Raw genomic sequence first — 57,171 nt, 5'->3', positions numbered from 1 at the left:
GTGACTAGAGCAGGGGTTCTCAACCTGTGGGTCGCGACCCCTTTGGGGGTCGATCGACGATTTGCCAGGGGTCGTCTAAGACCATCGAAAATAATTGTTTTTGTCTATTCCAACGTGTAAAACTTGATATTGAAAAAAATTGTTTTACTGGAAGTAAGTAATTTTTTCAAATGTTCTTCTAGGAGAGAAGTTCTAGATCTCAAACTTTTGAATATTTTCATTATGGAACACCCGTGACAATGGTTCTCACAGAAGAGAACGTTAAGACAATAAAATATAAATGTCGATAAGGTTTGACTTCACTAGTTTAAGTAGTTCTATTGGTCGAATCAATGAAGCCGAAATAAATGCAACGTCAATTTGATACTCAACATCCCGAGCTTTGTCGACACGATACCCAGTAGTTTATGGTAAAGATAAGTATTTAAAAGATGGCGATTTTAAAGACGAATTTCTCTTTTGGATAGCACTGGAAAGGATTACAAAAGCATGTGACTTTTATTAAAGTAAAAACCTTTTTTTGAAAAACAAAATATTATGAGTTTTAATAGAGATAGTGCTACAGGTTTCCTAGAATATTGGTCTGGATTTCAAAGTCATCACAAGTCACCTGAACTCTCTGTATTATTCATTGACACTGCCACAAGAATTATAAGTACCCCTAATTAATAGCGTAACTGCATGGGTCAAAAGTAACATGGCTCAAATTGTCATAAACAATTTGATCCTTCCAAAGGAAAGTTCTAATTGGCAAACAAAAATAGAATAAAATAATATTTACTTGTTGCCAATCTTATATGCTCACCTTGAGAAAAATTAACTCGTTAATAATTTTTCTTTAATGTCAATTACACAGATCTGGATCTGCAGTCAATCACCGATTTGCATGTATCACGATTTGTTTTCTCCATTTCCAGTCATTATTTTGGCGAGATCTGGTTTACCAGGTTTGTAGCCCTGAAGTCTAAATCAAGAAGTCAACGAGATGCAGAAGTTGACAGTTGTAATCTTGCAAAGCCTGCCCACAGAATCCCTAATCTGGTACAACAGACACAAACTCAGATAGTCGCAACACTATTGTAGCAATGTAGCTACTTTTGTCCCAGTCACTGCTCGTGCTCTGTCATGCTATTCAAACTTTTCATCTAAGTCTGCAACAAGAACATGGTAAATAAGGAATTTAAAAAAATAAATAGATGCATCTATGGAAGGTCAAAATTATTTCTTCGTAATGTAATGATAGGAGAAATATCTATTTGAAAAATATAATGCCATACTACTCATGGATTAAACATAAAGTACAATGCATATCAGATTATTGAGAAGCCTGATAAGGCTTTAGCCCACAATTTCGGATTCAGGTCGTTCCCTGTTTTTTTTAAAATACATTTAAAAAGCGATAACCCAGATACCCCGCTCATTCTCCCCCTACCCCTTTCCAAGTGGCTTAGACAAGTGACAGGATGAAAGCAAATTGAGAAAGCTAAAAGCATAAAAATTGCGCTAAACAAAAACATTTGGTTAAAAATAAATTTCTGATCACACATATTTGTTATTATTAGTCTAGATCAGGGGTTCTCAACCTATGGGTCGCGACCCCCTTGGGGGTCGATTGACGATTTGTCAGGGGTCGTCTAAGACCATCGAAACTATGGATTGTTATTGTCTACTCTTCTAGTGCTGTATCTGTGTGTCGGGGGGGGGGATCGCCGCAGAGTGGGGGATTGTAAAAAGGGGTCACCGAGCATAAAAGGTTAAGACTGCTGACAAGGATCCTACGAATAACATACCGAGATATACACGAGATACAAAAAATCTTTTCTTGCACAAAGATTCGCCGTCTAAGGGAAGTTGCAACTAAACGTCGATTGACATTTGTGAGACATATTATTAGACCATGGAACTATATACCAAAGTCAGCCTTAACATGAAAGCAGAAAAGAGGAACGCAAAAACATGGCCGTTCACGTCTAACATGGAGTCACACCTTTCTTTAGAAATTCTGAAATTCGTGGGCACCAGCAGTGGCTGTGAAGGTCGCCTTAGACTGATTTCTGTGGAGAGAGCTGGCAGCTCGAGGGGCGTAAGTCTATGTGCTTCTCAACATATTACAATAAAAAAATGTTACATTCGCCACTCCACTGGTCAGATAAGATGTTTGGAAAGCTCTTTAAGCTCACTCAGAGTTGTCCGGGGCGAAGTCCCGGGCGCCAAGCGTTTTTTTTTACATTTCTGAGCTTCAAAAACTCTTTCTTCTAGCGTCTACTACTATTTTCCTCGTAATGGGAAGATTATTAGTCAAATAGAATTAAAATAAGAAGGGTTGGGACATGTTGATACTAAATTGTGAGGCAATCTAATTCTATATTCTATCACTCATTCGTACAAGTGCTCCTTAACTAGTTTCACTAGAGCATGGAATAGCCTCATTCATACAGGAAAACTACAGTGTAGTGGATTTATTCGAAAGCAGTTCTCCTAAACAAGGAATAAATTTTTGAAGCCTTTCTGGTATCTATTCAAATTATCACGAAAGCTCTTTTACTTTTTTATGTTTATTCTTAGCACACTATTATGTAAAGAGATTAGGTTAGAACCCCGCTTAGGACACTCACCCACATACTGATAAAGCCGCCTCTGAGTCCCTCTAAGATGGTGCTATAGAAATGGTAAGAGGGACGTAATGAGATGCTCCACGTATCCAGAAGTAGCCTCATAAAAGCCACCAGCCAGTAGAGATTCCCCCCCCCCAGCTTTTTTTTCGAAATGTGAAATGAATCCCATAACCGAAAAAGTTTGACCCAATTTAGAAAAAAAAAAAAGATTTTGTTGTAAATTAGTAAACAATTTTTGCTTTTTCTTAAACGGAAGTGAAATAAAAAAAAAAAGTAACATACCAAGCTTTATAGTAATTTGACATGGCAATAACGACTCGCTTATTTCATACAGGAAAAGTAAGGCAATATTTTTAATTGAAGTTTTATTCAAATATTGACATATATCAATGTATCGATTATTGTATTAATGTATTAGTCAGGCCAATATTAGAATATGCATCTACTGTCTGGGCTTGGAATCCCTCAAGTTCTCAAGGCTCAACACAAGAAAACAAAGTTTAAAGAAACTTGTAATTCACCACCGCTTCCCTGTGTGCGATTGTAGTTGTGCTCAATAAGAACATCAGTTCTCATTCTCAACCTATTTATATTATTTCTATCTATCTATCTATTTATCTATCTATCTATCTATCTATCTATCTATCTATCTATCTATCTATCTATCTATCTATCTATCTATCTATCTATCTAATCTATCTATCTATCTATCTATCTATCTATCTATCTATCTATCTATCTATCTATGAGTGCTGGAGCAAAAATCTCTCTCTCTCTCTCTGTATCTATATATATATATATTAATTCTTGAAGTAATAAACATGAACTATTTCAAAGGTGTGACGTGATCAGTGGTTAAAATGAATGCTCAGTCCAATCAGGGTCCTGCACCCGTTTATGTAGTCGTCTCACCGGGCCCAAACATGCCCCCAAACCAGGGCACACAGCCAGCATCTGGTCCTCAAAATATGAATAATATGGTAAGTGGATTTAGAAAAAAAAATTAGATAAGCTTTGCTTTTTAAAAGGTATATAATAATTTTGAGCACTGCGGAAGCTAATCCTCCGTTTGTGTAGCACAAAATAATTTGAATGTGGAGAACGAATTGGAATACAAATGAATAGACTTTCACTCTATGACTTAACTCTATCTCTCCGTAATTATTTTCCACGTTTAGATGGAATTATTCATTTAGGCCATTTGTATTTCACTGCCCTGTTACGATGAAACTTCAATTACGTTTTTGTTTTAATAAGAAAATATTAAAAGTGGTATAGATAAATGCATGTACTTTTTATGTAACAACAATTAAAGTTAATAAACCAAAAATTAAGTTAATTTAATGGTGTCACATTAATGTTGGTATTATCAATTAGGAGAGAAAGAGTTAAACTTATTTTAAAACAAGTAGGTAGCTAAGTAGCGGTAAAAAAAATAAAAGGGAAAAATAATACAATGATCACCTGCCTAGCTTTGAGATTTTGTTAAAGCTATAGCTCAATTTTTTTGTTTAGTTGGCAACAGTAAATTTTAATTTAGCGTCCTTGACATTGTTCAATTGTGAAAATCTCAAATGATCGCTAATTTCAATCAATAAATAGCAAGAAAAACAAAAACTAAATCAAATTAGAGGAAAACGGTTAATCACTCAATTTAGTATAAGGATAGTTCCAATAATAACAAGATCCACACAAATAAATAGCTCTGAAATAGTTGCTGTCACTGGCAATGGTTGTATGTCACACCTTATCGCAAATTTAAAAAATCATAAATTTACCAATGAATTTGTAGGCTAGATTTTGTTCTTTTGATTAAACTGTCATACAAGAAGTAGATAATTAACATCAGTAAATGACTGATACCAAACTGAAAATATGCACCGACTTAAACCAAAATTCGTTCTATATGATATTTTATTTAAAGTTAGCTACTAAATTTACCATTAAACAAGATCAGAGGCGGCCCCCATCGAATTCATCAACGGATCAGGAATGTTCAAGCTATAGTTGTGTTTTGATCGTTTAAAGTAATAAGCAAACAGGACAACACTTCATCTTTGATAAGACTCTTCTTACTCTTATGGAATAAGTAGAGCAGCGTTAACTGATCACCTAAAAACGGCATGAAAACCTCACAGACAGTGTCGGTTGCACCTGGTGCGGTAGCTCAGGATGTCGCCCCTCCCCCATCAACTTTCTTCAAATAAGTTAGTTCTTTTTCTGGAACAAATACAGAAAGCTGATTACATACTTTTATTGATTTTTACAGTTCTATTATAAAATCACACTGTTTATGACATTTATTCATATGTTATTGCAAATTTGACAATGATATCTAATTAATATTAGAAACAGACATAACATCATATCAATAGGTTTCCTTTGTTATACTTTGAGACAGAAATGGTATAACGTTGTGATATTTCATTTAAACTTAAACTACAATCTAGATGTGTCTCTAATAGGCATGTTTGTCGAGAGATTTTAATATCATATCTTTTCTGATGTGTCTGCTTTTATCAAGATATATTTTTTTCAACTTGGTTTCCATCCCCAAAATGGTGTCACCCGGTGCGACCGCACGCCTCACACACCCCTAGTGTTGCTATTGCTCCCAGATACGTACCTCACCCCAAAAGTTCGATTAATAGGAAATTAAAAAAAAAATTAAACCACACAACTAACCGGTTTCCAAAGCGAACAGCATAGTGCACTATTACCCATTATAGGCCATACTAATCCTGATCAATAAAATATAGTCTAACCGCTCTTGATCTATCTACTTTATAGGCTGCATGCATAAGTCTAGACTAGATCTATCATCTAGATTTCTAGAGTAGTTCTAGGTGTATTCTAGATATTGATCTAGACTTGATCTAGAATAGAACTAGAATCTAGAATTAGAATCTAGAACTAGAATATAGACTAGATCTAGACTAGATCTAGAATTGGAATCAAGACTAGAACTTGATTAGGTCTAGATCTCCACTTTTTAATTAGACTCTAAATCAAGCTCTAGAACTAAATATTGAATCGAGACTAAATATAGAATCTAGACCTAGACTAGATTTTGTATAACTTTACATTTTTAATCTTAAAATTATTATACCCAGAGTAAGGCAAATATTTTTTTCTACTATTTTATCTTATATAATACAGATGTTAAAAAAGATAACTACGTCCTACACCTCATGCATTTAGTCATGCATATTAACCAATTACCTAAATTCTGCCAAGTCACTGGGTTTACTGGTTAATTTAGGCAACCCATTCCATGCTCTTATAGCGCTAGGGAAGAAGGAGCATTCGTACAAATTTGTCCTAGCATATGGAATTAGGAATGTGCCCTTATCTTTGTGTCGTTCTGAGTATTTTATTAAATTTTGTTTTTAAAGATTATGGTTCAGTGTTTTATGTATGATTGCAACTTTACTTTTGAGTCTTCTATCCCGAAGGCTTTATAAATTTAATGATTTTTACTAAAGGTGTTACTCTAGTAAGATGTGAATATTCGTTTGTTATGAATCTCACTGCTCTATTTTGTATATGTTCCAGTTTCTTAATGTTTTCTTGAGTTGAAGGGTCCCTAACAGAGTATGTATATTCTATTATTGGCCTAACCCAGGTTACATAATATTTTAGTTTTATGTTCTTAGAAATTTCATGTTATAAACCCTAATGCTATAATTTTTTGTTAGTTTCATCATTATGGGGATTCCATGACAGTTCTTCATTTATTATAACACCTAAGTATTTTGAGTTTTTAGTCTGTGTTACTGGATTACCATGACTAAGATAAGTGGAATTTATTTGTTTTAGTTTTTTTTGTTACTCTTAATAACTGACATTTGTCTGGGTGGAAAGACATGCCTTCAATTTGATTCCCATTTCAGTAATTTATCTAATTCTCTTTGTAAAATGTCTGTATATTGTGTTGTTTTTATTGTTTTATATATTATGCAATCGTCTGCAAATAATCTGACTTTTGTTCCTGAACAAATACAATTTGTTAAACATAGTTGTAAGACTATGGCCTAAACATTGGCAAGAAGAAAAACAAACGTCATGGGTCCACCTGCTACAGCACCGCCCTACATCCTTGACGACAAGCTGGATGCTGAAATTAATTCGACAGAATACCCTGGACTTTCTACTTGTTCCATGTGTAGGCTCTGTTCTGTTGTGCATCCAAAAAGTATAATCCAATACACCCGTACCAAAGTAATCTGTCCAAGTCAGCCAAAGCAAGGGCAAGGCCTATCACAGAATGATAGGTAATAAAAAAAAATCATTTATTAATCAAGTCTTATCCCCCCCCACCCCCCCCCCCACCCCAACCAGAAATCTCTGAAACATTCGCCTAAAGCATTGCCTTTCAGCTCTCGCGCAACAGATTGGTTTGTTAAACACATCTCTTTTTTACAGGCCTCCCAGCAGTCAAGACTACAGAAATTCCCGTTTGATGTACTCAAATCTGTAAGCATTGAAGTGACGTTAGTCTTGTCCATTTTGGTCACTCTCTTAGGATTTCTGCCCACTGGAGTTGTTGCATTGGTGTTTTCCCTTCTGGTCAGTTGTTAAAATCCTATATTATTAATTATTGTAGGAATCTATCTATCTATCTATCTATCTATCTAATCTAATCTAATCTAATCTATCTATCTATCTGTCTGTCTGTCTATCTATCTCGCCTTTATTTCATTCTTTTGACAAAGCGTAGAACAATGCACTATGTCTGTCTGGTACAATTATTGTTGTAACAACACTTGTGCCAGATGTAACAACATGCACGATGTTACGATGTGTTGTTATGCCGGGGATTTTACTTGAATTCAATAGTTGCAAAAAATGACGATCTAGAATTACAATTAACGATTCTTTGATAAAACAAAACTCTGGAACTTTATTCAAACACAACGTAAGTACAGCTTATGTACAAAATTACAAATCAATGAGCATGAAACATATTACAAAGGCTTTTCAAACAGAGCTCCTAGAAACGTGACTGACTACAAGAACATTATTTTATCGACTCACTTTTACTTTCTTACTACCGCCAATTCTCTGGCGCTAACTCTTTTCAAAAATGTCTTTGTTTAAATTCAAATCAACCAATAGATTTCAAACATACTAATTACGTCCCTTGGGTAAATCCTGACGTGTTGAAAAGTGTCTAAATTTGAGGATTAAATCCCGAGACTCATGTCGAGGGCTTATATTTCTTTCAAAAGTGAAATGTACAAACAATTCTATAATGTAATCTGTGACATATTACCCCCCTCTCCATTTAGCATTTGTATGGTAATAGAAATGCTCATATGTATTAAAATTTAAATATACACAAAATACCATACATGAAATTATAGAAAAATGGTTGAGGTAACATATGACAAAATAAAGTCAACTTGGAGATGACAACAATAATAAAAAAAATGTAAATGCAGTGAATAAAATTATTGATGACTTTGAATACCTGTCTCACTATTCAAGTGGTTATGAAAATGAGACAATGCTTGTCATGAACAATATCAAAAGTTGTACAAAGCATAATACTTGGATAAATTAAATCTTGAATTGAATGAGTTACTTCTCTTCATGGTGCTTCATGATAATACTAAAATATGACATTATAACTCATTTGGTTAGTACTAATGTGAAAATGTGTACATGGAAAAATATATTGCATATGAAAAATTGACATAGAAAAAATAATTGTGATAGTACATGACAATCTTCTGAGAAAATACTACTCAATGTGATCAATCTTCTGAATAATAATACTCAATGTGATATAAATCTCAACATGTGTGAAGCAATGAAAATTTCCAATTATAAGTCATGTATCTGTACCATTATAATAGGATATATGCAATAATAATATACCTGAAATAAAATACCTGAAATAAAATGCTCATGATTTAAAAATTAAGATGTCTGATGCATGTCATATGCAAAGATGCTGAAACATAATAAACAAAGTATCTTGAATGAATGACCTTCCTCAGTGGGTTGCTTGGTGCTGAAATATATATAACATAATCTTATATAGAACTCCTGTGAAAAATGAGTAGACAAATTTATTAATTTGATTTGATATAACTGGATATTGCTCTTCCTTGACGAGTATGAATGATAATGGATCAAGTGACACTAAATATGCTATAGTACATATGTAAAATAGAAATGTTAAGTTCGGAACCCTTCTGAATTGCCGACATGTATGTGCATGTGCGTTTTCTAAACTTGAAGAAAAGGTCTTTCAGTTTATGAGGCTGTTGTATCCATGTCATATTGATCTCACAGATAATGTCCGATTGAACCGCGTTTGAGTTTAGGGAAAATAAGAACTGTTCGAAACCAAAACTCAATTTTCTGGTTGATGAACTTTGACGCTGTAGAACAATGGTAGCAGAATGCTTTGCATTAGAATGTTCAATAAAGCAATGACTGAACATGTCTGAGTTCAATCGGTCAATACAGCAATGTTGAAGAAGTTCATTTGTTCCTTTCTGAAGAAAAGTTGCCCCTTGAGTGGACGGAGGTTGAAACTTGGTGTTGTCAATGTTGTTGCTTTCTGAGTTTCTTTCAAATTGCAGTACTGGAAATGTCTCAGAAACACTGGTAAAGAAATCTGCATGGTCTGGAAACACTTTAATGTTCTTCACTGTTTGTAGTGCTATGTCATTCAGAGTGATGACCTTGGGAATGTCAATTTGATTTGATGCTGGTAATGAAACATCTATCTCAGGAATGGGTGTTGATGATGTTTCTTCTTCTTCCTCAGGAATAGTTGCTAAGCTTGTAAAATGTTCAACTTCTGCTTTGATGTCTTTATTATCTGTTTCATGGTAATGTTCAAACTTATGAACATGAAATACTTTGGTAACCTTGTTGACATTGATTTCATAAAGCAGGTTGGAAATCTTTCTGGTGATGGTAAATGGACCTTGCCATTTGTAGAATAGCTTGTTACTCCAATCTGGTAACAGTAAATTGACTTGATCTCCTTGAGCAAAATATCTTGATTTCATGTTTTCATGTAATATTCTTTGACTTCCAATGTTCATGGTTGTAATGGCTTCTTGAGTTGACTCACATTCTTTCAAATGAGGAATACTTGTATGAGTTTTAGAGTCAAGTTGCATAGTTTTTCTTTTGTCTGGTATAGCCAAAGTTGATTGAATATAAGTATCTGCTTCTGGTTCTGGTTCATGAGACTTGTCTTGATTGTAGCAAAAATGTTCAATGCATATCATAGTATTTGATGCAGATGCAGTCTTATTCAAGTCTTGATGTATGAAGTCATCATCAGCGGTTAGGGATGGGAAAGTACTTGGCAGGGATGGGCTTATATTGTCAGGTAGGGATGGACATGTAGTGGGTAGGGATGGACATGTAGTAGGCAGTGATGTCCCTGTTGATTTACTTGAGTCATGATGCATAGATTCATTGATGTCAATTCTGGTTTTGTAGTCTTCTTTGTTCTTTGTTTTAGTTATGTTGCTTTTCTTTTGAGTTTGTTTCTTTTCACAATAATCATGTTGACAATGTGAACAATTATTAATGTATTTCTTGACATCTTTGGTCAAGCTAGGCCAATAATATTCTTTGGCAATTCTCTTCTTGGTACTTGTTACACTCATATGTATGGTGTCATAAAATTCATGCTTTGCTTTAATAACTTGTTTTCTGTACTTCTTTGGTACATATATTTGTTCAATGACATTGTACTTGTGGAAAGTATACTTCTTGAGAAATCCATCTTCGAGATATGCTGTACGCTTTCCTAATTGAACTTTCTGGTTTATTCTTGTTAATGTTGCATCATTCTTTTGTTCAGCTTTGAATTCGGTATTTTTCAATTCTAATAATTCTCGTTTTAATTCTTCTTGCCGTCTTTTGTCATCTTCTCTGTCTATTTCAGCTAATTTATTATCAAACCATCTTTCTCGTTCATGTGAAGGAATGTTGAGTTTTTCTGCTAAAGCTATGGCTTCACCTATTATGTCTGTTGTTAAAGTCATGTTACAATGTTCTTTTGCTTGATATTCTCTTTGTTTTTCTGCTTCTTTTTGACGTATCTTTGTTTGATATTCTTTTTCTTCCTGTCTCTCTGCCCACTGGTCTGGCTTTGGCATTTGCTTTTCTTTGGCTAATTCTATCAATTCGAAGAGTCGTTGTGTTCTGGAACTGGAGGCCATATTTAATTTCTTTGTTAGTTTCTTGTATTGGAGCAAAATGTTCGATATCTGGATTTTGGCTTTATCTCAGATATAATAATAATAATATAGATCTAGTGACAAAGTTCTTGAAGCCTCAATTTGCTAATAAATTCTTGACAGTAGACTTGTAGTTACTGGAGTCGTATGATTGATATATAGATCTATTGAGCCGATGTACTTTTTTTTTTTTTTCTGGTTTAACAGTTGGTTAAATCTGGTCTTCTGTTTACTTTGTGCTGCACAAATGATTATTTACTGGTCTTCTTTATAATGACTATAATGCCAGTTATTTGCTTTACTGGTCTTTTATATTGCCAGTTATTTGCTTTACTGGTCTTTTATATAATGCCAGTTATTTGCTTTACTGGTCTTTTAATAATGCCAGTTATTATGTATATTGGTCTTACTCCTTTTGCCAATTACATATAATAATAGATTTCGTGAGTTAGACGTAACTCTAACGAAAATCTTTATAAAAGAATTATCGATAACCAACTGACCTGTTAAACACAGAAATTCTGTCCTCCGTTAAATAAGAATGAAGTTCCTTTGAAGAGTTTTAGAAATTGGTCCTAGATCTTGAATAAATTTCGTTAAAAGTTGTCCGTGAACTTTTATTTGTCGGAGAGTGCCAATGTAACAACACTTGTGCCAGATGTAACAACATGCACGATGTTACGATGTGTTGTTATGCCGGGGATTTTACTTGAATTCAATAGTTGCAAAAAATGACGATCTAGAATTACAATTAACGATTCTTTGATAAAACAAAACTCTGGAACTTTATTCAAACACAACGTAAGTACAGCTTATGTACAAAATTACAAATCAATGAGCATGAAACATATTACAAAGGCTTTTCAAACAGAGCTCCTAGAAACGTGACTGACTACAAGAACATTATTTTATCGACTCACTTTTACTTTCTTACTACCGCCAATTCTCTGGCGCTAACTCTTTTCAAAAATGTCTTTGTTTAAATTCAAATCAACCAATAGATTTCAAACATACTAATTACGTCCCTTGGGTAAATCCTGACGTGTTGAAAAGTGTCTAAATTTGAGGATTAAATCCCGAGACTCATGTCGAGGGCTTATATTTCTTTCAAAAGTGAAATGTACAAACAATTCTATAATGTAATCTGTGACAATTGTGTACACATTGTTTCTTCCCTTTCTCGGATCAAGTTGAAACGTTACACAATTATTTGTTGTACCTAACAAAAGAGCCGTCAATCAAAAGAATTATGCACATTTGGCTAATTTATTATTGGTTATTAGCTATTTTGTTTGTTATCGAGAAGGGAAGTAAATGCTACTTATTTAGAGATGTGTCAATATATGTGGATTTGTTTCATTGTGTACACTTTGTCCCCCTTCCTAGATAGATAGATAGTTAGATAGATGGATGGATAGATATATATATATATATATATATATATATAGATAGATAGATAGATAGATAGATAGATAGATAGATAGATAGATAGATAGATTAGACTTACACAAGATCGTGTATTTTTAATAATTTGTTGTATTTATGTATTTATTTCTATATGTTTCAGTCCCTGAGTGAATACAAAACTGGGAATATGGCTAAGGCCAAGGAGTACTGCAATATCGCTCAAATCTGGATTGTCATCACAGTGATTATCTGCATCCTTTTATGGTTTAGTATTATAATTATGTTCATCATGACATTTCTCTTCTTCAAACAAAGTTATGAGGATTCAATGACTCGCATAAACGTAAGTACACCCATAGTTCTTTAAGTTCTTTTTTTTTTCTTTCAAGCAAACATAGGTCTGTAAAGACTGGGATTGTTTAATTTCGAGACCTTTGGGCTCCTCTGAGTCTACCCAGCTCTAACGGGTTCCTAACATTAGTTAGGGAAAAGTAAAGGTGGTTGGTCGTTGTGCTGGCCACATGACATCCTCGATAACCGTGGGCTACAGAAACAGAAGATCTTTACATCATTTGCCCCATCGATTACAAGGTCTAAAAGGGGAACTTTTACTTTTAAACATAAGCTGCTAGCTCTAGCCAAGAAAGACGGTGGTAAAAGATCAATAAAAGCCATCTCCAGTCCAAAAGATTTTGTTTTTTTACAATTTGTGTTTCTACATAATAATAATGCAAATAGATCTTTTGTTAAATACTAGCATTACACACCGGCTAGGCCTGGCTTTATATGGTTTATAATGGCTTGAACATCACCCCCCTTTTTTTATTTTGATTTTAACGATTCCCTTAACATACTGTAATAACTTAAAGGGAGGCAACTCAACGAGACATAGATGTTTATTTACATGAAGACATGACAAACACATAGGACATCTGCCTTGAGCACAGCCTCTACATCTCGGCTCTAGACTTGGTCGGAAATAGTTCTTTCACGAATGTCCACATCTTTCCTAGTCTAGTGTCTAATAGTGCGCACCTTCTGCACTATCTTGGATGGTGGTGTGCATGGCAAGGTTATAACACTGCCCCCCTTCTTAGCCCTTGTTATATAAAGGGAGAGTGATCCTTAAAGGATCATGGGCACAACATGGCCTAAATTGTGCCGATGTGCCTAAACTCAAAACTCAAACTCAAACTCGTCCCGAAAAAAAAACAGTGCAGTGCAAGTTTGACAGTTCAGGTGGAGGTCGATCGGTGGGAGCCACAGACGGCAGGGAGCATGTTCCACACGAAGTCATCAGCACTGTTTTCCTCTGGTGCCGCTTTCTCTTTCTCCAGTTGACCAAGCTGTTGTTGAGACGATGACGTGGCCCTTTGATACACAAAGAGATAGTGTCAAGCACTGTTTTCTTCAATATAGCCGTTGATCGAACACACTGTTTCAGCAGATCATCCCGACAGACGCCTCTCAAGGGAGCTGCAGGTTCACACGTAGCCACGTTGCAAACAAAGTCCAATGCGCTGAGATCATACTCAGTTCACAGTCTCACGTCCAAGAGATAGGTCTCTTCAGTTCAAGTTCAAGTGGAAGATGTCTTCCTCTTGACAGCTCAGATTTAGCCTGGATTGACTGACATTCGTCTAGACCAATGTTGATGATGATGATGATGCCTTCCTAGTCTAGTGTTTAATAGTGCGCACCTTCTGCACTATCTTGGATTTCATTTTATACGTTAAAGCTATTGAAACGAAACAAAACGAAACGAAAATTATACAAAATTTCATTTTATAAGTTATATATATAAAACAAGAACCTGTATACAAAATTATTGTGAATCCGCAGGGCGGTTTATGGGATCTCTTGATACATAAATTAGTAAGTCAGTGATTGGTATTTTTTGCTTATACTATAGACTTTGCTAACCATTCGAAATTCTGTACACCGGAAACACCAGAAAGAAAAACGTGAACTTTATTGATGTGTCTTAAAAAATCTGCAATAAATTAGAAACGAAACTAAAAGTGTGCGCACTATGACGTCACGGAAATTTCCATTTAAAAAGATAATATAAAAATATAAGCACCATCTTTGTTTAACCCTTTAAGTGCTGAGCTTTTTAATAAGAGTGCTTACAAAATGGAATTACAATTCTAGTGCTTAGAGGCTAAACTACCACACGCGTCTTAAGGGTTAAGGAAAAATAAAATACAACTACTAAGCGGGTGCATGGCAGACAGTCAACGCCGTACTGTATAACATTAAGTCCGTAACAAGTCTGCTGTGTGCATGGGAAAACCAATAATTCTAGTAGGTTACCTAATAAATATAATAATAATGCAAATAATAGATCTAATAACAATGATGTCGTATTACTTCCAATCCAAAAAGTAGGGAGGCTTACAGTATTTGTGTGGTCCCCAGGCCTGTAGAATAAATAAATAATATAATAGGATTAGTCTAATGGATCTCATTCACCAATCGTAAAGAAACAACATTTAGCCAACATGATAATATTGCAAAAACAATGGGAAAAAAACTGTCACGTGACAGCCTGTGTGTATTACGTAATTTATATAGAAGAGATGGATAACCACGTGGCTAAATGTTGTTTGTTTACGATTGGTGAATGAGGTCCATTCTCTTATTCTGGATCTTGATATATTAATAGGTAATAATATAATATATAACAGATATTACTAATTAGATCTCCACTTTGTCACAGATTACTATACTTTAAAAATATTTTAAGAGTACATTAAAATAAAGTCTATAAATAAATAAATTAATTAAATAAGATTTAAAAGGAGTTCCGGATTTCTCACGGTTACGCAGTCTTGGCTGTGATTTGCATACATAGTCACATCATGTGTAGGCATAACTGTGGTGTGGGTCGGTTAAGGTTCTCTTATCTTCTATCTTTTGCAACATATTTCCTTTTGGTCTTAAATATGTATTGCGATGCTCTATTCTATGTCAAGATGGCTTCTAAGGTGGCCTCTAAGGCGTTTTCGGGGAAGGGGGAGGGACTGTATATGTTTACATCGACTACATTTCAGCTCACTAAAAAAGATTGCCTTTGGCATACGGTTGTGGTAGTGGTCGAATTTAAAGCAGTTCCTCTACACTTTTCAGCATTAACACGGAGATCGCTATTGGTAATGTGGGTCATGGCGGTCGTCTTGCCCATGACGGAGCGCAGACATCGTTAAGGAAAGCATTAAAGAAGTCTGTTGTTTTCAGTTTAGTACCCATATTTCAGGGCCATTAGGAAGGGTTTAAGAATATCAATGCCTGTTAGACACTAATTTTTGTAGGCAGGCGGAGTGATTTATTCCACAGCACTCTCACTTGGAGGCGTCCAAAAGCGCTACTAACCTTAGCCAGACGATTATCAAATTGTCTTGAAAATGATGCATCATTGTATTCCTTGATTTCCTTTTAGAGGTCTATCACGTTTAGGGAATGTTCATTCAATGGGATCTTTGGGACTGAGTAGATTTTATTGTGTGACTTCTGAAACGTGGTTCCTGTATTTTATGGGTTTATTGTTAGATCAAACAATCTGCAGCGTATGAAAATTCTTTGACGGCGAGCTGGAGCTCATGATTAGTGTGAAGAAGTTGGGCGCAATCATCGGCATGATGGGCTCGAATGACCATATATATTAAACATATTTATGTATAATAGTATATAGCTGTCACGGGTCGAGTCTGTGACCTATTTCGACCAGTTTCTAGAAGCTCGAGGTCAAGCCAGTGCTGTCCAACGTAAACAAGTTAATTTTAGGCATCCAATCAAAGAAAGAGTTTATGGTAAAAAATAGCATACGTCTGCTTCTAGAAGGTCAAAGTTACTCAAATAATTAGGGGAGAAGTTTCCATGATTCTGGAATGTACGATTAAGAAAGGTATAAATTAGGGGAAAGTCATTTAGACGAGGGTCCTCGCATAGTAGTGGTTCTTGTCCTCGCTTAGTAATAGTTTGATAGAGGTTATAAGTTTTGTGATATAAGCGGGTCCATTAATTAGAGTTTTATTAGTTGAATTGATATTTGTTGAAGTGATATGAGTTGAAGTTACCTTAATTGAAGTTACAGTAGTTGAAGTATTATAAGTGAAGATTTGTGTATCTTTAAGATTTGAATTGAGAAGTCATTTGTATAAGAAAGTTGGAGAAGTATTATTAAAGGAGTTTTGGAGATAATACAGAGATGTTTGTTTCTTCATTTCATTTAAATTAAGAAGTTTGATGATATAATCCCCGGCAAGTGGGAGCGTCACAATAGCTTTGTTTGTAGTTAGTCTGTCTTGTACCATTCCGTCTTGAAATTTACGAAGTCTCCGGTACGACAAACTCGTCTAATAACCATAAGGACATATTCTGGTAGAGTATATGTTTATCTCACAAAAGCCAGTCTGACGCTTGGAATTAACCTTTTTCTAGACATTATGTAAAAAGATTCTAAGAGAAGTGATGGCATTTGGAGTGCTTTGGAGTACTTCTCTGTCTGAGCTCATATAGTTTTACATTCAAAATTAACATTTTCGACCCTCCTCTGCCTTTAGATCTTTATACAAGATATATCTAGGAAGCCTCCTGCATAGATACTTGTATTAGCTGTTTTGTAAACCAAATTTATGAACTGTGAATCATATCTTCTTTGAATGCCCATTTTCAATCCACCTTAGGCAGACCCTACTACCACTAAAGCCTAATATAGCAATGCTGAGCAAGTGAAAAAAAATATTTTGTCCTAGGCACAGAAGAAATGAGTCTGCAGCGCAATAGCAAACTGTTGACAAGAAGGAGAAGAAAAATGCAACATCTGTCTTGGAAGTCTCGCGCAGTAATACTAGTATTATCTTTTGCATGCTAGTGACGCAGGGCTCAGAAAAAAAAAGTCAAATCAAGATGGAGTTGACCTACTTATGAACTGTACTTGTAAAGTCGCATTGGCAGTGTGTAGACACTGTACCATGGCTGTGTCGTTCAAAACTAGACGTTTTTAAATTGCGATTGGATAAGGGCAGTCCATTATTAGAAATGACCAAGGTCCCCATGCATCTAGAAGTATCGATGTGAGCACAGTGCTTTTTGCCACATTCAGATGTGGCATTTCTAGGTAGAAGTTGGATTGAATTTACTTAAACATCACAAATTCCCTTCAGATTAGATTGCGACTACTTAAACATCACAAATTCCCTTCAGATTAGATTGCGACTACTTAAATGTCACAAATTCCCTTCAGATTAGATTGCGACTACTTAAACATCACAAATTCCTTTCAGATTAGATTGCGACTACTTAAACATCACAAATTCCTTTCAGATTAGATTGCGACTACTTAAACATCACAAATTCCCTTCAGATTAGATTGCGACTACTTAAACATCACCAATTCCCTTCAGATTAGATTGCGACTACTTAAATGTCACAAATTCCCTTCAGATTAGATTGCGACTACTTAAACATCACAAATTCCCTTCAGATTAGATTGCGACTACTTAAACATCACAAATTCCTTTCAGATTAGATTGCGACTACTTAAACATCACAAATTCCTTTCAGATTAGATTGCGACTACTTAAACATCACAAATTCCCTTCAGATTAGATTGCGACTACTTAAACATCATAAATTCCTTTCAGATTAGATTGCGACTACTTAAACATCACAAATTCCCTTCAGATTAGATTGCGACTACTTAAACATCACAAATTCCTTTCAGATTAGATTGCGACTACTTAAACATCACAAATTCCCTTCAGATTAGATTGCGACAACTTAAACATCACAAATTCCCTTCAGTCTCGCGAGACGCTTTGAACTAGTGTCTTTTTAATTACTTCCCTTAACAAAATTACAAGTGCTAATAAAACTGATTAGATTGATTATTTTTTAAATTTTTATTTTTGTTTAGATGGGCCAGTTTGAGCCACCAGAAGGACGATAGCTAAACTAGTATCAAATGAGAAGCTTTGTTATAATGTCTTATTCGGATCGAGGCGTTTTAAAGTTTGTATATATTTAATTTATAACTTTATTATGATAAGAAGTCTAATTGTATGCATGCTTCTAGTCGACCCTGTTTGATAGAGAATGAGAACCAGTAACAGTGGCGTAGCTAGGAATAGGGGAGCCCGTTTGGACATTCGACGTCATGCCATGAGATAATGGCCATAGCATTTAATGCAAAATAAATTTCGGACAGCCATTTGGGGTAACTCATCAAGTGAGGGAGGATTTTCAAATTCGGACCCCCCCCCCCTTTTCCACCATCCTAGTTACGCCATTGACTAGTAACTTACAAAAACAATTTTAAAAAGAGTATTTATGAAGCTAATAACTTTTAGTACGAGTGATTATTTTGATCTCAATAACTAATGGATGATTTTTTTTAAAAATAAACGTTCCCCCTCCCCATCCAATCCTCTTCCCCCCACCCCCGACCGAAAAAATACTTGTTAAGCGAATGTATAAATTTAGTCAAGAGTATATATTACTTTAATGATAGGCCTAAAGACCTAGACCATAGACTTATATATATCTAGTACTAGACTGGAAACCGGAAATAAATTCTTATCCGCGACTGATCGATCGTGAACATTGTGTAGAAAGTTGGATCAAGGCGTTGTTTTTGTAAAGTAGTTCCAAGAAGTAAAGTTGTTGTTTCAACCCTAACCTATGTAACATATAATTTTATTTTTTAGATCTAGATCTAGTAATTGATTATGAAAAATACACAAAAAATTACAATTTTAGTGTTGCATTCAGTCTTTTGATAAAGAAGATTATGTATCTAAAAATTGCGAAATAATAATTATGAGACGAGAGTACTCTTATTTTTCATGTTCATTTACTAGATCTACATCTAAAAACTGAATTATATGTTACATAGGTTAGGGTTGAAAAAAATAGCCTCAACTTCTTCTAACTACTTTACAAAACAACGCCTTGATCCAACTTTCTAAAAAATTTTCACGACATTTTTTGTAGTGTTAAAAAGTCTCCATGTCCAGTCTAGATATAGTAGATATAAGTCTATAACCTAGACTGTGCGCAAAATTTAGCTCTTTGATCATGAAGACATGCGGGAATACCCGCTGACGTGTGTTTGTGTGTGCTCAAGATATAGAAGGTCTCTCACTCCAAACTAATTTTCACATTTTTATATTCGGGAAAATCATAACGGTTAAACCACGCTTTTTCCTATGTGGCTAATTCGCTAGTTTTTTTGTTTTTTTTTCTAGGAAAATCGTTGGATCCCTTTTCGAGATCCGTGTTCATGTTATTGAGCCCACACACCTAGAAAGTTCCACGTTCCATGAAGTTATGTGTTGAATAGAGATATCGTAAACATACTGCAATATACTAAAGGGAGACTATTTTTTAGGGAAAAGTTGTAGGCCTATCTGTTGAGGCTTTGAATGAAAAATTTGCCCTTTGCAAAACAGTTAACAGTTAGGCCAGGTTCACATTTAACTTCACCTATCCCTCAATCTGTTGGACCGGTGTGGCAGCACACAAGATTTGTCAGCCGTGTTTCTCCATTCTTCTTTGTCCTTTGCCTTTGATAGAATTTCATTTACAAACAGGCCTGTACATTCTTTGATGTTATCTTCCCATCGCTTTCTCTGTCTTCCCATCCTTCTTATACCTGCTACTGTTCTTCTTATACCTGCTACTGTTCTTCTTATACCTGCTACTGTTCTTCTTATACCTGCTACTGTTCTTCTTATACCTGCTACTGTTCTTCTTATACCTGCTACTGTTCTATGTGACCATTGAGTTTGAGTTGACGTTTGTTGACCATGGTTCGCAGGTCATCATGGGGTCCAATTGCTGTATTAATCCTATTTCTAATCTCTTCATTCTTTATGCGGTCTTTGTAAGTGACACCTAGGTTAAATAAATTTTGCAGTATTGAGAGATATGGCAGTAAATATGCGATTCTTTCCCATATAGAAGCTTAGTTTTTGTTATACATTTTTTTTTAAATTTTGCTTGTTAAAAATCTTACCACCTAAGCTACAGATTCTCGATACGAGTTGTCATAGAAACATCCATAACCACCATCATTAACATTTCTTTCTTTTTTTTTTTTAAACAAAGTTCTGAACGTATTCAGAGATGTATCTCTAATGTGTTTGTATGCGAGATGTATCTCTAATGTGTTTGTATGTCTCCCAGATGGATGGTCAACTCAGAAACATTCGAGTTATTCTCACTCACACTGTTCTATGTGCTCACAGTTATTTATATACTCCAGGTGAGTTGGCAATAAGCCTATACATCTCTAGATCAGGTATTCTCAAACTGTGCGGATCGCCTCATTGAAAAGGAACGAGAGGGTGTTGTGGGCAACTGCCCTATTTAGAATACCTTTATTCAAGTCAGAACTTCATGGAGGGTTGGTGGAGGCTGGAACATGGACACGGATCTCAAAAAAAGGCTCTAACAAATTTCCTAGAAATATAACAATTAATGTATATCGCTGAGAAAAGAAGTATTTAACTCGTTGGCACACAGGACATTTCCAATTTGACAGTTTTAATTTTCCAAAATAAAAAAAAAAAAAAAGAAAGAAATTCAAATTTGGCTAGAGAACCAGACCTAGATATTGATTCAACATTGGTTTTGAAAGGACAAACGCGTTCGAAAATTTCGTAATGTAATGCACACTTGATTCGAGAGTTTAGTAAATTAATGTTTAGGAACATTGTTTGCGCATCGTCTTCTAAGTCTAGATCTAAAGTCCTATCCTTGAATATTATAAAGTGTAGTAGGTCTATCTATACACTGATTTTACCAGGATTCTTTCTCGGGGGGGGGGGGGGGGGGAGGGGGCAAAAGTGGCGAGGGGAGGAGGCGGGGTTAAAAATGTTATGTTTTTTTAACCTAACATTCAATGGTTATTAGAAGAAAAACAATTGCTCTATAAGCTGTATAAGGGAGATATTGTCTTTCTTTAAAAAATATTGTTACTATTTTTCTTTTTTAGGAATCTTTTTGGCGTGTATTTATAAAGCTATATGTCTTCATTAATCTAGTAACAAGGATATTGTTACCAGTGTTTATAAAATACATTCATTATGTTTCATCCTTTAATCAGGCGTCTCAGATAGATTTTACAAGGTAGAGTCATAACGTTGTTTAGATGAAAACATTTTATTACGCCTACGTCTACACGATTCTAGAGTCTAGCCGACTTTCTCATGTCAGATTGATTGCATTTCTCCTGAGTGGCGAATTGTTACTCGGTCTTCGGTTTGTAGCTCCAGACATCTAGCACAACTAAACCGATGTAGGCGTATTCAAGTCTTAGTGAAATGAGCTTGGACAGATTAAAAAAAAACAACAACCTAAATATAACTTTTACTTTCTAAACATGCGCAGTTTTATTTTGAAAGTAGATTGATGTAGAAAAAAAAATGAAATAATAATTTATATATCATTTCTGTCTTACATTTCAATTTGTTCCGAGAATGGGTGTGTGAGAAATTTAGTGTACAATTATCTAACAGGACTAACCTTTACATATTTATTCTTATCTGTGATTTGAGATAAATAATTAATAACCAGCATTTAGTTGACAAATTGGTTAGTTTTCTTTGATTGATTGATGTATTGTCTAAGTAATGAATAATTGTTGAAAGTTTCAACTAGATCCGAGAATTGTTTTGGAAGAAATAACATATCCAAACTTTTTACTAGACAGACAGAGTTGGTACAAGTTTAGCTTTGTAATTATTAAATGTAGATTCTGAGTGTATCCCGATCTAATCTAATGTTATATCAGGCGAGTGTAGTCAATAACTATGAATGTACTTGCTATATTTTCTGATTCCCCAGGCTAGATGGGCCTTACAACAGGGAGACACAGCAGAGGTCAAGGTGACACTCAATCGAATGATGTTCTTGACGATTCTCTATCTCCTTTCCTCCATTAAGAATTTGTTTGAAGTCCTCATGCCATGCCCGTCCTAGTCACGCTACTAAGAGAGAAACAGCAGCTCTATCAATTTTTTTAAAACCCACTAGGCCATAGTTTGGTTTCAGCTTGGACAGAGTAGTGTATTTGTATTTTCAGAAGAGTAACATCATTGGGAAACTGTATGCCATCATAGATTACAGGAAGAAATGCCACGAATAAAACATGAACACAAATCTACTTATGTTTGTTTGTTTTTATGTTTGTTTAATCTTAAGTTTGTTTGTCTTCATGTTTATTTATACTTATGTTTGTTTGTCTTCATGTTTGTTTATGCTTGTGTTTGTTTGTCGTCATGTTGTTTATGCTTGTGTTTGTTTGTCGTCATGTTTGTTTATATTTATATTTGTCGTGTTTGCTCAAATTCTGCTCAATACATTTTCTTGCCAACCTCCCCGTGGTGTCTTTATGGAGCAAGTTCAACCTCGTGCAATGTTCTGCAAAAGGTTAACGTTACGAGAGCCTCCGTATCCTCCTGGCCAGCCTCTGTGCATGATCGACTGTTGCAGACCTTTGCTGGCAGGTGTTTGGAAAAAGTGTTGAGCGCTGGATGGTATTTCTGATCAGCCTCCTCATTGGAGACAAGTTGGGGGGGGGGGGGGGGGTAAATGAAGTTCTCCCCTCAATCGACAGGCCCTAAACTGGTCTTCCATCCTACTATACTTCTGTGGATTAAAAGCCTGCTGAAAAAATAACCATACTCCATACATAAACAATGTTTTAAATGTTTTTCTTGTCTTATCGATGTCTTGTACAGTGTTCGATTTAGGTTCTCATTTCGCCATCTACGTCTGTCCTCGGCAGTGGATTTTTTGTTGGTCTCAAATGTGTTTCCGGCGCCTTGTAAGTGACCTCCAGCTGTCTCGTAGGTGACCTCCAGCTGCCTCGTTCTGAAGCCGCCTGTAGCCAGGGGCTCTCTTCTATGTCAGTTACATCCAGTTGGCGCCTAAGCTGGTCTTTAAAGGTTTTCGTGGGGCACCACTGTTACGTCAATCAACTTTCAGCTCACAAAAAAAAAAAGAAAAAGACTGCCTTTGGCATTCGCTCGTCCCCCATACGGGATACATGCCCTGCCTAGCGTAGCTGCTGAACTATAAGAGGTCCCTCTATACTGTCCATACATTCGTTCGCAGAGACATCGCTGTTTGTAGTGCGGTCTTGCCACCGTATGTCCATGACGGAACGCAAACATGTTTAATGGAAGCGATCAAGAACTATTAGTAGCTTTATTTATTTATCCAAGGGAATAATGGACTGAAAAATTATTTGATTCTTTTTTTCTGCTATGGAGGAAATCGTTGTTTTTAGAACACATCTCAAAACTTCCAGTCTGTTTAGGTGCACCTTGTGTGCCTTAGTTTATATGTTAAGTGTTGTTCTTTTTTCAAAGATAATAGAGGGGACCAAGTTATACAATGCCAATGAAAATCAATCTTTAAAATGTTCTTAAAGTCTGTAATCTAAAATAGGTTTAGTATGAATAGAGGTAAGTTGAGTTTGAGATCTAACATGAAATCGTCTATCCAAAATGCTGCATAGCTTTTCAGAACATACAGAATCTAGATCTAGATCAAGAGCTATTACGTTTTAAATACACTTGTAAAGGTATATTGCTGTGGTTATTATAGAGAGAGTTGGCAGAATTAGAAAACCTTATACTTAGGCTTGCTGTTCCTACTAAGTAAAGTCTTGTTAACACCAGAGGTTACATTTTCATTTGAGGAGACGTTATTAATATAATCTTTTTTTTTTTTTTAGATGAAAAGATTCTGATTTTTATTTAGATACTTGTAAGGACTTGACTCACGTGAATTCGGACTCGCATTTATGCCCAACTCACAGAGGCGTAGTGGGGGGGCACAATGCCCCGGGCGCAACATATAGGGGGCGCCACTCGAAGGCCTATCTTTCTATGTTATATTCATGGAATATAAATCATTTACCAAGTTGCATTAGTTCAGGAGCAAAAGTCGGATAAGAATATTGAGGGGTTTTCGCCAATAAAGTACCATCCCCGTGCGCATGTTTTGCTCACTACGTCTCTGTCAATCCAGCCCCAGCTGGTAACAATAGCAAGATGCCTGTAGGCTGGTATTCAAGAATATGATTTCCCCCCCCCCCTTTTTTAGAGACTGGTTAGGTTGCGTGTGTACAAAAAAATCGTGTTGTAATGAGTTGACCGATACATTTACAAAGAGACATTCCAAAGCAAGTACCCCTTTTTACAAAGCTTATATCCACTCTGTCTGTCTTTCTGCCTGTCTGGTCAAAGTGTGTACACGTTATTTCTCCCACATCTCGGATCAAGTTGAAACTTCACACAATTATTCATTGACATAGACAAGACATGAATCGTCGATTTTAAAAAAAGTAACCAATTAGCCAATTAAATACTGGTAATTATTATTTTTTGTTTAATAGCAAAAAGTAAAAATAATAATTCAGTATTCACAGATATGGCTCAATTTGTTGGGTTTAGTCCCTAAAAATAGTTAACGCTACTTCTCCTTCGCGCAATCTCCGATCAAGTTGATAATTTAAACAATTATTTATTGTACCTAACAAAACACGAATCAGTAAACGAAAATACTCAATAAGTCAATTATTTATTGGTTATTTAATTATTTTGTTTGATATCGAATAAAGGAAATAGCTTGTACATTATTTGTAGATATAGTTTTAAGGACGTAGTTCTTCCCCTTTAGAAAAGCCTTGTCTAGTAATGTCCACTCTTTACACAAATGACAGAGGAAGCCCCCATGACACAGTTTAGTACACTAAATTCGCTAATGATACTAAGTATCGAAGCTCGATAGAAAATTTTACACACTAGTGCACAGACAATTTCCTAGAACTTAAAGTCTCATAAGGAATTTCACAAAGAACAAACAATCAATACATGAGCTGCAGATAAATACTATACCGTTATATGACAATGCAACAAGTACACTTATACAAATAGTTAGGTGTCATTGCTGACAACAAGCTTTTGTGGGAAGTCCACCTTGAAACTCATGCAAAGAAAATCGCAAAATGGCAATTTTTCTCATGCAAAGTTAACATCTTTAAACTACATAAGAAGATGTTGGATAATAGCACCGGAAAAATTGTGCAAACACAGCAGCTTAGAAATGAAGTAAATTTAACGCCATCCAAAGACAATTATCTCAATCAATTTGTAAATATTACGATCGTACTTTTTGTTTTTTTCATTCTAAGAACTATTCGTTGGTCAATCAAAGTCATCTGTGAAACCCATCTCTGTATCTATATCCCATTCTGCTGACTATGTGGCAAGGTCGCTGGGCTCTTTACCTGGGTTGGTCGACTTCCCAGGCAGTGTCATAGACCCGATTATCCAAGAAGATGGGGTAAGTATTTTTTGAAAGACGTGTTCTGTCCCCAGCCAAGGCTGAGTGTGGTAGCTCGGTTAGTTGGAAGTCGTCTTGAAAGTAGACCAAAGCTCTACATTGGTAATAGACAAAGAAGGGATGGAATTGGAATAAATATTTTTGTGACGATGACTTTGTGTAGATCATACAATGCAATGGCAAAAATTGTGATTGAAATTGTGATGATACAATTTTGTATGAAATTGCTGTTCATGTAATGTTCCGATCACTCAAACAACATCTAAAGCCGAAGATACTAATTTAAAGTATAAACCAGAAATACCGTTCAAATAAACCTCTTCCATCTCCTCTCCTCTCTCTCCCCTCCCCTTTCCCCTCTCCTCCTCTCTCCCCTCCCCTCCCCTTTCTCCTCACCTCCTCCCCTCCCCTCCCCTTTCCTTTCCCCTCTCCTCTCACCTCCTCTCTCCCCTCCCCTCTCGCCCTCCTATACCCTCTGTCAGGTTTAGGATTTATTTGCGTTTTTAACTAGCTGTATACTGTTAAGGTCCCGGGGTTCAACCTGACAAGAACATCACTCACACACAGTCGTACATACAGTAAACAACAATGTGAATAGTTTAAATAACAACAAAAATAAATGAATTTAATTGTATGAAACATATATGTGTATGTACAATGAGGATGACAAATAGACAGTATATATATTAGATATATATATATATATATATATATATAATAGGTATATATAAAGATATTATACAATAATTAAATTAAGCACCTTTGCTACGGCTATTAACTTGTCACCCTGGCTTTATGGTCCACCAGACTCTGACCGACTGGCGTCACACACTGCCAACCTTGGTAATAGTAAAGTTTGACAATGACAATGAAAAAAAACTGCAATATGTATTTCTGAGACGGCAAGCGACGCCCACAACTCCAACACTGGCACCCTATAAACGAAATAAACACAATACTCTCAACTTCTACACTAAAAATAGAAATAGTGACAACCTCATACAACATACAATAATAGATATCACAAACGAATAACTCACCCTAAACAGGGGTCCCAAAAATCCAACTGAAAAATAAGTCCGAGAAACAGGTACAGACAAATAACGTTTTACGAGCCAACACACCGTCCGCTACAACCAAACTAGAGGGTGAACTGCCTCGTGACAAAGAATGACCGATAGATGTCACCGGACTTTGTGACGTAGCAAAACAATTCAAAACAAAAAAATACAAGACACTCTCGCCCCGTACACGTACTACCAGTAGAGGAAATAAAAAAAACAGAGTTAGGAGAAAGAAATAGACACTTGTCTATACTACGCGACATCCCCCCTCCTCGACGAGCTGGAAATTTTGAAAGAAATTCCAGTCATCAAAAATCCTTTCGAAGACAAAACTTTGTAGAAAGAACAAGGAAGAACAAAATGATCATAAGTGCATCTATGTCACATTTCAAAATGTAATAATGGAAGAAAAAAAATGATGGGGAGTCACCAATTAATGAACCAAGGAAACACAATACACGTCAAGATAAAGATCCAATAACAAAGAAAAGTTGGTTACCTTGACTTTGAAGGTGACCCATATCAACTTGGGACAAGAACCAAGTTATATTACAAATTCATATTTACAAATACAACATTAATATAATATACCAAATTATATTTATATTAAATAAATACACATTATATTCTTGAAATTAGTATCATTTGCATAATATAAAACACAAGTTCAAATGTTATAACACATAGAAACATAAAATAAATGGCGGATGGAAGTCTATATCAATCTTGAACAAAGATCAGCCAGCAGATTGTTCTCTCCCTTTACGTGGACAACGTCAAAGGAGTAGTCTTGTAGCATCAATGCCCCTCTTGTGATACGTGCGTTTGTAAAGTTTGTGCTCCTGAGATACGATAAGGCCTTGTGATCAGTCAGCAGGTGAAATGTTTTACCTGCTAAATACCTGTCCAGTTCCTTAACAGAATATACTATGGCTAATCCTTCCCGTTCAATAATAGAGTACTTCTGCTCCCGAGGCAACAATTTACGGCTTACGTACTTTATGGGATGTAACACGCCTTTGATACATTGACAGAGAATGCCAGAAATTCCTTTATCTGAAGCATCTGTCTGAAGAAAAAAAAAAGTTAGAGAAGTATCAGGTAAACGAAGAATAGGACACTTACTCAGACAAGTCTGCAGCCTATTCAATGCCAACGCACACTTGCAGTTCCAGTTTACTTCCATAGGTCTAAATATTGGAACGTTTGACCAACAAAGCTAATATATATATAAATATATATATATATAAAACAGAGAATCAAAGTTATCATATCGTTACCCCCGCGCACTTATACGATGTGGGACAACTACAATAGTCCTACCTCCAAGTTTGGACTTGTCTAAATATTTAACTGCTCTCGCAACATCGGCCAGGTTCCTTAACTTTACATGACCTACGCCCATCGACTTCCCGTTTGCCATTAAAACCTCCACAAATCCCACTAAACCAACGTCTCTAAATCTATCTTTTAACTTCTGCCAGTTAACATTGAATGGCAAATTTTGAACAGTTACTGTGTAGCGATCCGGCACTAACTTATACCCACGGCGACCATCCGAATCGCGACGACCCGCTAGTCATCTATGTCTTGACCTTTGATCTTGATCGCTGACAATATCCTTAGAGTTCACATCTTCAACATCAATCTCGTTAGACGGGGAAACACCTTTACGGCACTCGGTTGAATTATGCCCCTTTTCACCACAACTGAAACACACAATTACCTTTCTTTTACCCACAGGTTCACAACATGCTGCCGCCACATATACACTCTCTTCCTTACAAATCGGCTCATCTGACCCAGCAACCTTAAAGCCTTCTATAACTTCCAGCATGTTCTCTACTGTTCTGTGCTTGCTCAAAACCAGTTGCCTGTATACACGACTCGATACGCTTTCTAAGATCCTATCTTTGATCAACAGATCTCTTAACTCCTCCACTGTTTTACCGACTTCAGCCATCTTGCACCAATTATCTAAGGCCGTTTTCAATTCTGTTACATATCTCCTAAAGTCGTTTTGACTTGGTCTCACGAGATGGAATCTTTTGCGGCAGGTTTCCGCGTTGATATCTGCATGGCGAAGAAGTGCAGTCTTGACTTCTTCATAATTCTCGCTAAGGAACAGACTGTCCCTTAGCATGAAGTTTCTGAGTGCGGTGGTCAGTTTATATGACAACAGCAAGGACCACTCTTTTCTCTCTATTTTGCACCTTGCTGCAACGGCCTCAAAGTGTGTTAGGTAAGCTAGGAGGTCGTCGTCATCTTTCATTCCCTGGAAACTCTTGTCAAGCCTGTCTAAGACATTCTTGTATCGCACATCCCCTGACTGTCCTGCCGCCACGCCTGCCTCTGGCGCAGACTTTTCTTTAAGCCTAGCCAGTTCCAACTCCTCTTTCCTCTTGATTGACTCCTTGGCATCTCTTTCCTTCCATCTTTCGTGCTCCTCGCGTTTGGCCTTCTCATCACGTTCAAATCTCTCTTCTTCCTCTTTCTTCCTAGCCTCTTCTTCTGCCTTCGCCTCTTTCTTCAACTTCTCCTGCCGCTCAAACCTAGCCTCTTCTTCTGCCTTCGCCTCTTTCTTTCTAGCCTCTTCTTCTGCCTTCGCCTCTTTCTTTCTAGCCTCTTCTTCTGCCTTCGCCTCTTCCTTATCTCTATCATATTCATCTTTCCGTTCCTTCACATATCTCTCTAACCTTTCCCCTTCGTACCCCATAGCACGGCCATCACTAATAAACTGTGATCTTACCGTTAACCTGGTTTCCATGGTCTAAGTGCCTTACTGTGTTCAGCTAAATCAACTAATACTATTATTATTATTACTATGATATACTATAATATACAGACATAAGATGTAAACTAAAACTTAGAGTGTGTCGTATGGCAAAGAAAGAAAACCTATCTGAGTAGTATCCAAAGTCGGAGAGAAAACGCCTCACTCCAGGCCGATGCGTAGAAAGATAGCTGTTACAGGGACTTCCAACACACCAATATAGGAACGATGGCCTCTAACACCGGTATCAACGGTCAATCCCCACACACTTGCCTGTTGCCGGGAGCGAGAAGACACTCGTCACTCGGTGGTAGTGAAGCACAAAATAACATGAAAGAAAAAATTAAATAAATGAATATAAATCACAATCTTGAAATATCAACACCTATAGTCCTATGATGATGAGTTCAAAATCATAAATGATAAATTTAGCATTGGTACAATCCTCAATAACAATCAACACATATAATAATATGGCGGTGAATTCAAACAAATTAATGATAAATTTAACAATGTTTCAAGCCTCTGCTACTTTTGATGTCCCAACAATTATGAGAAGTACACAAACACTTTTTTTTTTTTTCAGCAAATTGTACCCAATAACATCAAATATAAATACAATAAAGGGGTATTAGGCAGTATATTTTTTATTTTTATTTTATAAGATAACAAGACGAGATAAGACAATCTATGACCTAGTAGTCACAGCCGGACTCTGAGCCCCCATTTGTCAGGTTTAGGATTTATTTGCGTTTTTAACTAGCTGTATACTGTTAAGGTCCCGGGGTTCAACCTGACAAGAACATCACTCACACACAGTCGTACATACAGTAAACAACAATGTGAATAGTTTAAATAACAACAAAAATAAATGAATTTAATTGTATGAAACATATATGTGTATGTACAATGAGGATGACAAATAGACAGTATATATATTAGATATATATATATATATATATATATATATATATAATAGGTATATATAAAGATATTATACAATAATTAAATTAAGCACCTTTGCTACGGCTATTAACTTGTCACCCTGGCTTTATGGTCCACCAGACTCTGACCGACTGGCGTCACACACTGCCAACCTTGGTAATAGTAAAGTTTGACAATGACAATGAAAAAAAAACTGCAATATGTATTTCTGAGACGGCAAGCGACGCCCACAACTCCAACACTGGCACCCTATAAACGAAATAAACACAATACTCTCAACTTCTACACTAAAAATAGAAATAGTGACAACCTCATACAACATACAATAATAGATATCACAAACGAATAACTCACCCTAAACAGGGGTCCCAAAAATCCAACTGAAAAATAAGTCCGAGAAACAGGTACAGACAAATAACGTTTTACGAGCCAACACACCGTCCGCTACAACCAAACTAGAGGGTGAACTGCCTCGTGACAAAGAATGACCGATAGATGTCACCGGACTTTGTGACGTAGCAAAACAATTCAAAACAAAAAAATACAAGACACTCTCGCCCCGTACACGTACTACCAGTAGAGGAAATAAAAAAAACAGAGTTAGGAGAAAGAAATAGACACTTGTCTATACTACGCGACACCCTCCTTCTTTCATCCCCCTCCTCCCTCCCCTCATCTTTTCCCTTCTCCTCCCCTTTCCTTTCCCCTCTCCTCTCACCTCCTCTCTCCCCTCCCCTCCTCTTTCCCTTCTCCTCTACCCTTCCCCTCTCCTTTCTCCATCCCCTCTCCCCTCCCCTCTCCTTTCTCCATCCCCTCTCCCCTCCCCTTTCTCCATCCCCTCTCCCCTCCCCTCTCCTTTCTCCATCCCCTCTCCCCTCCCCTCTCCTTTCTCCATCCCCTCTCCCCTCCCCTCTCCTTTCTCCATCCCCTCTCCCCTCCCCTTTCTCCATCCCCTCTCCCCTCCCCTCTCCTTTCTCCATCCCCTCTCCCCTCTCCTTTCTCCATCCCCTCTCCCCTCCCCTCTCCTTTCTCCATCCCCTCTCCCCTCCCCTCTCCTTTCTCCATCCCCTCTCCCCTCCCCTTTCTCCATCCCCTCTCCCCTCCCCTTTCTCCATCCCATCTCTTCTCCCCTCTCCCCTTCCCTCTCCTCTACCCTTAAATTTTTCACATCTTTGGTTTAGGTCGACCTAGAATAGTACGTCCTAGCCAAATATTAAACAGAAGTGAGTGGCGAGTCAATTGTTTTAAAAAATACCCGATAGGATAAACTGGCTAGCAAAGAAGTGATTTTAATTGTATACAATGTTCATCTTTCTGCGGACCTCCTTCGGTCGTGTCATGGACCCCTGGGGGTCCGGGCACTACAGTTTGAGAAACACTGATCTCATCTTTGTCCGGCATTCGTATCGTCATTATCAACACTGTTTTCATTCTATTATAATTATCAACTAAATAGCATCTTCACTCTCGTTATCTTCTTCTATCTTCTTTTCAACAAACTCATCTTATTATTTTTTGCCTTCTCAGAATCTAACAATATATTTCCATGGTTGCCGGTCATTTCATCCCAAACTATAAACACTATAATAATATGTCAAAAATATCTAAAAACCATTCTAAATAAAAACATTGATATATTAGATCTAAAGAGGGCTTAAAGGCGAAGTCTTAACTGCGCAACTACACAATGATTACAACAAGTATTTAATTGGGGATGAAATGACCGGGGGATGAAGTGACCGAAATGACCGGGAATGAAGTGACCGGGGATGAAATGACCGGTAAATCTTTTTCCATATCATCAATGTCATCTTCATCGTCATCATAATCATCTTTCTTGTCATCATCAATTTTTTGCTCAGACCACATCACTGAATACTGAACGCATAATTACAACAGAGCAAGTTGAAACTCAGATCAGGTGCGCAATCTTGGCTGTCGTCTGCTTCATACCGCTGGGTTATGTAGCCCTTCACCAGGCTCGCAAGGTAAGAGTCTACTTTCATTGGTAATGTCCCTTTGTTAGTCTTGTGATTGCGTGTGTGTCGAGTGTCTGATGTAACTAAGAGTAGGATTTAGAGGGGATGAAAGGATGAGCAGATCGTCGGAAGTGAGGGGAGAGGAGAGGGGATAGGTGAGGGGAGACTAGAGAAGAGAGGTGAGAGGATAGGAGAGAGGAGAGGGGAGGAGAAGGGAGAGGTGAGGAGAGTGGAGAGGTGAGTGGAGAGGGGAGGGGAGACGAGAAGGGAGGGGAAGGGAGGGGAGGAGAGAGGAGAGGAGAGGGGAGAGGGGAGGGGAGGGGAGAGGGGGATTGGAAGACGAGAGGGGAGGGAAGAGGAGAGGGGAGGGAAGAGGTGAGGAGAGGGGTGAGGGGAGAGGGGCGAGGAGAGGGGAGAGTGAGATAGAATTACATGTGATGATTGCATGTATAAAGTAGTAGTTGTGAAGTGAGTGGAAGTACCTCAATAGTTCAACTCATTTGACATCCTGTAATTTAATTTGTGTTTTCACACGTGTCTATATGAAAATTAAAATCTAAATATATCTGCATCTTCACACACATCATTGTGACACACATCACTGTGCACACCCATCACATGCACATCTATTATATGTACAGCCAAAACTAACGCATCCATCACAGAATACACCCATCGCATGCAAATTCATCATAGTGTATATTCCTCACAGTTTATCAGACATGCACATCCATCACAGTGCACTTTAATCACAGTGCACATCCACTACTGTTCACATCCACCACATGTAGGTGCATAACATTGCATATCCATCACAGTGCACATCCACCACTGTGCACATCCATCACATGCAGATGCATAGCAGAGCATATCCATCTCAGTGCACATCCATCACAGTGCACATCCACCACATGTAGATGCATAACAGTGCATATCCATCACAGAGCACATCCATCACTGTGCACATCCATCACATGCAGATGCATGTCATAGCATATCCATCACAGTGCATATCCATCACAGTGCACATCCATTACATGTACATTCATAAAAGTGTATCCTGATACAGTGCACATCCATCACAGTGTGCACCCATTACCTGTACGTTCATAACAGTGTATCCTGATACAGTGCACATCCATCACAGTGTACACCCATCTCGCCTTCGTTCATTTACTTGTTGTTCAACAAATTGTCTTCGTTCTCTTGCATCCTGACAGGCTCGCAGAGCGCTCCTCAGCGGCAAGTCTACGGATGCTGAGTACTACATCCAGTCCTCCTCTGAGCTCACTGCCCTCAGCATCTGCATAGGGGTGGTCATTGTGGTCATGGGCATCTTCTTGCTCTACTGGAATCTGAGAAGGCCGGCTGAGATTGCAATGCCTGCAATGCAGAACACAACAGCGCATTAATCGACTGTCTCCTGTTGACAAAGTCACAGATTGTCATGTTGTATATATACAGAAAATATAAAGAAATAACACTCATCTAATCTTTATACTTCTATGGTTTATGAAATTTCAGATTCTCATTTTTTAAAATCTTTTTTATTTGCAAACTTATATTATTTTCATTGTACTAGATCAGAGTTTCCCAAACTTTTTTCTTACCGGAACACTTCGCTTATTCTGAGTATTTAGCGGAACACTTCGCTTATTCTGAGTATTTAGCGGAACACTTCGCTTATTCTGAGTATTTAGCGGAACACTTTGCTTATTTTTTAGAAAGTGTAATTCGCATGGTTTGCATACTAGTTAACTATCCCAGTAGTTTGTGGAATACCTATTCAGGCCTTGCGGAACACTAGGGTTCCGCGGAACACAGTTTGGGAAACACTGTACTAGATAACTCTATCGGCATGCTACTTAAATGTGAATGTGTTTGAATGTGTGCAAATAGAATAGTCAGAACATAAACAAGGTTACAAAGACAGTTTGTGTGGAGACAGAAACTCAAAATAGGCCCCCGAAGTGGTCCACCCAGTAAGGTAAAAAGGCAGGTTACAATATTTTTAGAAAGAACATCAGAATGGCATTTTGTCAAAGACAATTGACAGAGAAGAATCTCGTAAACTAGAAAAGATAGTGAAAATCCGACATCATAATATTTTAGACCATTCAAAGTTCTGATGCAACGGCTACTTTTTTTCTTTTCTGAAAGCGAAAAATCTAATTTTTAAAATCACTTATGCAAGCAGTTTTTTTCATAAAAATACACCACTTCTACAACTATTCACTATTCGTAGTAACAAACACGGGAGACTCTTTAGTAGGGGGTACAAAATCAACCATATTTGTAATACATTAAAGCAAACAGTTTTAATTTTTTTTTGTCCAAAAAATATTTTTTCTTACATTTGCATTGCTAAGTTAAGTAAGTTCTGTTATATTAACTACTACATTTACACTAAAAAATGTTTACTTTTTTTAAAGAGAAAAAAATCTATTTAGTATGCATATAAGTTGGACATAATTTAAAACACTAATAATAACTAGTTTTTCATATTATCGCGTGAGCAAAGACAATGGTCTTGTCTCCATGAAATGTGATCTAGGTTATGGCCGGGTCTTCACACTTCACAGCCTTGTGGATACAACACTTTTCTTTATTATTCGGACTCTGGGACAATGCCTTATTGTTATTAGTTATTATTATTACAAAGCTTATACCTACTAACTCTGTCTGTCTGTCTGGTAAAAATTGTGTATCCGTTATTTTTACCACACCCACTCTCAGATGAAGTTTGAATTTCCCCAAATCATTCTTTGTCATAGATAAGAAATGAATTGATAAAGAAAAGTATCCAAATAGTCAATAGATTACTGATAATTAATTATTGTGTTTGATACCAACAAGGACGAGACTAATTCATTTGTTGGGTTTAGTCCCCTTAAATGCATACTATATCAAGAGGCCCGAACAAGACTCTGGCCCCAAAACACTCCGATAGAAAAAAAAACAACTTTACTGAGAACCGCCTGGTCTGGAAACCACTGCGCTCAGATATGATTACTGATATGAACATTATGGGTGGTAAGATGGCAACGAAGTAGAAGTCCCTTAATATAATTGTTCTGTCTCACACTTTCTCCGATCAAGTTGATGCATTCAAGGATTTTTTAGTGTACCTCGCAAAAAATGAATCAAATACAAAGAAACAACACTCGATTAGTCAATTAATTATTGGTAATTAATTATTTTGTTTGATATTGAATAAGGAAAAATTAACTTGTACATTATTGATAGATATATGTTTAAGGCGGAGTTCTTCCCCTTTAGATGTACTTTTTTTTTCTTTTAAAAAAGGATTTTGTATATTTTGTTTTTTATTATTTTTAGTTCGTCCAACATGATTAGATAATGACAACTTTTGTCATACAGGGAGTCTGAGGGTATTCCACCTTTGAGGGTATTCCACCACTGAGGGTATTCCACCTTTGAGGGTATTTCATCACTGAGGGTATTCCACCAGTGAGGGTATTCCACCTTTGAGGGTATTTCACCAGTGAGGGTATTCCACCTTTGAGGGTATATCATCACTGAGGGTATTCCACCACTGAGGGTATTCCACCACTGAGGGTATTCCACCTTTGAGGGTATTCCACCAGTGAAGGTATTCCACCTTTGAGGGTATTTCACCACTGAGGGTATTCCACCACTGAGGGTATTCCACCACTGAGGGTATTCCACCACTGAGGGTATTCCACCACTGAGGGTATTCCACCACTGAGGGTATTTCACCACTGAGGGTATTCAACCACTGAGGGTATTTCACGTTTGAAAGTATTCCTCCACTGAGGGTATTCCCCCACTGAGGGTATTCCACCACTGAGGGTATTCCACCACTGAGGGTATTTCACCACTGAGGGTATTCAACCACTGAGGGTATTTCACGTTTGAAAGTATTCCTCCACTGAGGGTATTCCACCACTGAGGGTATTCCACCACTGAGGGTATTCAACCACTTAGGGTATTCCACCACTGAGGGTATTTCACCACTGAGGGTATTCCACCACTGAGGGTATTCCACCACTGAGGGTATTCCACCACTGAGGGTATTCCACCACTTAGGGTATTCAACCACTGAGAGTATTTCACGTTTGAAAGTATTCCACCACTGAGGGTATTCCACCACTTAGGGTATTCCACCACTGAGGGTATTCCACCACTGAGGGTATTCCACCACTGAGGGTATTTCACCACTGAGGGTATTCAACCACTGAGAGTATTTCACGTTTGAAAGTATTCCTCCACTGAGGGTATTCCCCCACTGAGGGTATTCCACCACTGAGGGTATTCCACCATTGAGGGTATTCCACCACTGAGGGTATTTCACCACTGAGGGTATTTCACCACTGAGGCTATTCCACCACTGAGGGTATTCCACCACGGTGATGTCCCTCCTCGTCTCGTGTGGTTGGTGAACCCGGAATAATCGTCTGCATTCTGGGAGGGTATGTCAGCTGAAGCTTACGTCAGTCGACTTCATTTTTTCTTTTTTTTTTGCTTTGGCGCTTTTCTTCTTCAAAGCTGTTCTCTTGTCCTCGGCTATTTTCGACGATTTCCGCTCCAGTTTTCACAGGGTGCCACAATGCTCTGTCAAGTGCTTCCGTCTTCCAAGTGTCCTGTCCCTTTAAAGGTTCTCGGGTACGCTTGTAGGATGTGTCTGAAACATTTTATTTTTGTAAAGAAAAATAAATCGAACGAATCAATCTTATGATCAAATAGAAAGAAATGATACCTACGTTAAGACAATGTCTTTAGTCTGAAAACAAAAGTCTGAAAACAAAAAAAAAGTGTAGTATATCAAATGCTGAACCAGCTATACCCTACATATTTTACCACATTATGTTGTTGTCAATTAACTTATGTAGATGTGGCTAAATATGTAGAACGATAAGTATTGCTAATTATTATAATATATTTTTTGTTCTGTTTTTTTTTAAAGCAGGGAAATTGTAAAAGTCAGGTTCTTGTTTTTTACAAAACATCCAAACTAGAGATGCAGGAAGTGATTTAGGTTTGAATGGCCTTCAAATATCAGGTAATTAGATCTTGACCATATTTGCTGTGCAAGCTACCTAAGGGAATCTTTCCTTCAATTATTAGGTAATTAGATTGTAGCTCTATCTAATAATATTAATAATAACGTTTGTCGAACATACTCAGGTGGAATGAGATCCTGGAATATATTGATTAAAATCACTAAATTTAGAAAGCCTTCAGGATAGAAGACTCAAAAGTAAAGTAGCTATTATACATAAAACACAGAAACATAATCTTCAAATACTAACAAAAAATCTAACAAGATTACAAAGAGTGTTGTGTTATCAAACAAACTCAGAGGCGGCCCCATCAAATTCACCAATGTTTTGATCGTTTAAAGAAAATTGGCGTTATTTTTCACATAAAAGCAAACAGTGCAACACGTCGTCTTTGATAAGACTCTTCTAACTCTTCTGGAATAAGCAGAGTCGCGTTAAGTGATCACTTAAGTTCAGCATGGAAACCTTCCGATACAGTGTGAGCTGATTACCTACTTTTATTGATTTTTACTCAAATGTAAAATCCCAATGTTAATTACATTTATTCAATTGTTATTGCACATTTTGCAATAATACTTCATTAAAATTATAAACAGACTTAACATCACATGAACAGGTTTATTTTTTTATACTTCAAATGGTATAATGTTGTGCTGTATCATTTACACTTAAGCTACCATCTAGATGTGTCAAGGCACATTTGAGCATATATCTAGAGATTTTATTATTATATTTTCCCCCTGTTTCTGCTTTTACCAAGTTATAATTTTTCCAACTTGGTGTCACCCCCAAAATGGTGTCGACTGGTGCGGACCGGACCCCTCACACCCCCCTCCACCGAGTGACGCCACTGCTCCAAGATATATCTCGAGATTTTATTATTATCTTTTTCAATGTGTCTGCATTTGCCAACTTATAATTTTTTCAACTTGTATGTCACCCCTACCATCTAGATGTGTCAAGGCATATTTGAGCATATATCTAGAGATTTTATTATTATATTTTCCCCCTGTTTCTGCTTTTACCAAGTTATAATATAATTTTTCCAACTTGGTGTCACCCCCAAAATGGTGTCGACTGGTGCGGACCTCACCCCTAAAACCCCCTCCCCCTAGTGACGCCACTGCTCCAAGATACCTACTTCTTCCCAACAATGTCGATTAATATATTGGAGTAGACGTAGTAAGAAAAAAAAAAGGGGCCTGCACAACTTAACAGGTTTCCTATGCGGACAGAATAGGCTAATATACTACTAACCAATATTAGGCCTACTAATCCTGATCATAATCGCTCTAGACTCTATTTACTTAATAGGTCTAGACTAGATCCAGAATATAGAATATATATATATAGAATCTAGATCTAGACAAGATCTAGATTTCTTGACGAGTTCTAGATATGATATAGATCTAGTTTTTACCTAGATCTAGACTCTTGAGATTTAGATCTATCTAGATCTCGATCTAGAATCTAGACTAGGTCTAGAAAATGTTTGTAAAATATTTTACATGTTTCGGATGTTCCTTCAGAGTTGAAGATAGTTTACTTCCTAGTCCAAACATCCCGCAGGACGAAGGGGGATTGGAGCGGGCAGGGTTTGAACCCGGGACCATCGATAAATCCAAACGACAGTCCAGCGCGCAAACCGCGCAACCAGGCAGCCATCCAAGACTAAATAGACTCTAGATAAAGATGCAGAACTAAATCTATACCCTAATCTAGACTAGATCTATAAATCTATAAATAGAATCTAGATCTACTAGATCTAGGTCAATATTATGATCAGGATTAGTAGTAGTTAGCCTACTACTGGGTTACAGATTTACTTCTTGATGTGATACTACTGCTTATATAATAAATAAATCTGCACCCCTAATCTGTTAGAAGATAAATTATTTTCTTAATGGATTATAAATGTAAGTTTTGTTTAAATTGTTTAATACAATTAAATCTAAATTGTTTTTAAGTGTATAGCCTAATGACGACGTTTGAAAACTGAGCGGTATAAATGTTGTTGTTTTTTTTTAAACTTACAATTGAAACGAAGTTCGTATTAAAATTATTTTTTAAAAACAACCTTTGAATCAGTATTCTATTCCATGAGTTAGTTAATAAATAGAAAATCTATTTTATAATGATCCATTGATATTTTTTCAATTGTGACCTTAGATGCAATTTTTTTTTACCAATGCGCGAATCTATGAATGAAGCTTGATTTATTAATGAAGAAGCTTGTGAACTTTTTAATAAGACTTACTTCCCATGAAATTTTTCATTGAAAAGTGGTGTAATTTAAAAAAAATCCTGCTTGCATATATAATTTTAAAAATTAGATGGTTCACTTTCGGAAAAGAAAAAAAAGTAGTATTTGCATCAGAACTTTGAATGATCTAAAATATAATGTCCGATTTTCATTTTCTCTTCTAGTTTCTGAGATCTAGACGGGACGGACGGACAGACAGGCCACACAAAACTAATAGCGTCTTTTTCCTTTCGGGGGCCGCTAATAAAATACTTAGAAAGACACAAAGATAAAGGCACATTCCTCGTTTCATATGCTAGGACAAATTTTTACAAACGCTCTTTCTTACCCTGCTATTAGAGCATGGAAGGGGTTGCCTGAGCTAGCCAGGAAAACCAAAGACTTGGCAGAATTTAGGTCATTAGTTAATATGCATGACTAAATGCATGACGCGTAGGACGCAATCAACTTCTGTTTTGAAGTAACGTCTGTAATATATACGATAAGAAGATATTTCCTCTTATTAATATTAGCCTGCAAACTCTTCAAGCCAGGGTTCGGGAATCAGGGTGGACACGGATTTCTAAAACGGCTATAATAATTGTCCTAGATTTGTTATGCTTAATGGGGAAAACATTACTAGCTAATGTGAATATTCAGGTTTAACCGTTATGATCTGTAAAAATATAATCATCGAATCATAGTAGATAACAATTAACCAATTACTTAATTTGACATAATCATTTAGAACTAATTAATTAATTTTCTTTTACATAGCAGAAAGGAGATAAACTCCGTAATTTTTCAGATAAATGGCAGCAGCATAGACATATATTTATTTATGTCTATGGGCAGCACTCAATGGTTCCTTCCCTTAGAAAAGCTTTTTTTTTTTTTTTAATATTCTTTTTTTTTTTCTATTGCTTGTTTTATTTTGAACACGCATCAGAAGAATTTGATTGCGCAAGCTAACTTTGTTTAACATTTCAAGAAACAAATACAACGAGAAATAATAGACCACCATCAGCTTCTTGAAAAAGGAGTGGTTTTAAGAGCACGTTTGTTGATTTATCCAATCTCCCATTTACTTTTGCAATGTTATTAAAATGGAGTCCTTTTCTTTAGTACAAAGTGGTCGCCTATAGATCTATAATCAATGTAGACCTAGACAGATCATGAGTTTTATTTAAATGTAATAAACAATCACTGCTTAAAAAAAGTAAAGTTCCCCTCTCACATCTTGCGATCTATGGGGAAGAAAATGTCAAAGTTTATGTTTCTGTGGCCTAATGTTAACGAGGATATCATTAGGCCACACAACGATCATAGATCTTTATTTTTCCCCAACTTATGTCGATCGATACCCATTAATAATCACATAAATTCAAAATCTCTGCTTTCACCAAGAAACAAACCCGAGACCTCTTGGTTTTGAAGCCAAGCAGTTTACCGCAAAGCCACCACTAAGCCCTTGTAAGTTGATTTTTTTAAATATGTGATTGACGATAAAAATAATGTGAATATGAAACGAAAAAAAATCAAATGTAATACAAAAGAAATGTCACAGATAACATTGACATTGACAAAATGTGAAACGTTGGTAAAACACAAAACACTTTAAAGACACTAAGATTTTTAATTCAAATTGTAGGTGATGGGTATAACAGCCTCAGTAGATCAAAACACAAACCACACAACATCAGAGGACGACTTGGAAGATGGTAATGCGGTAAGTTCTGATGACCAAAGGGTTAAAACGGAAAGAAAGGACAACAGAAGAGATGATCAGCTGATTGAGTCCCATACATCTGTAGTTATTACCCTGACTTCAACACGTGTTTTTATTTTACAAAGCTTATAACAACTCAGTTAGTCAGTCTGTCTATCTGTTTGTCTTTCGGAACAAAGTTTTTTCATATTATTTCTACCACACCCAATCTCAGATCAAGTGGAAATTGCATAATTATTCTTGGATCAATAAAAAAAAAATTCACTACATAGTCAATTGTTTACTGTTAATTAATTATTGAGCATCGGATTCAGATGTTGTTTTTTTTTGAGATACATTAAAACTAGGGAGGTGCTTTAGCTGAACGAGTGTTGTAAGCGGGATTACACATATATTTGGGATGGTCTAAATTTGAGTTTTATCTACTCGCCTCGCCCGAAAGGCCGCCCTCTGCCTAAGTTCGACTGCTTTGTTTTTTCAGGCGGTGGATATTCACGTGATAGCGATTGAAGACAACTCAGTGGCTTCGAGTGTCGAGCAGTGGAATGATTTGACTGAGGAGCTGCTGTTGACTTTGGATACACATCTGACCAACAGTGAACTCAGGGGACGGCTACCATCTTATGTCGATTTTAATTCAACCAGAGTGAGTAGTGTTAGCTATCTATAACTAATTTTTAGGACTTTGGTGCCTTGTTAGACGTATTAAGTGTCATTTTAACATATTAGGGTGTCATCTTAGCATTAGTCTCATTAGAGTGCGGTGACTGAGTGGTAAGGCGCTTGGCTTTGGAACCGAGAGGTCTCAGTCTCAGTGAATATCTAGGACGCCCCTGACTGCACCCTACTCTAATGGCTACCTGACTTTTGTTTGAAGAAAGTAGAAGCGGTTGGTCGATGTGCTGGATACATGACACCCTCGTTAACCGCCAACCATAGAGGCATCATCTGCCCTATAGATGTCAAGGTCTGAAAGGGTATTCTACTTTTTAATTATGTATTATTCTTTAAACTTTATTTCTGTATGTTTCTGTGATTTGAAATATTACAGGATTCAAGTTTGTATGCAGGATTGCTGTTATACCTTTACGTTTGAATGCTGTGCTAATGAATATATTGCGTTTAAAAATATCGATTCGTGCTATCACACATTGACAGCGTAACAGCGTCATAGTCCTTAATATTTCTCTCGTCTCCATTGTATCTATATGATTCATTTTTTTTTCAGGTTAGACACCGCTCTTCACCATTGTACGTCCAATTGGCCGCCTATGTTGACTTCTCTTCGCAAGGCCCGACACACCCTGTGTCGCCCACAGCTCCGGCCAACAGCTTCAGTAGTGACCGCTCGCTGTCCGTCTTGCTCTTTCTTCTATCCTACTTCTTCGTACCAGCAGCCACCTTGGTAACTATATCGTTGTGCTAGCTCCATGACGCTCTTACAGAGTTGTGAAAAAAAGGGACATTAATGTTGTGTCTGATTGACCGTGAGGCAAGGAAGATAAATAAACAAGGTGGTGGGAAGGGGGAGAAGCAGTGGCGTTGCTAGGGTGGAAGTAGGGGGAGAATTTGAAATTCCTTCCTGGTTTCACATGAGGGGGCCCCTAAATGAGTGTTCGAAATTATTTTTTTTTACATTAAATATAAAATATTATGCAAAGGGCAGGAGCCCCCAAAGAGGTAAAGCCCACCGGGCCCCCAAAAGATGGCTAATTACTAGCTACGCCACTGGGGGGAAGTTGAATTTAAATTAAATCAAGCTATAGTAAATAGTCAAATGGATTTTAGTGACATAAAACACTAGAGACATATATTTGTGGTTTGATGTTGATGGGTATGTTTTTAACACCTCCTGAAGCAGACGTGAAATCCAAACGTTTAAGGGTATACACAATTACCGTGACATAGTTTTTAAGTTCATACTTTATACATTTTAAAAGGCCTGGAGTCATAATTTTATAGTTCATATAATGTAGGTTGTACATATCCAGGGGACATAATGTTATAGTTCATGCGTTGTAGGTTGTACAAAGTCAAGTGAAAACAAAATCTGTAAATATTCAATAAAGAATGTATTAAATGCTTACAAATTCGCCCTAACCGTAACGTCCGCTACAAGGAAGTAACTCTACCGAATTCTACTAGATACTGTAATAACTTTACCACAGACTGAGGACTTTATGTGGTGCTTGCTCTTGTCTGACCTTGACTCCTGGGATGCCATGCCTACCCAAAAAGACTTTTGTCTAAGAAGTGCTTGGGCCATTTGAAACTGTAGCACTTCTGTTTAATTTGATACTGTCACACTTGAGCTTGACCGTATCACCAAGCATTGTGTCTGTCTAGTTATTATACTATTTGTATAAGTGATTTGTCACATATGTGAATGTATTCATCGCTGGATTACATGTTTTACTGAATATTGTTATAGTATTATAGTCAAGAAAAAACAATTCTGCACGACATATGTATGATGGATCTAAATAAAAAAGTATAAAGGTTCTTGCATATATCAATCACTTACTTTGAGAGACAACATTACTGACATTAGCATTAGCGCTTGGGATACTCCGATAACTGCTAAGGGTTGAGGAAGGTCCAGTGGAGCCACTGTCGGACTTTCCCTAACTAGTGGTTCCCCAAGTAGCTTCAACACACGGGAAAGGAATAGCGTACATAAAAACAATGCGGAAATTACAAATGAAATAAAGTATGACTTTTATGCCCATAGATTCAACTGATTATGGCAGGAGCGTGCAACTCTCGAGGACAGTCAGCACCGTGGTGATGTAGGCCATGACTCGAGCACCACACATACACGATGTAGATTTATGTATATCAGTGACTTTATTGCTATCTCACTGTATGTGATTAACATGAGCAGTCAAACAATGTCGTAACTTTAATGGTCATACATGCACTAGTGAATGTTACCCTCCGAGAATGTTCTATTTACTAATCCAGGTAGATCTAATGACTACTAATTGCCAGCAAATTTATATTAGGTGTCCTGGTAACATTTTTCTTAACGAATGTTCTAACTTGACAACGTCAAGAATTATCATAGAGAATAACATGTTTATAGGCTGTCTTTGAGGCAATTATAAAACTAACGCAAAACATAACATTGTGTTTCCAATAATCGTGCACAATAAAGACTAAAATTAATAATGACATTGTGTTGATTTTGCTTCATTAATTAGTATATTTTAATTTAAAATCAAATCTTCTACTTTCTTTTTCATTGTAATGTCAAGACATTTTTTTAAAATTTATTCCGTGCATACTAGAACACTGATTGTAAACTGTAAACCTACGAGCTGTAGATGAAATATACAATTGAATAACAACAGTGGCGTAGCTAGGGTGGGGGAGGTTTCAATTTGAAAATACCCCCGGGCTCCAACTTGAAGGGGGTCCATAATGAGTGTCCGAAATTTATTTTTACATTAGATATTACGCCATTATCTCATGTCATGATGTCAAATTTCTAAATGAAGGGGCCCTTAAAGAGGTCAACCCCCAAGGCCCCCAAATTCCTAGATACTCCACTGAATAAAAAGTATATAAGATAAGTGCCAATATAATAATTCCCTGAGTTATTTGTTCGCTAAAACCAATTATGGTCACAACATGTCACTTTGCACCAAGCATTTTCTTGTTATTATTATTATTATTATTATAGCTTTTATATAGCGCTACTTTCATGCTTATAGCATGCTCAGAGCGCTTTTGGTCCAATCTCATTTGTGGACCAGTGGGGGGGGGGGGTATCTAGGAGTTGGTTTTCCGTGCTGCCTTTAGGCGCTCAGTAAACACAACTCTGCCCGAGTCGGGTGTCGAACCTCGAGCCCCCTACTAGGTAGCCAAGCCAAGCCAAGTTCAAGCGTTTACAATAATTTTTATTTGAAAAAAGTTTCGCAAAATTAATAAATAAAGAAATTGTAAATTGGATCAGTAAGAAAAGAAAGTAGCAATTCTTCATTACAATTGATGTCAACAGTGAAACTAAACATCTCAGTGGACATAAAAGAAGAAAGAACATTTCACAGGAGACAAATGTAATCAAGTCCAGAAGATAACAATTGAGTCTTGGGGTGGACAACAAAAGAAATAAACAGGATTAATAAGTGAAAAATAAAACCTTAAAGTTGAAAGAGATTATCTCTTTCCCTCCGTAATTATTTACCGTGTTCCTAGTAATTATTTACCGTGTTCCTAGTAATTATTTACCGTGTTCCGATGGAATTATTCAATTTGCTCATTTGTGTTTCACTTCTTGTTATGATTAAACTTCAATAACTTTTTTGTATGTAATCAGAAAATGTTATATCAGGTAAATAATTCTAATAAGAATGCATACTTCTTTTGTAAAACACAAAGTGAAGTTTATAAAAACAAAAAAATATTTGTATTTAATGGGGTCAAATCAACGTTGGTATCGTCAGTTAGGAGAAAAAGAGTTAACCATACAGCCGGTTTTAAGTGGTATCGTAAGCCAAAACATGTTGGCACTGTTATCTTATGCATACAAAGAAAAGAACAAGAAAATGATGCTATGGTAGGTCTGTGATGAAGGTTAAGGCTCACAGGCGCTTTTTCCTTGCGTAAATTGCACACCATGGCGTGTAGAGCGTACACATCATAGTACTCCCTCTTCATATCTCTATATTTGGTGATCACGTAGTCCCTATCTCCCCGAAGAGAAGACTTTGCCAGCACACCCTCTAGTGCAAGCCCACTCTTTAGAACTAGAGATACGAAAAACATTTTAATTATAGACTTTCTTTCACAATAGAACATAATCACGTCCTAAGCATATCCATTTGTGTATCTAGTCTTACATTTACTTGTTAATTAAAGACTTAAACTCTGCTAAGTCTGAAACTGAGTTGGGAATAAACCGTCAAGAAATAAACCTAAAAAGATATAGATCTGCTTAATGTCTTTGTGAAGTATCTTATCTTATAACATACAGACGTAACTTCAAAAAACAAGATAATTACGTCCTACGCGTGCTCCTATGTCAACCTAGTCATGCATATTAACCAAAGACCTAAATTCTGCCAAGTCACTGGTTTTCCTGGTTAATTCAGGCAACCCATTCCATGCTTTAATAGCGCTAGGGATGAAGGAGTATTTGTACAGATTTGTCCTAGCATATGGAGCGAAAAGTGTACTTCTATCTTTGTGTCTTTCTGAGTATTTTATTAAATTGTGTTTTTGTATTTGAAGTTGAAGATTGTGGTTCAGTGTTTTATGTATAATTGCTACTTTACTTATAAGTCATAGGTAACAATAACGTAGGACCTAAAAAAAATTATTATGTGCTTAAGTTTAAAAACAAATTAAGAACATCTACTCCTGTTAAAAGAACATCACAAGTCTTCAGCCACAAGAATCAAACAATAAGTAAAGAATATACATTATTTGTAATTAATTACACACACAATAATACTATTTATTAGAACATATATTTAGATATACAGCTATAATGAGTTAGTTAACTACCTATAGTGAATATGAAATGTGGGCGATACATATTGCTTTTGAAAAGGCAGCACGGAGACCTTCTCCCAGATGCATTTCTCTCCTACCCCCCCCCCCACCCCCCACCCCGCCCAACTGGTTCACTAAAGTTATTAGACCACAGCTAACTGAGCATGATAATTACTGAATTGCCTCCAGCCTGCACAGAGTATTTTTAAAGTGATACTTGGTTCGAGCAGACCAATACCACTCTTTAAACTAAATGCAGTCCACAGTAGTACAGAAGTCTGAGACGGCTGTGAACAACAGATAGACTGAGCATGATATAAGCATGACAATGGCGTTAAACAAAAGCAATTTAAAATATTTCCATTCGCATAAATTTATAATTGTTAGTCTAAGTCTATTAAAAATGAAGTACCAGATTGATTCTAAATATTTGATGCAATTTGACACAAAATAGCTTTTTATATTCTACTACTTCTATGTCTACTTTCTCTTCTTTGTCTTTAGTATTATACCTTGTAGGCTACATTTGAGGCGTGCTTCTATATTAGAAACAATACAATATATTTATTTCCTTTTTCTGTTTTTTCCTGCTAAAGTTTTTTACATTCATTCCAATTCTTTTGTTTCCGTATTTGAGGGAACACAAAGTTGTAATTTTTAAGCTACATGGAAACGGATTTGTGCCAAGGACAAGCAAGTGTTTATTTATTCATGTAATGTTTATATCGGTAGGTAAATATTTAATTAATGTAGATCTAAAGCTATTAGCGTTAAATTTGGCAAGAAAAAATAAAACACCTTTTAAGATCCAAATCTAGATATAGGTTGTTTTAATTATTTCAATTCACATAGATATAGATATAATCTATACGAGAAAGTTATTTTAAAATCTTTATCTAACTTGTTACGACTTGCATCATATTAACGACAGTTTCTTTCAAAAAACTTATAGAATATACTTACGTCCTATCAAAAGCATACCCATTTGTTAATCTAATTTTTCGGGATTTTTAGGGCGCCGCTGAGACTAATGGGTACTTGACTTAAGTTCGGGAAAGAAAAGGCAGTTGGTGACAGTTGGTCGTTGTGTTGGCCACATGACTCCCTGCTAGTTAACCGTTGGCCAAAGAAACAGATAACCTTAAGCATCATCTGCCCTATATATCACATAGTCTGAAAGGGAAACAGACAAAATTATCAAACTTACATGTTAATTAGAGACTTACACTCTGTTTTTTTACACTGTTTTTTCTTTCTGTCTGATTCAGGCAACCCATTTAATCGCTTTTCTCACTTGGTTTATAGGCATAGTAATATTATTAGTAAGGTCTAGGTTGTATGTTATTGTCAAATCTCGACACTATCCAGTATTGAACCAACCACATATTCTACTTCTGTACCAAATCATCCAGACTAGATTTAGGTCTAGAAGATCAATACTTAGTCTACATTCTAGATAAACTTCAATTTTTCCTAATATTTCATCTCTAGAGATTCTTTTGAGTAGAAGTGCCAATCCAGTATATAGGGCTCCTTCTGTCTCGGAAGACAATGGATGCACCCGGGGAAGAATCTGAAGTCACTGACCTGGAGCGGCAGAATTTGCCACAGTTCGTGCATGTATATGCATCTGTCCTAGGGCTAGCTGACAAGGCAGCTTTATTTTTCTTTCTCTCGAAAAAGGCAACTTGGTTTGGTTTTTTGCTCTCGGCGAGGTTCGTACCAGCATGCACAGTCTGTCTCCATGCTTACCAATCCATTATGCACACTTGTAATATTCTACAATGCCAGAGACACGGAGACACATTGAAGGAGAGGCAAAAAAAACCAAACAAACAAAAGAAAAGTTTTGACGGACCATAATATATATATATTTTAAAATAAATATACTTAGACTTACTTAGACTTACTTAGACTTAGATCCTCCCGCACCGTTCGGCGCATTGGGCTGGAAGTTGTCTCCACAAAGATCTATCACTGGCAATGTCTGAAGCTTCTTCCCACCTGGTGTCCAGTGTTCTGAGGTCCTCCATGAAAGTGTGGCGCCAATTTATACCAGGACGTCCCTGTTTGTGCTTTCCTCGTAATGGCCTCTATGTCATCACCACTCTTGGTATGCGTAGATCATTTTGTCGGAGAACATGTCCCGCAAACCTCATGCGAAGCTCTCTCACAACCTCATAAGTTGTCGACTTCCAGTTCCGAACAGGATTTCCTTTATTGAGATCCAAAATGACTCCTAAAAGCCATCTTTGTTGATCCCAGTTTAGTATATTCCAAATTTCGGCAATACACAAAAATTTCATTTTAATTTTAAATTAGATTATATTACATGCTACATGCTAATGCTATGTATGAAAGTACTTTACTATTAATAGTGAATAGTTGTAAAAATGGTGTATTTTTATTAAAAAGTGCTTGCATAAGTTATTTAAAAAATTAGATTTTTCGCTTTTAGAAAAGAAAAAAGTAGCCGTTGCATCAGAACTTTGAATGGACTAAAATATTATGATGTAGGATTTTCTTTTCTAATTTACGTGATCTAAACGGTACGGACGGACGGACGGACACACAGACATTCCACACAAAACTAATAGCGTCTTTTCCACTTTCGGGGGCCGCTAAAAATTACAAGACAAATTGCGCCTTGCTGCCAACCTCTCTTTCCACAGTGATGTCTATCATCAACATGGTGGCTGCTTGGATGAGTAAGATGTTCGTAAAAGTTGTGGCGTGTGACGCGTAAACGATTGGTCATCTAACTCAGTTCGAATTCCTGGTTAGATTAGGGATTTGGTTTTCGAGATTTGTCTTGCTCTGAATTGTGTTTTAAACACAAAATCTCCCTTGGCTTCGCTTATGGAATTTTGTGACTGTCAGTTTGCATTATTTTTTTTTAGAAGATGGAGGGGGGTTAACCTCAAAACTTTCTGGAGGGGGATTTTAAAATCAAAACCCCTTGGCTGTGCTGAGGCAAGTGATTGTTTTAGCATTGAATCACACCTATAATAAACAAATTTAAAGCAAAAATATCAGTCACATAATCCCGGGGATTTCATTTCGGAAGGGAAAGGGGGTTTGAACCCCAAAAGCCCTTCTCTGGTTACGCTAATGTTAACTGGCTATGTATTTCTATGCTATCTTTTCTTTTCATGCGGTACATTGTGAAACAATGTGTGACTTGATTGGAGTAGCATTTGTTGTTTTATTTGCTTCTTCAGATTCAGATAACATACAGAAGTCTCGTCAGAAAGCTCAAGTCGTACTGACTCCACTACTATGGCGAACCCTCCTCCGCAAGCCAGAGACCAGGGTACTGTCAATGCTGCTGAATCTGGGGTAGGTAACTTACCTCACAAAACATTTGGGAATTAGAAGTCTGGGGCCCACCTCGATGATGACACATTTGTAAATACCATACCCTCTACACAATTCTAAATATAAACAAGCAAATTTAAAAAGTTCTTTTTATATATAAAAAAGCTTACCTCCGTCCTTAACACTATGTATACCGAAAATGTACAAGTTATTTCCCTTATTCAATATCAAACAAAAATAATTAAATACCAATTATTTATTGACTAATTGAGTAATTTTGTTTCTTGATTCATGTTTTGTGAGGTACAATAAATATTTTTTAAAAGTATCAATTTGATCGGAGAATGCATGAGGGAAAAAGAGCGTTAAGGATTATTTAAGAGGACTAAACCCAACAAATTAAGCCATATCTGCGTATACCGAAGTATTAGTTTCCCTTGTTAATACCAAACAAAATAATGAATTTCCCAAATGTCAGAAAGATATAACTCCACTTTTCCTAAATGTCAAAAAGATATAAATCAGCACTTTTCCTATATGTAAGGTGAAATGTCAAAAAGATACTACAATGCACTTTCTCAAACGTAATATACCATGCTATTTCAGATAACTCCAACCCAGGCCGAGGACCTCGAGAGAAATGCCTTCTTGTCTGTATTGTGCTTCCCGCCTACAGGTTTGGCAGCCGTCTGGCAAGCACGTAACGTAAGTGGCATGAAACGTTTTGCATTATAAATAATTAGTCATATTTAAAAGTATCTATTATAATGCAAAAAGAGTGGGTTATTTCGTAAGACGATAACTTAGAACCAAAATTGTTGTTTGGACTTTAGACTGTAGAGGATGGGAGACTGATGAGGCAACAGGTTTAGGAGAACGACACTACGAGGCATGCTAGACATTTGGCGAGCTACTGACAAGACGTTTTGCTCAATGAAGAATAAATCTCGTCATTTCAAATAACTGACATCACTGTTTCCCTAACTGTGTGTTTACGGAGCCCTAGTGTTCCGCCAGGCCTGAATAGGAGGTGTTCCACGAACTGTTGAAATAATTAACTAGTAGCTCACCACGTGAATTAAGGTCTGTAAAAAAAAAAAAAATCAATGTGTTCCGCTCAATACTCAGAATGTGCGAAGTGTTCCGTTAAGGAAAAAGTTTGGGAAACACTGTCTTACATTGAGAAACTCACACTGCGAGCATGTAAAGAAAAAACGTAAAATATCTTGCTGGTCGTGCGGGATGTTTGCTCACACATTTATGCACGTTTGAGCGAGTATCAAATCAGGGCTTATCGTCCTGCCCACTCCATCTGCCTAGCAAATGTACAATAGAGAGCCAAGACTATTTCTAGAATATTTAGTCTCTAATGCAGACGATATTTTAAGTCATCCTACAACGTAAGAGAAAGGGCATACTTATGGTTTGTTAAGATGCAAAAAAAAAAAAAATAATAAATAATAAAAATAACATAATAATGTCTAAAACATCACGTAACAAGCAAAATTTTTAAAATCCTATTAAAAAGAAAGCTTATCTAAAGGGGAAGAACTCCGCCAATTAAACTATATCAATAACTTAAAAGTTATTTCACTTACTCGATATCAAACAAAATAATTAAGTACCAATAATTGATTGACTGATTTGATTATTTTTATATTTGATTCATGTTTTTTTACGTACAATAAGTAATTATTTAAATTATCAACTTGATCGGAGAATATGCAAGAGAGAAATAGCAATAATTTAGACATATCTGTGAAAACTGAAGGATTAGTTTCCATGCTGATATTAAATGGCAATGATAGACTACCAGTAACTAATTGACTAATTGATTACTTTTTATCTTCTCGATTCGTGCCTTGTCTATGTTAATGAATAATTGTGCGAAGTTTCAACTTAATCTGAGAATGGTTGTCGGAAAAATAACGTGTAAAAACTTTTTACCAGACAGACAGACAACAGAGTTGATATAAGCTTTGTATTGTAAAGAAAATACAAGTATTTCGACGTAATGATGACCTATACATATTTTTAATTTAAAAATACAACAATCAGTAAACTATTTTTAATATAAGATCTTAAATTTGCAATTATCTTATCTTTTGAAGTAACGTCTGTAATTTAAATGATACGATAAGATTTGAGCTGCACTTGCGAACTACTGCATTGTTTGGTTTAAGTGTGCCGAGAGCTTACCCATTGCACGGAGCGGAGTTGAAAAAGAGCCCTCACGACCCTGTCAATAATCCATGCGCCGTTCCTCAAGGGGCCGTTACACTAATGGCGAGTCCTCCACGGTTAGCTTGGTACATCATAGGAAAATGGCGGAGGTTCCCGGTGCACTCGGCCTTCGGCCAGGTCCACCCCATGTGTTGGGGGCCAGATGCATCGGAAATAGCAATGCTTTGCATAGGTATTGACTTGGGTCTCTTCCACACAGAACTGTGTGTTCACACAGGTTTTTTTTTTTTTTTTTTTTACTGTTTGACGCTCAAACAGGTTTTTTTTCAAACTTAGAGCTCGAAGAGCCTTCGGCTCAGCTCTTAAACAATCTAACGGTTTAAGTGTGTGAACAAGTGAGAGAAATGATGTCTTTGTGTTTTACTAGCATATGAGGGCAACAGCTTTTTGATTTCCTATCAAATTTAAATGAATTTGGTTCAGTGTATGTACGTGTTTCCGATGTTTCCAAAAGAAAAATAGGCGGATGTTTTGTTGTGTAGGCTGAAGAGTTTCTGATGAAACCGAGGGGTGGTCTGTCGTAATTCAGGCTAATAAATAAATGGAGAGTTGAGAAACTATCAAGAGACAAAGACGAAAAGACGTGTATTTTTTAGTGTGTTATTTCTTGTTTCAATTATCATTTCATTCGTGATTCTACATACATCTACTTCCAAGTTGACTCTGTGTACATTTATTGATAAAGTTTTTTTTTGTTTTTTTTTTGTGTGTTGATTTAAAAGAAGCTTGTTTTATGCTTATTTTGAGAATATAATAATCCTACATCGGTTTAGTTTTACTAGATGTTTAGCGCTTCAAACCAATGACCGAGTATAAAAAATCAGGAGGGCCAATTACACCACGTCTTTTAAAAAAAATATCTAAATCTTTTTAAGAAAACGCAAAGTAGAAATAGTTTCTGCAGAAGTTTTGTCTTCATTTGGGAATGCAAGAATCTAGCTGTCAAAGATTATCCAGACAACTTTATTGTATAGGTACCTAGTTCTTATTGTAGGGAGAAGGGAGAATTTATACTGAGAGTTAACAGCGCAACGCACATGTTCTAACTCACTCCTCGAAATAAAATGACATCTACGCCAATGGATGGGCAGCCATAGCTATTCATGAATTCTTTAAGAGTGTGTCGACTGAAAACGGTTCGCACAATATATTTTGCTCAGTACTTCATCTTACTCAACGATCTAAGTCAGCAATCTAGTGGCTCACAAAATATGAGAAAATACTAACTCTATAAGGGACATAATATATTGAAATACTACCTCGTCTAGCTTTATTGTCGTTAACTCCCCTGGCGCGTTATATCCACTTTTATACACAAATTTCATGTGACAACTTGATTAAATCAGTTCTTCACAGCTTTTGTTGAATAATAACGGGATATAATGTTTTTGTGGTGATGTGGTTCATGGACGCCGTCATCTACAGTTTCTAAATCTTAGCCCTTTGTAGCATGCCCAAAAAAGAAAATTACATACGGCCGAAGTCTCTGGCGGATCAACAAGATGAAAATTTAGTTATTTCCATTTTGCGGGGTCATGATTTATTCAGACATTTCTGGTTTCCTTTACCTTGACGAGTTCGGAGGCCGAGCTAAATGACAGAGTCCTTCGTATTGTCCCCCATTGATCTCAGACAGACATGTTACATGCTACACTACTTTCAAGAAGAACATTAATACTTACCTGTTAAAAACTTTATAAGATTAATTTGTCATGTTAACTCTTATGTTTGTGTTTGTAAAGTTATGACAGCGCCTTGAGCCTACCTTTTGTTTGTTAACAGCGCTTTATAAATAAAATTATTATTATTATTATTATTGCGAAACTGAAAACGTGATCGTGATATGGCCGCCATAACTGCGCGAGGAAGATCGTTGTGGGAAGAGACAAGGCTTCTGAAGCTTTTTTTTTCTTCCTTGCCCTGCAATGTACTGGCTAATGTAAAAGTTTTACTGGAGGTAGCACAGCATACTAAGCAAGCCTATCCTCTTGCGTTTGTGCAGATTTCCACCTCCATGGAGCTCTCACCAATTATCTTTGCGACATGGTCTCCCGACAAGCGCATAAATTGTATACAAAGAGTCTTGACAAAATTAAGCCAATTAAGCAAGTTATTATAATTAAATTCTTGTTTTTTATTTGAATAGCTGCATTGAACTATAGGATTACCTAAGCTACAAATTATATCTGTACGTATGATGTCACTCCATTAATGGGAAATCAGAATTAAAGTCACGACCCCCGTGACCAATAATTGTGGATCCCCGTTTGCGTCCCATAGACATTGAGTTTACTTTTTCACTTCCATAGACCCCCTGGAAGTGCTTATTAACATCTAGGGGTCTATATTGACCACTTTGGGAATCCCTGATATAGATCAATATATGCGTACTTTCTACTCTTGTGTCGACGTCAGTACATTTGCTATTCTGTAAGAAAAAAATGTACTCCAATAATATATATTCAAAATTAACTGTAAATAAGCTATTTCTTTTTTTTTTACAAAGTCTACATTAACTCATTCCGTCTGTTAGGTCGGATTGACACATTTACACCTTTTTTTTCTCTCCCACGTGACATTCTCAGATCAAGTTGAAATTTTGCCTTTATTCACTGTCAGTGACAACACATAAATGAATAAAAAAAAATGTACCTATTAGTTAATCAATTAGTGGTATATAGAAAAAAAGGGGAAATAAAACTTTCATTATGGAGAGATATGGCAGCGATTGAACGGTGCTCTCTCTACACTTAAGATAAACTTTGTTTAAAAAAAAAGTATTTTTAAATTGTATATTAAATCACTTCGTCTCTGTGTCTGAGACACACCTGACACGTTATTTCTCTCACTTCCCATTCTCGGATGAAGTTGAAACTTTGCAAAATGAACCTACACTTTAGCCAGTCTTTAAAAAGTTACACAATAACAAAACAAGTTGAATAATTTATTTTGACAACCATTCTTAATCCTGTCAAGCTAAGGTTTCGTTGGTGTGTGAACATAAACTGGTGCTGCGTGACAACACATTGAATTAAAATTTCAGACAGATCATTTAATTCATCATCGCATTAATTAAATTAATTTTAGATATATGGATAGAACGAGACAAAAATGGGGGGTTAATTAAATTCTTGTCTCATCTAGACGTTATTTATGTTTGACGTTTTTGGATTATGGCTAGTTAGCTAATTATAAGAGCGTCTTGATGATAATCATTTATATTTCATTAGCAAATACAATATAAATGTTTAGTTTACTGGATTGTATTATGAAACATAAAGTAAGAATTATTTGAAATATATATATATATATATATATATATATATATATATATATATATATATATATATATATATATATATACTGCTTTCTCTCTTGTCAGGCCAACTGCGCGGTTAGAACCGGTAATGCCTCAGATGCCAGCTACTACAACAAGTCTGCTCTGAGACTCATGACCTTCAGCGTGTTCCTGGCCTTGTGTAACCCAATTCTACTGGCTGTGTTACGTCAGCAGTTTAAAAGTGGATAGCTTTGTCCCTCTCACAGGGGGGAGGTACATGAGGATAGGGGGAGAGGGCTTCTCTTAAAATAAATACATTTGTTTTTATATACATACTCTTATCTATTTCTATTGTCAGGAAAAAAAGATAAGACATTAACTAACAAACTGCAGAGCTACTCATCTTTGAATCTAGACACCTGTATACCTCATTGAGAGGGTTCGTTATGTAGTAGCTCATTTACTTGAATTATTTTGATTGCAATTTAATCTACATTGTTTTAATGTTATAGGCTACAATATCAACCAGACTTTTTTCTCTATATTGCTATTTGTTAAAAGGACTGGATTTCATACACTATAGATATTATTTGTAATAGGTATAGATTTATAACTGTCAGTAGGTACGCTTGTGGGACAACAGACTCACGCACACACACTAGTAACTATTCAAAGTTTTTCAGACTTAAAACGTTTATGGTTATTTAATAAAATCCAATAGTAAAAATACAAATAAAAAATTGACCTCCCATGACCTAGATCTATAAACAAACAAGACAGTTTTAGATTTAAAAAATACAACATATTTGTATTATCTTTCGAATAATGTTCCTTTATTTTTTAAGTGATCAAATACTTTGAGTATATTTCACATCCTGCATATCTATTATACATAAATGAGCTATAAATTTATTATATTAGTATAATATACGTTTGAGTGTTTACTTAACATGTAATGACTATTATTTAGATTTAGGTCAGCATAAATGAAGTGGGTCTGAATGAGATAATGGCTTCAATGTATGAAATAAGTTTATGACTTTAGAAAATCCTTTTTCTAGAAATAAACCTTTATTTTTAAGGGGAAATAATTTGTCTAGCTCTGTTGTTTTTTCTTTATTTTAAATATTTTCATTGTTCATCCAATACACCACAGGAAGATATTTAAGCCTATGTCATTGTCTAAAAGTTGATATAGTAAAGTCTGATTATTCATACCAAATCATTTAACTAAGCAGTTTGTTAAAGCGCTCTGTAAATTTAATTATTGTTGTTATTATGTTTCAAGTAACTAATTTTTCAAAGACAATTTCTTCTTTATGAAGCAATTGATATTTTAAAATTCTGCTAGGGCCATTACATAGCTCTTAATACCTAATGTGTGATTGATTTAAAAAAATGGAACCCTTTTTTTCCCGCACCAATTTTCCCCACCTAAGGTAAAAATCCT

The 57,171-nt window shown here is 36.4% G+C and overlaps 5 protein-coding genes across 7 annotated transcripts; 4 read left to right on the top strand and 1 right to left on the bottom strand.

Moving 5' to 3' along the window:
- The first annotated feature begins 2,861 nt into the window (after positions 1-2,861).
- On the top strand, positions 2,862-22,412 carry LOC106051719 (uncharacterized). Of its 3 annotated transcripts, none has more exons than XM_056045097.1 (7): positions 2,862-2,954; positions 3,453-3,595; positions 7,041-7,184; positions 12,402-12,584; positions 18,162-18,256; positions 20,432-20,510; positions 22,094-22,412. In XM_056045097.1, exons 2-5 carry the CDS (start codon positions 3,476-3,478, stop codon positions 18,192-18,194), a joined length of 480 nt encoding a protein of 159 aa, XP_055901072.1. In that variant the 5' UTR covers positions 2,862-2,954; positions 3,453-3,475; the 3' UTR covers positions 18,195-18,256; positions 20,432-20,510; positions 22,094-22,412. The 3 variants fall into 3 exon arrangements, with proteins under 3 accessions (XP_055901072.1, XP_055901074.1, XP_055901073.1); XM_056045099.1 differs by lacking the exon at positions 22,094-22,412 and adding an exon at positions 21,354-21,589; XM_056045098.1 differs by lacking the exon at positions 20,432-20,510.
- A 1,154-nt stretch (positions 22,413-23,566) lies between these two features.
- Positions 23,567-33,851, top strand: LOC106051718 (uncharacterized). Its single transcript, XM_013206925.2, has 4 exons — positions 23,567-23,718; positions 25,452-25,603; positions 32,248-32,373; positions 33,585-33,851. Exons 1-4 carry the CDS (start codon positions 23,709-23,711, stop codon positions 33,774-33,776), a joined length of 480 nt encoding a protein of 159 aa, XP_013062379.1. The 5' UTR covers positions 23,567-23,708; the 3' UTR covers positions 33,777-33,851.
- Positions 26,337-31,024, bottom strand: LOC129928847 (putative golgin subfamily A member 6-like protein 19). The gene is made up of 2 exons (XM_056045235.1): positions 29,220-31,024; positions 26,337-29,165 (listed from the first exon to the last, which is right to left on the bottom strand). Exons 1-2 carry the CDS (start codon positions 29,432-29,434, stop codon positions 28,247-28,249), a joined length of 1,134 nt encoding a protein of 377 aa, XP_055901210.1. The 5' UTR covers positions 29,435-31,024; the 3' UTR covers positions 26,337-28,246.
- A 7,539-nt stretch (positions 33,852-41,390) lies between the features above and the next one.
- LOC106051717 (uncharacterized) lies at positions 41,391-44,554 on the top strand. The gene is made up of 5 exons (XM_056043159.1): positions 41,391-41,401; positions 41,728-41,731; positions 41,823-42,026; positions 42,609-42,785; positions 44,112-44,554. The coding sequence occupies exons 1-5, from the start codon at positions 41,391-41,393 to the stop codon at positions 44,166-44,168; spliced, it is 453 nt and encodes a 150-aa protein (XP_055899134.1). The 3' UTR covers positions 44,169-44,554.
- Positions 44,555-47,495: 2,941 nt separating this feature from the next.
- Positions 47,496-56,814, top strand: LOC106051725 (uncharacterized). Its single transcript, XM_056044650.1, has 4 exons — positions 47,496-47,607; positions 50,101-50,218; positions 50,804-50,902; positions 55,824-56,814. The coding sequence occupies exons 2-4, from the start codon at positions 50,159-50,161 to the stop codon at positions 55,968-55,970; spliced, it is 306 nt and encodes a 101-aa protein (XP_055900625.1). The 5' UTR covers positions 47,496-47,607; positions 50,101-50,158; the 3' UTR covers positions 55,971-56,814.
- The last annotated feature ends 357 nt before the right edge of the window (positions 56,815-57,171 follow it).

The sequence above is a fragment of the Biomphalaria glabrata genome, chromosome 10 (genome assembly GCF_947242115.1).
Source record: "Biomphalaria glabrata chromosome 10, xgBioGlab47.1, whole genome shotgun sequence".
Lineage (NCBI taxonomy): Eukaryota > Metazoa > Mollusca > Gastropoda > Planorbidae > Biomphalaria > Biomphalaria glabrata.
Note: the sequence above shows the minus strand (reverse complement) of the source record. Positions and strands in the feature narration are given on the sequence as shown.

Excerpts from the sequence above, each read along its gene's own strand:
- LOC106051719 (XM_056045098.1), top strand. The coding sequence starts at position 3,476 with ATGAATGCTCAGTCCAATCAGGGTCCTGCACCCGTTTATGTAGTCGTC. Across the intron at positions 7,185-12,401 it reads CATTGGTGTTTTCCCTTCTG|TCCCTGAGTGAATACAAAAC; the intron begins GTCAGTTGTTAA and ends TATATGTTTCAG. Across the intron at positions 12,585-18,161 it reads ATTCAATGACTCGCATAAAC|ATGGGCCAGTTTGAGCCACC; the intron begins GTAAGTACACCC and ends ATTTTTGTTTAG.
- LOC106051718 (XM_013206925.2), top strand. Across the intron at positions 25,604-32,247 it reads CGATTATCCAAGAAGATGGG|ACCACATCACTGAATACTGA; the intron begins GTAAGTATTTTT and ends TTTTTTGCTCAG. Across the intron at positions 32,374-33,584 it reads CCCTTCACCAGGCTCGCAAG|GCTCGCAGAGCGCTCCTCAG; the intron begins GTAAGAGTCTAC and ends GCATCCTGACAG.
- LOC129928847 (XM_056045235.1), bottom strand. The coding sequence starts at position 29,434 with ATGGAAACCAGGTTAACGGTAAGATCACAGTTTATTAGTGATGGCCGT. Across the intron at positions 29,166-29,219 it reads AAGGCAGAAGAAGAGGCTAG|GAAGAAAGAGGAAGAAGAGA; the intron begins GTTTGAGCGGCA and ends AGAAGAGGCTAG.
- LOC106051717 (XM_056043159.1), top strand. Across the intron at positions 42,027-42,608 it reads TCGATTTTAATTCAACCAGA|GTTAGACACCGCTCTTCACC; the intron begins GTGAGTAGTGTT and ends TTTTTTTTTCAG. Across the intron at positions 42,786-44,111 it reads TCGTACCAGCAGCCACCTTG|ATTCAACTGATTATGGCAGG; the intron begins GTAACTATATCG and ends TTATGCCCATAG.
- LOC106051725 (XM_056044650.1), top strand. The coding sequence starts at position 50,159 with ATGGCGAACCCTCCTCCGCAAGCCAGAGACCAGGGTACTGTCAATGCT. Across the intron at positions 50,219-50,803 it reads TCAATGCTGCTGAATCTGGG|ATAACTCCAACCCAGGCCGA; the intron begins GTAGGTAACTTA and ends ATGCTATTTCAG. Across the intron at positions 50,903-55,823 it reads CCGTCTGGCAAGCACGTAAC|GCCAACTGCGCGGTTAGAAC; the intron begins GTAAGTGGCATG and ends CTCTCTTGTCAG.